This window comes from Protobothrops mucrosquamatus, unplaced genomic scaffold, assembly GCF_001527695.2.
Source record: "Protobothrops mucrosquamatus isolate PMUCROS unplaced genomic scaffold, P.Mucros_1.0 scaffold1291, whole genome shotgun sequence".
In the NCBI taxonomy this organism is placed as follows: Eukaryota; Metazoa; Chordata; class Lepidosauria; order Squamata; family Viperidae; genus Protobothrops; species Protobothrops mucrosquamatus.
In genome coordinates this window covers 83,377-155,465 of record NW_015387494.1, presented here as the reverse complement: position 1 = coordinate 155,465, position 72,089 = coordinate 83,377, and the positions used below count along the sequence as shown (strand labels likewise).

The 72,089-nt window shown below is 39.6% G+C and overlaps 1 protein-coding gene across 1 annotated transcript; it reads right to left on the bottom strand.

The window, feature by feature from the left end:
• Nucleotides 1–38,470: 38,470 nt before the first annotated feature.
• UTP6 (UTP6 small subunit processome component) lies at nucleotides 38,471–69,725 on the bottom strand. The gene is made up of 19 exons (XM_015821266.1): nucleotides 69,630–69,725; nucleotides 68,064–68,148; nucleotides 64,280–64,321; nucleotides 64,105–64,197; nucleotides 62,499–62,546; nucleotides 61,773–61,836; nucleotides 60,820–60,938; nucleotides 59,178–59,255; nucleotides 56,394–56,475; nucleotides 53,850–53,931; nucleotides 51,584–51,768; nucleotides 49,857–49,936; nucleotides 47,854–47,931; nucleotides 47,540–47,719; nucleotides 45,950–46,030; nucleotides 44,026–44,135; nucleotides 42,949–43,015; nucleotides 39,657–39,729; nucleotides 38,471–38,774 (listed from the first exon to the last, which is right to left on the bottom strand). Exons 1-19 carry the CDS (start codon nucleotides 69,719–69,721, stop codon nucleotides 38,617–38,619), a joined length of 1,797 nt encoding a protein of 598 aa, XP_015676752.1. The 5' UTR covers nucleotides 69,722–69,725; the 3' UTR covers nucleotides 38,471–38,616.
• Nucleotides 69,726–72,089: the final 2,364 nt, after the last annotated feature.

The following is a 72,089-nucleotide window of genomic DNA, read 5'->3' as shown; positions in this document are numbered from 1 at the left end:
AGGAGAGAAATAGTTTCAGTCTTGCAAAATTCTGTTAATGTAACCTTGCAATGAAGACAGAGCTAGTAGTCCTGGCTATGCTTCTTGTCTGAACTATCTTGCAAGGCTAACGCCTAATTACTTTATGGCTTCATGTATCATATGAATGAATCCAGGCACTGGAGTAATTGAGTAAATGGTTACATAAACCATGGTTATCTCTGTTTTGCAATGCTGATTGTTATAGGTAGCCCTCTACTTAGGACCATATGATCAGCGACCATTTTGAAGTTATGATAAGGCTGAAAAAAATGGACTGATGATCCGTGTCTGAGGTTATGACCAATACAGCACCCCTGCGGTCACATGATCAAAATTCTGGCACAACCGTAGGGGCACTTCAACTTCCCCCACCTACTTATATCCCCCCTCCCCATCAATGCCCCTTTTTGGCCAGTGCTGGGGCTGCTTAAATCAATTACAGTCAAGGAGAAGAAGAAAGAACTTCAGCTGTATCATTCATCCACAGCAAAAGAAGCTCCTAGTCTGAAAGAAGAAAAGACTTCCCAGGATTATTTTTTTCCTTCATGCTGTCTGTTTTTGATGTGGTTTGCAATTTTCCCGTTAGAGAAGATTAGTCGGGGCAGAAGCAACAAGAAATAAAAAGAACAGTTACCAGCCAGCAACAACTTGGTACAGACAGCTATAGATCAGCAATGGAACATATGCTCTGCATGCAGAAATCCAAAGTTCGGTCTGGGACAAATGCAAAATATGGCTCGTGCTATATTCCTTTCAGGGCTGGGACTTTGGGCAATCTGGAATGAGAAGGGCGGTGTGCTCAATATGCATGACCTACTCATTTGCGTTCCCTGCTCCATAGTTATAATATCCACTTTTATAACATTAACTCAAGTCCATAATCCAAGGGGTTTAGGCTCATCTGATCTACAATATCTTAGGGAGAAAAAAATATCTTGATTTGTAGCTATGCACCTGCTTGCAAAGCTATGCTAATGCTTGTTCAGATGGGTATTTCTAGATCTTCTTCCTGAAGCTTATCCAGTGCTATTTTAAAGCTGCATGAACCACTGGGGCCACTTTCCTCCAATCCTTCTCAAATATCGATAGTAAGCTAATAATATTAACAGAGAAACTCTCTTTATTCTTGTTTGGCTTAGGCTCCCCTTTCTACAGGCTTGGCACTTCTGTCCTCAGCTCTGCTATCTAGGAAGGTGTCCACCACCACTTCTTTGGATTCGAAAACAGGCACACACTGCTTCTTACCAACCCTTTGCCAATATGCTTAACATCAGGTAATTAAAAAGAGACGACCCAAATCGTAAATTGGGATTAAGAAAATGTTGATCCTTCAGTTGCCAAATTCCAGCCAGTATGGATGGACATCGGTAATGAATGCGGTGACTTGTAATTCAGAAGCATTTCCCCATTCCCTACGTTTCCCCATCCCCCCCCCGTGAAGCTTTATATGGATGTAACGTAACAAAAATATTTAGCCAGTTTCCCCAAGCTGATGCATTTCAGATACATTGGATTTCAAGACCTCTTAATGCTGTGGCTTTTCAAAACTGCTCTTCAGTAGGAACATGACAAATAAAAGGCAGCCTCCACTGAGTTTAAGACATGAGCCTGAAGCAAAACCAAAGCAAAATGTTATCGCTACAGGAGATGTAGGAGGTGTTGGAAATGTCAAACGTTTTATGATCCATAACACTGCCGAAGTCCAATATTTTTTTGGCAATAGTAAACAATGAAATCTTAAAAGTGAATAATTAATATGTGCTTGTACAATTTCAACTCTTTGTTCCTTCCCCAATCATTTCCTCCCTGCTGGAGTCAAAGCAATTATATTTCTGACTGCCCTGATCAAGCTTCTTTTTATTCCCTCTTAGCAATACGACACTCAAAGGAGATGCGAATTCCCCAGTCTCAGCGACATATGCAATCTCCATCTATCTCTGTGACAGAAGCCATACATACCAAGATGTTATAATATCCCTGGTTTAAAACAGAAACTGTGATTATAACTCAAGTATGTAAGTATACTGGTATACTAAGGAGAAAAATAGTTTCAGGATGACAGGTTGCAGAGTGCATCATGTGAATTAAGAGTAAGACAGATGCCAGTACACTTGGCTAAAATACTAGCATGGATCCACCCTTGGTCTCCACTTCCATATCCGTATTCTACTGAGGACTACATGCAGATTTCACATGGAGAAAATAGTAATGGTTGACCATGAATAAGGGCTATACTAAATGTCCTTATTCCCATCCTCCCTTCCCCAATGGGGTATCCTCCAGTTATGGGTTAAGTTTTAAGTTTCACGTAGCAAGGCCAAGCTTTATTTACATTGTTTGGGAATCAGAGAAATTAAAGTCCAACGCATCTATACGTCCCCCTCCTTACATCACTGATAAAGTCTCAAATCAATTGTCATGAAAGATTTAGACTAAAATAGAATTGAACAAATTTTAAATGGACAAAGTAAGTTCCGGATCAATGAAGGTGGCATTCAGACTAGTTTTGAAGACCAACTACAATGGAAGCTGTCATTTCTTCTTCAAATACAGAGTACAGAGTACAGAGAAGGCTGCATTAACAGAGGAATAGAATAAAGATCACGTGAAGTGTTAATACCACTTTACAATGCCTTGGTAAGGCCACACTTGGAATACTGCATCCAGTTTTGGTCACCGCGATGTAAAAAAGATGTTGAGACTCTAGAAAGAGTACAGAAAAGAGCAACCAAGATGATTAGGGAACTGGAGGCTAAAACATATAATGAACAGTTACTAGGAATTGGGTATGTCTAGTTTAACGAGGAGAAGGACGAGGGGGGACATGATAGCAGTGTTCTAATATCTCAGGGGCTGCCACAAAGAAGAGGGAGGCAAGCTATTCTCCAAGGCGCCTGAAGGCAGGACGAGAAGCAACGGATGGAAACTAATTAAGGAGAGAAGCAACCTAGAACTAAGGAGAAACTTCCTGACAGTGAGAACAATTAACCAGTGGAACAACCTGCCTCCAGAAGCGGTGAATGCTCCAACACTGGAAATTTTTAAGAAGAGACTGGACAGTCCGAAATGGTATAGGGTTTCCTGCCTGAGCAGGGGGTTGGACTAGATGACCTCCAAGGTCCCTTCCAACTTTTTATTATTATTAGTATTAGTATTAGTATTAGTATTAGTATTAGTATTAGTATTATTACATCCTTACTGGGCTCCATGTTGAGGGACAGATTTCTGAAAGACCCTCTGCAAGAATTCCCCCAAAGGATGATTTGGTAAGATGCTTTTGGACACGTCTAGGTATAGTTCTGAGCACAAGCAATAGCTCTGGAGGAAGAGAAAGATTCGCTTTATATAGTGAATCCAATATATTAAACTATTGGAGCAAGGGATGTTAAGTAGCTTTTTTCCTATATTCATTCTGGATTAGCACTCACTCTGCTTAGCTGAGAGGAAATGTAGGTTGGAACACTTCTGATAACAACAGTTATAGATGCAACCATTTTTTTCTGCTTCACCCCTGCCCTGTACAACTAGGGAAAGGTGGGTGGGTGGGTTGTCATTTTCCTTTAACTCATTTTGCCTGTTCTACAGGATCATTGTACCAAGATAATATCAAGTGCTCTTGTAGAGATATATTCAGTGTTCCTGAGAACTGTGCAAGTTATTGCTAAACATTGTCCCCTAGTGGCAAATGTGGGCCCTACTGAGGAACTATATTCTTCTAAAAGGACTTTCCTTTTGAAGATTAATAATAATAATAATAATAATAATAATAATAATAATAATAATAATAATAATAATAATAATAATAATAATAATAATAATAGTAATAGTAATAGTAATAGTAATAGTAATGTATATTGTTCTTCACTCAAATAACACTTCCTCCAATATCCTCAAAAACACTGATACTGGTCATATTCAGTTTTACATAGCAAACATATAGAATATATAGAATATATACTCTGTGTGTGTGTGTGTGTGTGTGTGTGTAAAAGAGAAAGAGAGAGAAACAGAAAAACATAAGAATATAAGCACCGAGGGTTTAAAAAAAAAACCCAGCAGAATCAGAGATGCTTGATGTTCTGCCAGTTCTCATCTCAATGGGCCCAATCTGTACGCAGAAAGAAGTTAATCATCAGATTTTGCACTTCCTCCAATTTTTGTTCTATAGTGCGCAGATCTATCCCCAATATATAAATGCACATGAAGCTCTGCAAATGAGGATACGTATTTAGAATATGCAATATGTATAGAAATTAGCATTTAATGATAAAATGCATTGAAAATATCCTGTAGAAAGTACTTATATGTTAATTTTCAGTAGATGTTTTGACAAATTGTGAATTAATGGAGAAATAGAATGCGGTAGAACAGATTTATGAATAAACAGCAGTGAAATCGATTTTAAAAAACTAAGATAACTATTTAACTATACCTTGAATTTTAAGTGGGTTTTCACAATTAACAGTTTTTATTTGTTGCATGTAAATGTTATTAATGCATCTGTTATTTGGACATTTAATAAAACTGTTAATAAGAATTAGGGAAAGGGATTCAATGTTCTCTCATTCAGGCTACGTTTTAATAGACACTGCACTGAGATCTAACTTCCTGAAGACTTTATTTCTGAACAAAAGAACGTTTCTCAGGGTTCCTTAGAATCTCCTTTTGATGATTTTGAACACACTTTATTTTTAAAAAGAAATGCTGCTGGTGCTGTTCTAGCTGTCTTCATTCATGGCTGGCTGGGGAATTCTGGAAGTTGAAGTCCACAGGTCTTAAAGTTGCCAGGGTTGGGGACCCTGATCTAATGAAAACACAGGAATCCATGAAGACCATAATAGTCCTGATTGAATAATTAAAAACAGGATATTCATTCGCATAACATGCTACCTGAACATCCAACAAGTTTTCGATTATCTCATTAGTAAGACCAGCGCCACACATTTCATACATGATCGGTTTTTTTACTAGACCAATCAGAATCAGCCCTGATTCAATTTGAAATGGAGATGTAATTTTCAGACAGAATAGGATTCATTTCCATTTGAGTTTATACTTCCACATTAAAAGCAACCCAATTAGATTTGAACCAGTTAAAGATTTGACTAGAAAAAAAAGATGTATCCAAAGGTACAAAAGAAAACATATGTAGATGCTTTATTTTTAGACAGAATGCGAGGAAAGTAACAGGGACAGTAGATCTTTTAGTGAACATTAAACTAGTTTTTTTAATCATATACTGCAAAAGTTTCATTATAATAATGTGTCATTTCTCTTAATACAAAGACAGGAGGACCTCAGGGAAATTTCAAAATTATTCAGCAAGGAGACCAAGTTATTTTTAGTGAGACAGAGCAGAAAGTATACAATATAAAAATAGAACTCTTAAAGACCAGATTTATGCTAGCTAGTTATATTTAAATATTGTTATAATTATGGGGTAGGGTTACTCCTATTACTATCTTCTATCATCTGGAATTTTTAGATTAGGTGGTATAAATATTATTTATAAAAATAGATAAATACTTATTTTCCCATTTAAAGGCTTGGTAAGAATGAATGCCTGTTCAGTTCTTATGTGTGAGGCTTAATTTAATTTAATGTAGTTCAGTTCAGATTAGTTCAGCTTAATTTAATTTGTTCAATTTAGATACCAACTGATTCCAGACCGACTCCTTCAGTGGCTCACGATAAAGCCAAACAAGGCAGTATATACCGTATAATATAAATAGAGTAATAATAAAGAACAAGATGAAGAGTCTGGCCAAAAATACCCACATGTGCAAACATACCAAACAGGAGCCCCGACCCATCGTAACCTACAACTTGGGAGACCAGCCAGGTCTTTAAGACTTTCCAGAATGTCAACAGGGTGGGAGTCACACAGATATCCGGGGGGGGGGGACCTCATCCCAGGCACTGCAACAGAGGAGGCACACTTCCTGAGGCTCAATAGATGACACCGTTTCATTGAAGAGACTGGCCAACCCTGCTGGGTTATACTGGCTGGGCAGAGATGACAGGAAATAAGCAGTCGCCTGGATTACCTGGCTCTGTGCCATGAAAGGCTTTACAGGTGATGACCAGTACCTTGGATTGCACTTTGAACCATCCTGGCAGCTAATGCAGCTTGCAAAGCAGGAATGTCACATGGGGAAATACCAAGACACGTCCATGACTCCCCAGGCTGCTGCATTCTGTGCTATTTGAAACTCGAAGTAGTCTTCAAAGGCAGACACATGTAGAGCACATTGCAAAGCTGAGACGTAAGGTGATTAGGGTATGATCAAAAGGGCCTCCTGATCCAGGAAAAGTCACAACTGGCCTACTAGATGGGATTGTGCAAAGGCCTTCCAGGCCACAGCTGCCACGTGCTCGTTGAGCAAGACCTGTGAATCCAGGGAGGCTCCTAGATTGCATACCATTTTTGAATGGGGAAGTGAAACTCCTTCCAGGATTAAAAATGGAATAGTCCCAGATTCAGGTGGACATTATAATATCCACAGGCACTCAGTCTTGATAGGATTGAGTCAGAGTTATTTTTTTTCCCATTCAGGCCTTAATAACCTCAAAGCACTGGGATAGAGCCTCAACAGTCTCACTTGACCGTCCTGGTGTCAACAGATATAACTGGGTATTATCAGAGTACTGACATTACCAAACCCTAAATCTGTAGATAACCTCACCCAGCATTTTCATATAGATGTTGAACAAGAAGGGAGAGAGCATTGGACACACACACACACACCAAACAACACTGATTAGAACTGGCCCTGAAAGAAAAAGTACCACCCTAAAATAATACCACTGACTCTCAACCTCCAGAGCTGAGCCAGAAGGATAGTGTGGTCAACAGTATGGGAAGGTAATGAGAGAACAATGAATTCAAGGATAGATTTATGACCTCCATCCAGGCAGTATAGCATGCATTGATAAGTAAAATCAAGGCGGTCTCCATACTAATTCCAGCTTGAAACCCAACTGAAATAAATCTAGATAATCCCTTTTCTCCAGGGTCTTCTGCAACTGCAATCTCACTACATTCTCAAAACATTCCCTAAAAAGAAAAGATAGATGATAGGACAAAAGAAGTCTACAATTTGGGGGTTCAGGGACAGCCTCTTGAGAAGGATGCACATCATTGTCTCCTTTTAGACCAGGGGTCCCCAACCCCCGATCCATGGACCGGTACCGGGCCGTGGCATGCCAGCAACCGGGCCACACAAACAAGCAAAGCCCCATCCACGAGATGCAGGCAGCACACAAAACCATGCCCCCTCCGGTCCGTGGAAAAACCTCTCTCCACGGTCCCTGGTGCCCAAAAGGTTGGAGTTCTCTGTTCTAGACTAAAGGTAACACCCTCTCCCCAAAGAGGATGCCCCCACAACATGCACTCAACTACAAGTCTCCTCCCTGGCCACCTTAACTAACCAGGAGAGACCTTGGTCTAACAAACTGGTGGATAAACTAACAAACCAGAAAACCTTGCTCACTTCCCCAAAAGCCAATGACTTCAACTCATCTCAGATCACACCACAAGATTGGGCCTGGGCACCTTAGCCAGATTTGCCCAGAATGCAACCATGCATGGATATGAGCAATGTTATCTGTCATATAGCCAGAATATTCCTTCCAACAGCCTTGCAGATGATCCAGTGGCTGCCCTTGTCCAGTAGAAACCAGGTCAACCTAAGCAAGCCTGCTCAGTGGCTATTGGCAGATACAATAAGGCTGCACTTCCAAAATTACCATAAGATCATTCCTAATACCAGTATGCGCTCTTACCAATGTTTGGTTAAACCTTCCTCCATAGTCCTCTTCTGATGTTTCATCTCTTGCATGAAACATCAGAATTAACTCAGATTAAGGTGTTCTCTTAGATTGACACAGGGAAAGGTTGTGTAGCAGCAATGTGGTTTAAAACTCCAGCCACTACCTATTCCCTCTGAAAACATACCAATTCCATCAGTTGCCTGGGCCCGGATGATCAAAAAAGCCCTGTCTCCCCATAAGAAAAGATGATACCAGTGAGGCCAGAGGCAATTAGAAGTTCTGTCTGTGGTATTGGACTGGTGTCAATGTCCTCCATTGATCACTTCAGATCACTTTGCAAATGAACTGAGATAAACCACAGGTCTAACTTTGGCAGCTGGATTCTGGTATGCATCAGGCCACTGATACTTGGGACAAGTTCATGATCGCAATGATAGCCACAAACCTCTGAGCTACTCCAGATACAATAGCACAAGGTGACAAATTTAAATCTCCATGCACCAGCAGCCTTAGGCATTCCAACATCAGCCCAGCTCAGGCAGAGAAGCCACCGGGTAACACAGAGGGCAGTACATCAGTAGCAAACACAACTTCAACCAGAGTGTCTCACATTCGGTTATCTGTGGAGCAGAATCTCCAAAAGGTAATGGATGACAACATCTCCCCGCTCCAGCTCCTGGTTTTAGTTGAAGAAAAGTTTAAAACTTGCTTTGTTGCTTCTGAGTATTGTATTTTATAGGTAACAGAAGGGCTTGTAAAGGAGCAGATGGTATATGACACCAGTTCGCTTAGCGAAAATGTTTTAAAATGTTTCGGATATTTGTTGGAAATGTAAGCGACAACCAGGCACTTATTACCATGTCTGGTGTATATGCCCCAATGCTAAGAAATACTGGTCTAAGATTCATAGATGGCTGAAAAAGATGATGAAAATACAGATAGAATATAAACCGGAACTGTTTTTGTTAAGAATATTAAGACCTAATTATGGTAAAGAGAATGATTATCTGATACTGCATGTTTTAACAGCCGCGAGGATAGTATTTGCCCAATATTGGAAAAATGAGAGTCTACCATCTGACCAGACTATAATTACTAAAATCTTAGAGTGTGCAGAAATGGATAGATTAACATTGGAGATGAAAGAAAAAGATGATTCACTTTATTTTATAACTTGGGATAAATTTTATCAATGGTTAGAGACACGTTAGAATTTGAAAAGGATCTAACATCTCAGAATAGATGATTGATTTCTAACCAAGTTCTAATTAATAGGTAGATGACATTGTTATTTTTAGTGATTTAGTGATTTTTATCTATTAATGTTGATAGTTAGGATTTTCTGAGATTTTATTATTCATGTTTATTTAATAGATGAATTTATTTGTTTATTAACTGTTTGTAATATGGCTATAGTTAAGCTTATTTTAAGATATTTACTCATTATTATGATCCAGACAGTTGCTTGTTTGTTAAAATATGTGATTGTACCTTTCCTTATTTTATCCTAAATCCCCTATTTCCTTCCTCCCCATCCCCCTCCCTTACCATACCCATATTGTTCCTAATTTTCCCTTATCTATATAAACTCAATAAAATATTGTTAAAAAAAAAAAAGAAGGGCTTGTAAAGGAAGTTCAAGTATTCCCTGTATATGTGAGCATTCCTGAGAGGGAATCTGATCTAAACAATAATAATGACAGAAAGGTGATGACAAGAACTAAATTATAGGAATAAGTAAAGGCTAGCATTTGGCTACTACACTCAGATAACATGTGCTCCATCTAAGAAGTCTGGCCTATCTTTAGAAGGAATTTCATTAGTAGTTTTAGTGGAGTGCCAGTCTAGGCAGGGCACCTTAGCAAAGTTTGGTATATTCAATGCAGGATATGATTATGACAGAGTTGAAGCTTAATGATAAATACTCTACAGACTTTCCCTCATGTGCATTCTACCAGTACTCAAGTTGGTAGAAAAGTATGCCAACATTCATTCTGCCTCAGTAACAAGGCCAGCAACTGGTGCTATCCTGCCAAATTTAATGTGGGCCAAGTTCTGGAAAGAGATTAGGGGATTCCAGCAGTGCTTAGTGCTTGAAATGGCAGCTTAAGGCACCTTTCAAGTTGCTGAGTGACAGGCTGCAGGATGGAAGATGAACCAGGAGGAATTACCCTGGTGCAACAGGGATGTTTCCTGTCACTCATGCAGCATTTCTCTGAAAGCCTGACCTGTTCGTCAGGTTATTTCTAAACACTCGTTAAATGCTCTTCTAGAGGTGACAAATCTCTGTGGTCTGCTACTCAGATCAATGTCAAGAGAGTCTATCGCTCCTCTTAACCCCCAACCTAGCCTTCTCCAAATAAGTGACATTGCAACACTACACAATTTCAGAAAAAAACAAAAAAGTTGGGAATTCTGCAAAGTGCTTTGCTGTCATCTAATTGAATCCACTGTGTTAAAGTATATATCTGCTGCAATTTATGAATGCTTCAGTGCAGTGATTTGACTGAAACTTGGTTGAACAAAAGCACCCCTTCAAAGCTTTGAACAGCCCTATTCTATTCCACCCAGCTGAATGAGCATGGACTTAAGAAACAGGGCTTTGGTGCTGCTTTGATTTTAACAGAAGGAATGGCCCAAATTTTCCCACTATCTATCCCCAGACCTTGCACACACCTTACCCGTTCTCCCTCTATAGATTCTCTCCTGCATATGAGATGAACCCACTCCAACTATCACTTCCACGGTTTTTCCATTCCAACTGCACAGTAGCCTACCTCTGTTGAAGTGGGCTCTGCACCAGGGCCTCTTTTAAACAGAAAGGAGAGTCTACGGCAAACAATTCAATTTCTCCCACTCAGCACTGAGTGTACTGAGATTTTCTGAATACATTTCTATGTCAGCTGGACACAAAAGAAACAAATCATTTCTGGAAGAGAGGAAAAGATGTGGGGGGGGGATGAGGAAAATAGCAAAGATCAGGCTAAATTTACTACTGGGCTTTTCTCCAGAAAGATCACTGGGATTATTAAAGAGGTGGGAACTGTTGTTCATTAAAATAAAACCTCAAGCAGCAAGTTGCCAAATGCTAGTGTTAGCTGCAAGCAATGGCATGGTTCAGTTTGCAATAGTGTCCTCAAGTTGTGCAAGGACTGCTTAATCAAAGCCGCAATGGTCTTACTTTAAGCAACTTTAAGCAATAAACTTACTTTATTTGATTCACAAATGCTACCTGCAGTGTTTTTGTGTGGATGGCCTGTGGTAGGATTCCTTTTACTGACTAAAGAGTAACTGTGTGTTATGAGGCCCTACATCAGAACTCCTCAATGTGGTGCACGTGCACGTCAATGTGCCTGCAGATATCTATTTTGCCACCTTCTAATTCAGATCCCATCTGGCGTGAGACTAGCCAGACCACCCTGGGAGAATGTAATTTTGTGAATGGATAAACTCTACTTCCACAGAACCTACAGCATGCTCTCACATTCTGAATGAACCCATTGATCAAATAACCTTTTATCTACCTATATTAATGAAAGAAGCACTCTGAAGGGTGATGCTCTAGAAACAGGAACTTTTGGAGTGCTTAACCTTTTCTCTGCCAGCCTTCTTAAACCCATGCAGATTTTTTAAATTGCATATTTATGCTGACAGAAGTCTTGAACAGGAAAATAACTGAATGATAAAGGGCTACAGCAACTTTGACCAACTTAACCAACTTTCTTGTTGCCTAGGAATTCTGAAAGTTGCAATTTCCAACATCTGAAAAATGCCAACCTTAGGAAAGCTAGCCTAAACAGACATATAATCCTGGGCTTTTCGAAAATTGTAATTTATTTTTCACAGACAGGTCTCCATAACATACATTTACATTTAACGTTTAAATCCCTTGGTTCCTCTTTGCTTAATGTGATCAGAACAAACTGAACCAACATTCATTTATAATGCTTTATTCTGGATATCGGCACTTAGCACAAACTTTGTTTTATGGGCCTAAATACTCCTTTCTAAATCTGTAACACAGATATCTGTTTGTCTCTATGAATCTGCACAATAAAGAATGGAGGAGGATGCGAGAATTCAGATGAGATTATTCAATGACTTGCAGCCATTATCTCTGGAGAAGGCTCTAATGTTGGGAAAGGTGGAAGGAAAGAGAAAAGAATGATCAACAGCAAGGTGGATGAACTTATTTACAGTGGTGATAAATGCACCTTTGGAAGATCAGAAAGATCAGTTTCGGGGCCAATTATCATGGAGAAATCTATATAATCATTAAGATTCAGCCAGGACTTGATGGCACATAATCAATCAATTAATCAATTGCAACTGTTAAGAGTGGAGGCTATTTAGATGCTGAAAGTTGGAACCTGAAGGACAGCCAATAACAAACTGGCTCCCAGTATCTGTACAAGTCCTGGCCAATCCTGAGGCTTTATACTGTCTACAAATCACGGAGGCTGATTTTTGCAGCCAGCATTCCATCCTGCGTCTGAAGAGTGTTGGGACTTGAACATGTGCAAACACAGCCAGTTTCCCAGCTAACTCCAGGCTGCCAACTACACATTTTTCGTTCAGGCTCCCCAGAGTATTTTGCAAACGGTATTTTTTCTTAGACATATAGAGTGCTGGAACTTATCATCCTCCTCAATCTAGTGACCTCTGAGACTCTGGGATTTAGCCTGGAAACTCCAGGCACAGCAGATGGTTCAGAGAGCTGCTGTGTTCAGCATTTTCTTCCGTCTCTGAAATTATTGACATGCCCTATTTTACAGCTAGAGATGCAGATAGCAACGGAGACATTTGCAAGTTAAGCAGACTCATGATGTAACTAACAGCAGACAACAACAAAACTACTACTTTTGCTTCTTTGGAGGGGGAGGAAAATAAATTGAAACAGATGCCTAGCATAATTATCTCTGGTCATTAAGGGCATTTTCAGATGGATGGCTGCTAACCTTACTAGTCAAAAGACATGGTGCAGCAATTCAGATTTCTTTATCCTTTAATAAATGGAAAATTAAGAAGTGACAGGGAAAAATGGAAGGGTTTCGATAGAGGATGTTGGCCTCCAGGCCCCTCATAAAATTCAGCGAATCAAGAAAAGCAATAGTGCAATAAACGCCTTACTTAGAAGCACTCTAAGCATTTAATCTTATTAACCAAACACACAAATAGCACATTGACTGAAAGGTTGTGAGTTTAAAAACCAGGAGAGGAAAAGCTATAAAGTTCTTGAAGTATTGTTTTGAGATACCGTCCATAAGAAAAGCCAAGAATGAAGAATGATTGCATGTTCTCCACATTACTAGTCTGGGGAAAGGTAAGAAAACATGTGCCGGCAGGAGAGTTAAAAAAAACAACTGATGCACATCGATGATTATGTAGAAAGCTTATCAGTGTGGCTTCAGTGCCAGTTTCCCATAAAGAATATCCCTTTGATGACCTTCTGTGGGATGTGGACAAGGGAATTGGATCTCACTGATTTTCCTGGACTTCCCAATTAGTTTTACATCCTTTTGGATCAGGATTTTAGGGACAGGAACGAAAGCATCCTTTTCCCATAAATCCTTGTTTGAATAACAGGTTCTAGAAAAGGATGCCTTAGGGCAGGGGTGTCAAACTCAATTTCATTGAGGGCCGCATCAGCATTGCGGTTGCCCTCAGGGGGGGAGGTGGGTGTGGCCAAGGTGGGTGTGGCCTACTGGTGGGCGTGGATGGAGTGGATGTGGCCTACTGGGTGGGCACGGCCAGCTCTACATCGTTCGCGTCAAGGGTGCCTGTGGGGGCCTGGGCAGGAATGGGATAGATCTGAGGGTCTCTGGCAGAAGGGGGTGGGACCAGGGCAAGCACCAAGGCATGGTCCATTTCTTCATTCCTCACAAAGGGTGACACCTCCCCAGCATACACCCAGGGGGCGGGGGCGACGCGGCAGGGGCTGGTTCCTCGCTGTTTCTAGGCGGCCTTGTGGAGCTAAGACTGAATGCGTTTCAGCATAGATGGTCACCACAAAATTGTACATTGGCTCCTGGCCGGCCTGGGCCAGGGCCAAGGCAGCGGGGGCCGTTCCCTCACTGTTTCCAGGATGGCTTCACGGGCCACATGAAACCACTTTGCGGGCTGTATCCGGCCCCCAGGCCTTGTGTTTGACATGCCTTAGGCACTTAAGCTCTGTGGATGTTGACTCATGTGTGTCTCTTTAACATGGAGCCCTGCCATACAATGAGTTTTTCAAGTATTTTGAACACGCAACCTTCATGGCTCAAGACATTACCAGCTGACCTTTGGCAAAATTATCTGCTTCCTCCTCCTCCTTGCAAAAGGAAGGCTTTTTCCCCTCCCTTTGGGAATAGATGGCAACATTTCATTGGGTCCTCCTGTTTCTAAAGATGTGGATGCTCCCCCCAGAGAGAATGCCATTTATTTTCCTGGCCTCTCAGCAGTGAGCCACCATGCTTGGTTCGGTCCTGGAAAAACCGCTTTTCTGGCATGAAATTCTTCCTGGGTTGGTTACAATTTGTAATGTAGTCCACCAGCAGAGCTTTACGGGCTTCTCCATGGATTTGCTTGATTGCTTCAAAAAACCATTTTCACCTCAGGAGGTGCTTTTTGCCACTTACCAGCCCAATAAACTCACACACACCGAGTGATAAATTCATGAGAGAAGATGCTGGACACTGTGAAGGGAGGGGGAGATGTTGTAGTGTATTCTTCAAGATTTAGAACTTGGGATGAGGGCAGGAGACATTAAATTCTACACCTGGCAAGACAGACAACATGGATGCTAACGTCCTTACGTTCTATGTTCAGCTGCCAGGTAGCTTCAATAAAAACATGATGGTTGAAGGGATCTTTGCAAGATCAAGTGCTGCAAGCATTCAGGAGTTTTATGTTATATGATTTTAATGTTATCTTGATTGTTTAATGTGTATAGTTTTATGTTTCTGTTTTAACTTAAGAGTAAAAGGTTAATTTACTATATATCTTTCTACCTGCTTTGAGGAAAGTCAGAAATCATTCCCCTCTTTTTTCTTGCCATTTTTTAACTTTTTTCCTTTTTTGATCTCCCCCCCCCATTTTCCCCTTTTGTTATTCTGTATTTTTTTTTAAATATAATAAAGTTGATTTTTTTAAAAAAAAAGTTTTGCAAGTATTTAGGCAACCCAGGCAGAACATATTTTGGCCCTCTAGATGATGAGCACCTCCTTGAGAGAGATGGGCAGTCTAGAAACAAGCAAGCAAGTGTAAAAGGAAAAAAAGTAAAGTAGCAAAAATCCTACACAATTCCGAATACTTCCTTGCTAGAGATTTATTGTGACTTACAGCCTTACCCTGCCATTGCTGTGGCAACAAATCACTAATGAAGACAGGCTTTATATCATCACAGCATGGCTAGGTGACACTACACTATAAATCATTACTGAGGAAATGATCTCTTGTGATAATGGCGAATAAATAAGGGCAAAAAAATTAAAACAACCCAGTGTGAGCCTCCAGGTGTTGGATTGGAGTAGACACTTTCCTTTATTGAGGAATGGGTAAGTTGCCTGATGAGGCTAGCTCTCTTTCACTTATCCTCTAATCATGCACTTTAGGGGGGGGGGGCTTCTAGACTTAGTTCTGCACCAAAGCTCCATTTTTCATATTGCTAACTTTGTTTCATAATCTTGATATAAGGCCATTTCAGTGGTCTATATAAGACAACCTTTCAAGATGATTTGCGAACAAAACTTAATTCAAAACTAATTGGTCTTGTGTTGAAATGATGCAACATGAACAGTTCTTCTTTGGGATGTTCATCACATAAAATTTAGGAAACATTTTATATAACCCCTTTTGGCCTGCTGAATATGCAATATTGGCTATATAAAGATCTACACTTGGAAATTGAATTGTCTATTACTATATAACACCATTCCCCAACCTGAGTCATTTAGAAGCTTGGGTTATGATTCCCATTATTCAAAGCTAGCAGGATAGGCATGCTGGCTGTGGACAATTAGAATTACCATCCAAAAATTGGGAAACACTTTTATATAGAATAGAACATGCTACTGTTAATTAGAAAACATCCATGCAAAGCATATTATCTTTTAAAAGTAGGTCTAAGGGCTTCTTCCCAAAAATGAAAATAAAAAAATCTTACTATGTCATTTGGAAAAAAATATAGCTGCTTGTTTCAGACCCAAGAAAGATTCCTGTCACTCTAAATCTTGCTATCCCTATAGCATGCTTTTGCCATGCATCTCAAGTGGAACTTCCTTGTGCCATTGTTCCTCCAGCTGTACCACAATGTTGAAAGAGCAACACTGTTGCATTCCCCTGGCTGAAATTCACATGTCACCAGCTGCAGGAAAAGCCACTACCAACTGCCACACCGAATATGCCAGAGCTTATTTGTATTGTCTGGGCACTCTATGCAATATTTTTTTTATATTCCCCCCTCCCCCCAATCTATTGACCTAATGAACACTAGATGGCCAGAAAGGGTTTACATATTTTAACTGCAACCTAATAAATTTTCCTGGGATGTTGGTACATGTGAGAAGCCATGTGAATCTGTGAAGTGCTCTTGTACAGGGGTCCCAACCCCCGGTCCGTGGACCAGTATCGGGCCACAGCATGCCAGCAACCGGTCCGCAGAAACAAGCAAAGCCCCATCTGTGGCATGCAGGCAGTACACAAAACCATGCACCCTCCGGTCCATGGAAAAACCTCTCTCCACGGAAAGGTTGTTTGTTGACCACCAGATGGCACCAAAAGGTTGGTGTTTGCATCACTTTATTGCCATCTAATGACCACTTATGCAGCTGCTGGGTAAGTGCTGAAGAGCTTTACAATAGTTGACAAAGGAGTTCTTTTCCTATTTTTTATACAAATGCCTAGTATTTTCTTTTTTTAAAAGTCTGCATTACTTGTTATTGTTGTAGCTATATTTTTAAATAAAATTATTATTAAAAGAATCAAGCCATTGAATGTCCTGTGCCAAGGTATTCTCTTTAAAACAACTAAAGTCATCTTTAGATGGCCTTTGTAGCAGGCTAAAGATGAGACATTTGTTAGGACACATCCTTTTGCGTCTGAGAAGGAACTCCACACCAGGACAAAGACGTTGAATGCTAGGCTCTTTAGAGTCAGCTGCTTTTTTTTCTTATTTCTATAAAATTATGAATGTGTGTGGCTCTTTACAAATAGAAAGTGGACACAAAAATTGTCACAAGGCAGGCCATGGGGTCGGGAGGGAGAGTGTAGTGATGGAGGCATATTAAGTATTCCATGTAAATCTAAGTATATTTGTTTAAAATCCAGTATAGTTTGAAGAGGCTTGCCCCACAGCAATAGTGCACTGTTAATTACAATAGATTATTGGTGTTAAAGACTATGCTTAGAGCTTGACAGAATAAAAAAGTGTATGCAAACAAAATGAAGCAGCTATGGTTTCAAATATATTCCTCTATTTTTGGGCTCCTATGTTACTTTATTTAATGTTATATATCATACATCAAAATGATACAAAATGCAGCCATTCAAATAGTACAAATTACTAATACTTGGGATTACAGGTATTCCTTGATTTATGTCCACAATTGAGCCCAAAATGTCTGTTGCTAAGCAGTTCTTAAGTGAATTTTGCCTCGTTTTACCTTTCTTGCCACACTTGTTAAGTGAATCAGTGCAGTTGTTAAGTTAGTAACACAGTTATTAAGTGAATCTGGCTTCCCACTGACTTTGCTTGACAGAAGGTTGCAAAAGATGACCACATGACTCTGGCACATTGCAAGTTGAGTCACTTGCCTAGTGTCTGAATTTTGATCATGTGACCATGGGGATGCTGCCGACAGTTGTAAGAAAAATGGTCATAGGTTACTTTTTTCAGTACTGTTGTAACTTTGAATATTCACTAAATGAACTGTTGTAAGTTGAGGATTACCTGTATATGACACCAATAATGAATCAGTTCACTAGCTGCCAATGTATTTCTAGACCAGTGGTGGCGAACCTATGGCACGGGTACCAGAGGTGGCATGCAGAGCCCTCTCTGTGGGCACACGCACCGTCGCCCCAGTCCTAGGCCTTCAGCTGGGTTTTATAAAACCTTTTCACTTTAGGCCTCCGCCACCGTGTGCAAAAAAAAAAAAAAAGGTTCAATCAGTCAATTTCAACTTCTTGCAGGAAAAAAAAAGATCTTGCAAAGTTGGAATTGATTGATTGAACTTTTTAGTCCCACCCAGTCTGCCATTACCACCGCAGCCACACCCACCCAATGGGCCACGCCCACCCGGCACCCAACAATGCATAAGTGGGTTTTGGGTTGCAGTTTGGGCACTCGGTCTCTAAAAGGTTCGCCATCACTGTTCTAGACCTAATTTATTAAAGTACCTGCTATCAGTCTTTAAAATTATAAGCCAGCCTTTCAAATGTGGGCTTCCTCCAGATGTGTGTACATCAATTTCCCAACTTGTGAAATTCAGTTCTAGTTGAGATTCACCAGATCACATAATTCTGAGCTATCAACTTAGGTAGCTAAACAAATTAGAACTACACAGCATGCAATATATATGTTATTATTTTACTTATTTATTGAATTTGTATTCTTCTTTTTCTTTGTGGTCTAATCGTTAAGTCTAGAAATCAGGACATTATGAATTCTAGTCCTGCCTTAGTCATGAAAGCCATCTTAGTAACTCTGGGCCAATCACTCTCTCTGTGTCCAGCCCACCTCACAGGGTTGTTATTGTGGGAAACATAGGATGAGGAAGGAGTATTAAGTATGTGTTTATTATCTTGTTTTTTAAAGATTCTGATTTTTGTTTCAAGTTGAAAAGGGGTCTAATAATAACGATGATGATGATGATGATGATGATGATGATGATGATGATGGAAGTGACCTTGGAGGTCATCTAGTCCAACCCCCTGCTCAGGCAGGAAACCCTATACCATTTTAGACAAATGGCTGTCCAGTCTCTTCTTAAAAACTTCCAGTGTTGGAGCATTCACCGCTTACACAAATTACAACTATGTAATTTAGTGCTGATTTTATTACTACCATCAACTTCAAAATTCATGGAGAATAAGGCAATCATTTTCGTTAGTCCTAATGCCCTATATTACTTACAATATCAGAAACTTACCTGTCAATAATTATTGAGAAAATATGTATGTGTGCACATTATCCTACCATATCTTGTGTACTGGCTTTATTGAACCACTTTGGAAAAAGAATACAGTACTATACAAGATAAGCCTTTACTCTGATCCAGCAGAGCAGCAAGGTATGCACTTTTTTCTATAGCAGAGCAGGCGCAATTAGAATATAGTAAAATAAAGAAAGGAAAACTGAGATACAAGGTTCAGTCTGCTTCCCAATTTTCAACTAGCTAATTTTGAACTATTGTGTATTACCGTAGAATAAAGATATAACCTGCACTTGGGCCCATGGGATTGTGCAAATAAGGAAATGCAACATTTGTTTTGAAGCCAATGCAAACAGACCTTAAATGTTTTATTTTTAATCCTTGGTGGTGGACAAAACATACATCTTTCAAAAACATGTATTTTATATATTTAGCTGAACAAGACCTCATTTCATCTCAACATCTTAGCAGAAGCTTTTGCCCTATGAGTAGAATGCTTTACTTTTGCACAGCCACATTTAGGAAAAATAAGGCACAAACTTGCTATGGCCTGGATGACTGCTGCCCTCTATAGGTTTTATTGCATAGACTGCAGCAGTGAAAATCTAAAACAATTCAAAAAGCGGAGGTCTGCCTATGTATGCACATACACCATACATGTTTTGAAAGACTGAATAACAAACACCAAAATTTTTTTTTTATGGGACGGAAGCAGATGTGCTAAGCACATAGTAGAGGAAAGCATTCAGTAACCTAAATTAGTACCTAAATGTGTATGCAAGTAGTCCTTGACTTATGACCACAATTGGGACCAGAATTTCCATTGCCAAGCAAAGCAGTTGTTAAATGAGTTGATTGGATAGGGAGGAAGCTTACATAATAGATATCGTATTCCCCATCCAAAGCAACACAGTTACATAAAACATGGGGTGGGCAAATATGTCCATTTGGAAAAAAATTAAGGAAAAATTAATACTAGTGTAATATACTAGTTACTATTTTTTTCCTAAATCTATAGATTTTTTTTAATAATATCTTAGGGCATTGGTAAAGCTATTACAGTAAAAATAACAACCAAAAATCTTATAAATATATAATCCTTGTGGAATTCAGAGCAAGATACACAAATTTACTTCACACTTCAACCAGAATCACTTAACTCAGGCATCAGCTAGCAGGGTGAGGTTGGAGCTTTCACAAGTACGTTAACCTCATTTCAGAGGTGCCAGTCCTGCAAGCGATCAATACTGCTATTGGAAAAAGAAAATTGGGGGGGGGGGGAGTAAAAGCCCCGAGTGTGGTCGCTATGTCAGCCAAGACAAAATAGCCATAGGACAGAGCCCAGCCATCAGAAAAGGAGACAAAGCATAATTAGGTGGCCAATTAGAGCTGGACAGACCTCCGATTGTATTATCCCCATCCTCATGCCCATGGTATGTATTGTAGATAGGTTTTATGGCGAGACTTGGGCCAGGGAAACAAAACACACCATTTTAACAATGGTACTAAACATGATTTCAAGCTGCTTCGGGTATCATGTGGACATCTTAGCAAGGTATCTTTGGACAGCAATCAGTAGGACATGAGGTCAAGCCCATTGAGTCTACACACTTAGTAGGGAAAAGTACGGTAGATTGAATCTGTTTAGGTGTGTCATGGCTAGGAGGGAGTAGGTGCATTATATTTATTCCATCCCATAAAATCAAGTAAACAATACTTGGGTTTATTTGAATATTTTCTTGTTTGGTAATTTCTTATGCCAAAACAGACAATTTTCGAAGTATAAGGTTATAACTAACCATAATCAGAAAGAACAATTCAAGCATTCCCAAAAAAATCCAACCTTTATCGGTCTCTTCTTTTTATAAAACCCAATATTTCTCTGCCTTTGCAAGCAACGAGAAAAATTTTCAGAGCAGCCGAAAGGCTTCTCTACGTTCCCTCAACCTTGAGGTCATGAGGCATGGCAGGAATGCTGCAGGGGCAGTAGATCTTGTGGTTCATCAACCACACCCATCTCACTATATACTACAGCACACTCTCTCCCAAAAAGAACTTCCTAATTTTGGAAAGCACCAGCTTGGCTGGTTGACAGAGAGGCAAGAGGGAGAGGATGTTGATCCCTTGCCCTCCCCCAACTGGGGCCTTGTGAACTTGGAGAGTAGAACCAAATAATCTAGTCCCTAGATGTTGTTCTAGAGTTTAAAAGTTTAAGCTTATAGTGTTTCTGGAATTTTATCAAACACGTACCTTGCAAATTGAGAATATATATCTATCTATCCGTCTGTCTGTTCGTCCATCCACCCTAAATCCAATGAAATATTCTACACTATCCAAACAAAATGAGAACAGTTTAGAACAATAATTGTTTAGACTTAACAATGGCAGCCAGTCTTTATTTATGTATCCACCTAGCTATTGTCAATTATATTTCTATTAAGTTTGTATAAATAAATCATATATGGAATTTATACATTGAAATTATACAGTGAAACTGGATTCTCAGTGCCTCTACTATAGCTAAGACTGATATTGCAACATTGGGAAGATAAACATATATCCCAATTTACTCAATAGATTAAAGACCTGATTACACTTGCTACCTATGAGAGGACTGCCTATAGATATAGACTTTGTAGGGACAAATATAAGAAAATGTAGGATACATTTACACAAAGTACAGTAGGTTAAAAAAAGCATGATAGTCATTTAAGTGTATTAGAAACACACACACTTGAATACTGTTTGCATTAGATAGTTACATATAGAATTGTAACTGTTTTAATAACATATTAAAATCTTTTTTCTCTCTTGTATCTTATTTCACTTATTTTTAAGCACGATAATGTATTTTTGATTTCTTTTTCTGTTTTTTTTTCTGTTATTATTTTAAAAGCAATATTTAAAAAAAAAAAACTTTGCATAAATAAATCAGCAGATGTAGACATAATTATCCAAACCCTAACCAGACAGTATATTCTATCAGCATTTCTGCATGTTTATTATGTTAAATAAAACACATACATATGCTGTATAAAATCAAATAGCCTGTATTTCTGAGGAATAATCTTATTACTATCCATCCCTCCAGCATCCCAATCGCCTCCAACATATCAAAACGTAGAACTGTAGCTTCAGAAACTCCTGCTGAGTGTCAAGAGATGGAAATAAATGTATAGTCATTTAAGTGAAGGCTTGCAAGACAAACCCAAAATTAAAACTGAGATAATAACATAAAATAGTTAACAGTACTTTAACAGCAATGGTCACTCCATAAATTAAACCTAAATCATTTCAAGTTTGTTTAAACCAAAAGGTGATACAAAGTTGCATCCATCCAGTCCCTAATATTTCAGTATCTAGATTCTTATAAGGCATCCAGTCATTTCCATTTCACGCAGTTATACGGACAAATCCAATTTAGAACTTAAGTGTTTTTGTCCCATTGCTGGGAATGTCTCAGTCAACAGCATCTTCAAATTGGCCATCCTCTGTCACAGCTTTTAAGTGAATCAAAATCAATGGTGCCACGTGGTGTAAGCTTGGGTCATACAGAGGTTCTTCGTGAACTGAATAGGACGGCTCTCCATTGCCATCCCGGAAACCTCCACAGTAGATAATATCGTCTAAATCTAAAGAGGCAATTTGGAAACAATGTAAAATGCTGAACTTAATATATATATGTGTAGATTGCAAAATTACCCAAGCTAAGGTTCTGTTAAATTCTGAAGAAATGTTTTTTAAAAAAATATTATTATGCTCATTTATATTCAGCCCTTCCTCCTGGGAGCATGTATTTTCAAAAGAAAGAGTAAAAAAAAAGTGTTCTTGGACCAATATGATTAGAAAGCTAAGTTAAAACACAGAAATAAATATTACAGCATCTATAAACAAAACATATTATCCTAGGATTCAATTATCCTCTTCATCCAGTTACACCAGGAACAGAAGTCATAAAAATCTTCATGTTACAGAAAAATGTAACTAAATTAACTTTACAAATAAATTGTTTTCAATTTCAACATAAACACTACACATGCTTTTAATTTATAGGCCATATTATATGAAGGACTGCTAATCGACACATTGTGAAATAAGTAATTCATTTCCTTTCCTTCTCCAAGTGATATTTGCTGTCAAAAAACTTCAGCAAGTTCTCTTAAGAAAAAAAGGATCTATGTTTGGTAGCATAAGACTCAGAAAAATAATGCTAGAGACAGGAAAGAAAAATGTGCATCCTTAAATGATAATATGCAACTCTTCTCCACATCGCATCATAGTTTAACATTTTTCAGAAATGAAGAAAAATGGCAATTAAAAGAAGAAAACTTTTTACCATTTAAAAAAAATATATTTCATCCTTGTTACATTATCTTTATGCACAACCTTCTGATAATTACATTACATTCTGATTAAATTTCAGATCTCTACAGAATTATTGAAAAAACAGGCTTCTTCTTTAAAAGATTAAGAAATAAGACAAATCAGGATAAAAGGAACACAGAAAATAATAATAAAAATATATGAGAGTTTGTTCTTTTGCTAATTGAGTATAAAAATGGCATTACACATAAATCATTTAACAACCACTTGTTCAAAGTTATGATGGTGCTAAACAAGTTGTATTAACAGGTCCTCTAAGTTTCAGCCGTCCCACCACTCCCAGGGTCATGTGATCGCAATCTAAGTGCTTGACAATTGGATTGGGATAATATATCCCTTATGCCTATTAGTGTATATTGTTTAGAATGGCTCCCTCTCTGATCACACATTCAAGGGCTTTTCCCAAGAGCATTGATAAGCTGGAAGATGGCAGCAAGCGGCAGTCATGTATGTCAATAAGCAAAGCAAAATGGTTGAAAATATAGTTTTCTTGCAGGTGAACTCTCCAGCCCACCTTTCCTGTTTAATACATGATTTTTTTTCATTGCTAAACAGTCTAGTAGAAAAGCATCCTGTGAATCCCAGAGACCTTTCTTTTTTTAACAGCAGCAGTTGCATTTTTTTATGTTTTTGAGTCAACCAGACAAATAGGTAGCCCTATAAACTGAATAAATGCATAAATAATCTATCTCATATCTATGGAAAATAAGTATGCGGAGTCCCCACAGGCACTTTTAAAATAATACACAGAACTATGATTGTTATTATGTTTTTTATATTGTTGCCTTTTTATATTGCAACAGTTCTGGTTAGAAAGAATTCCTTGTATTTTCAAATAGGGTTTGCAGAGGACTGTGTTCTTTATTGAAACTATACAACTATACTAAACTTATAGCCCAACTGTGTATATTTAGAGAAAGTTACTGAAAGAGTACAATGGAATTATTATCAATAAATAAAATGGCAATGAAATTAAACTATCAGTATTTGTTAAATATGCAAAGGAAAAACTAGGGAAGCAGTATAAATATTTGAAAAAAATCTTCACAATATATGAAATAAATAAATGAATAAAAAAAGGAGGAGATGCAGCTCCTACACCAATTATTTACTAGCAAATGACCAGGCCTTTCTACTCAAGAATTTCTATCATTTAATTCCAAGACAGAATACAATTTTAAGAATTAATATATTTATATTCTGATAATACAGCTTCTTTCAAATTAATGATAATGGAATTACTTAGCTGCAATTCTCTCTCTTCTCTCTTAACAAGCTCCCAGGTATTTATTTCATCTCAGAACTGTCCCCACTATAATCTGACAATTATTTAGGGCCAAAAAGAAGATAACCTGGATATCTTGTAGGGAGCCACACTTACACACAATTAGATTTCTTGAATACATATAATTCAATATGTGTTTAGCCTGAATATATATAAAAAGGGTAAAGGTTTCCCCTACCAGCAATGTCTGACTTCAGGGGGCAGTCCTCATCTCTGACTCACAGCCAGAACCAGCTTAAATAATTCTATATGCATTATTTGTATGAGATCAGTAACATTTTAATCTCTCTTTAAAATTTGGATACAGCCTAGAAACTCATTTCTGAAACATGAGATACAACTGTGCTCTCCATTTTCTCATATAAAGTACCAAGAAATTCATATATCAGAGCTTTAATCTGTCCAATGAGTCTGACAAATGCATCATGTATTTTTCCCAGTCATTAAGTTTCCTAATTTGTGTTTGAAAAAAATCATAAATAAACCTTCCCTTACCATAAGAGTTTTTATTGTTTTCAGAGTCTGCCATCTCCTTATCCCAGTCTTCTTCTTCTTCATACTGGGTAACTGTTTTCATTTCAGGAAAACCAGTTTGGGTAGCCACACTGCAATATTCATCAACTGATTCCCAGTCTTCATTTTCTGATTGAAAGTCTTCAAATTCATCAGAGTCCTCAAGAATACTTATTTTTGCCTCCACTTTTTCTGTTAGCCCTACAAAGAATGTAGCCATTATTTAAAATATAGGAAAAATAGACAATCATAAGGATGATTTTATATACTAGGGGGCCAGAGAACAAGTACAATTAATGTTAGGCTGGCTCTATGCAATTTATTTAATAAGACAGTTACATTTAAAGTTAGGTTTTGACAAGACAGCAACTACCTCCCTTTATTACCCCTTGCCCATTTCACCAACCAACATCAAGAGAAAGGATGGCAGTTATTGGGCCTGAATTAACCACATGAATTGCAAAGCACGCTCAAGGAATACATTTTGCATTACCCTCAGATTTGCTGTATTAGTTTCAGGAACACCTGCTAACAATTTCAAACCCAGCAAAGGCCCAAGCCATGCATAAGCTTCTTAGACATTTTACCTTTCAGCCACTATTAATTAATACTAATGCAGAATGCTAGGAGAACATTTGCCTGCACCACTCAGAAACCCTGGTATGATACTGCATATGATAACGCAGGTTTAGTAATAGCTTTTAAAATCTAGAGTAAGCAATTGCTCATGTTAACCAGTTAACTGCTCAGAAAAAGCTTTAGAAAAAAATTAATCAAAAGGGGGAAAAAAACCAAGCCTTTGCCCAAACAAATGTGACTTTTTCAAGCTGTGAAAAACAATACTTCCCTATTTTGGAAGCTAATTGCTTGCTTGACATATGAGGGGAACCAATATTTGAAGGCTAAGATTTCAGATGCTAGATGGAAAGAGATTGTAGTAAGCTATATAGCTTTTCTCTTCTCGATACCATATAATATTTCTTCGCCTCACCCCTACTACTGTTTTTCCATTCAGAGATTCTTAAACAAATTGACCAATTGTAAAGAAGAAAAGCCTCCAGCAGTGATCTAATATAACCTAAGCTGCTAAAGGGAAATGCTGATTCATAGGTCCCTGTCTTGATCTCCCCTTTTAAACATATCAATAAAACACTTCAAACATTTGATGACTGGAGTTCTATAACCATTCTCATCTCTAGAAATGGCAAAAGTAGAAATCCTTCACAGATAGCCTATAAAATGAGCTTAAAACATTATATGCCCATTTCCTCGTTGTAAGTTTTTGGATTGGGTATATCAAGATAAATTTTTAGCAGAACTTAAGAAAGGTAGTGAATCAGCGTGCCAATTTACAATTTCTAACAGAAAAATACAAATGTGAGCAAAGTCACTCTTTATACATAGTCTTTACTGTATTTAAAATAAGTCTTCAATTTTATTTCAAGGAACAGACTATGATGAAAAAGTGACCAATGGTCACTCACTCTAATTAGGATGTAGTATGAAAACACAATCACCAAGTCAGATGAGATAGAGCTAGCTATCTTACTGCAGATGTTCCAGTTCATTGAGGCACATTGCATTCTAGCACCCTGTGGTTCAATATTTATGTGGACTTCAGTGGTAGTTGCTCCAACCATTCTAAATTCCATCTAAACTTAAAGACTTGATAATGCTGCTATATGCCAATGAACCAGCTATTCCAGGGGTGTCAAACTCAATTTCATTGAGGGCCGCATCAGCATTGCGGTTGCCCTTGGGTGGGCGTGGATGGAGTGGGTGTGGCCTACTGGGTGGGCATGGCCAGCTCTACATCGTTCGCGTCAAGGGTGCCTGTGGGGGCCTGGGACAGATCTGAGGGTCTCTGGCAGAAGGGGATGGGACTGGGGCAAGTGCCAAGGCATGGTCCATTTCTTCATTCCTCACAAAGGATGACACCTCCCCAGTATGCACCCAGGGGGCAGGGTCGACGCGGCAGGGGCTGATTCCTCGCTGTTTCCAGACGGTCTTGTGAAGCTAAGACTGAATCCGTTTCAGCATAGATGGCCACCACAAAATTGTACATTGGCTCCTGGCCGGCCTGGGCCAGGGCCAAGGCAGCGGGGGCCGTTCCCTCACTTGTTTCCAGGATGGCTTCGCGGGCCATATGAAACCACTTTGCGGCCTGCATTCGGCCCCCGGGCCTTGTGTTTGACATGTCTGAGCTATTCTTTTGCTTCCCAGATGGCTCTTAAGAGAAGCTTAGCGATTTAGCAGAATAAAAATAAATAAATATTTTAAAAAGGGAAGTCTTATAAGCAACCATTTACAAAACCAAGATTTAATTTTCCTGAGAAAAAAGTCCCTATAACAAATAGGAAATAATAAAACTGAACATGTTCCAGATTTTAAATACCTTGGCATGATTTTTTAACCTTCCAGAAGTTGAAGGGAACAAATTAGATTCATTGCTGCCAAAGCTAACAACAGTGCCAAGGCAATTCTGGGCTTTTTCCACTCTAAAGAGAGTAGCTGCATAATTGCTACCATCAAGTTTTTAAAAGCTAAATCTATATTTCATATCTTGTCTAGTTCACAGGTATGGGCCTACAATGATCAAATGCCTTTAAGTACTATTTAATCCACAGTACTGATGATATCTGGATTTACTGATTAATAAGAGCAAAATATTAAGAGAAGGGGAACCACATTATGTAATTTTGATTGGGAAAATGTTTTTAAATGTTATATCTGCTACGAAGAATATCAGAAGTGGCTCCCTTAACTATATTCTTATTTTCGTTTTCTATTTGTCCAAATATTGAAGCTGAGACATTTTGAATTGTTTTTTCCTGTTCTATTTTTATTTGCTATGCTATTCTATTTCAGTTTATCTTATTTAAGGTTTCTTTTTAATTCCAACTTTTTAAGTCTCTTGTGACTAATTCACTGCTTCTATTTTATGTGTAATTGTTTCTTCTGTGCTTCATCTTGCCAGTAAAAGGCTTAAACTAATAACAAAATTTACAAAATCCAACAGTAAAAGGACCAGTAAGCCTAAATAGTTTGGTAAAGTAAGCCGTGTTGCTGGAGTTTGGCTCACTGAATTAAACCATAATGCCAAGTTGTATTTCACATACAGTAGAAGCCTAGACATGCATAAAAAGACTGCCATCAGCAGTCAGTCACACCATACTCATGCAGACTCTCCCACCAACTTGTTCAGTAACATCTCTACCATTCAGTTACTAATAGCAATAGCACTTAGACTTATATACCGCTTCATAATGCTTTACAGCCCTAAGAGGTTTACAGCGTCAGCATATTGTCTCCAACAATCTGGGTCTTCATTTTCCTCGTGCATTGCACTGTGTAACAGCCAAACAAGGCCTATGTCCAATATGCAAATACACTCATGCAGTGTAGTATTCTACAACTGAGCTACTGTTTCCTCTTCTAGAAATGCAGCTACTTTTCTCTAAATACCTTTCCCAGGTCTCCAAATGAAAGTCTTTGCCTTCTTTACTTCAACTTCCTCCTGTTCAGTAATGAAGGATCCATTAACTTTCATCTGCAAAGCAGAAATGCTTATTTTTAAAAAAATTAAATGATTCCTACTGTTTTCATATAAATGCTCCTGAAATTGCTGGATAACAAATATTATTCTTGAAAGTTGGATTAAAGCTGTCTCTTTTTTATAAAGGCTGGCCTTAAGTTCTTGTTATTAAAATATGGAATTGATAATACATTTTTAATGTTAACTTCAAAGCAAGAATATTAAATTTTAAGTTGCTAGTTAACAATTACTTCAAATATCTTCTTGAAAAATAAAGCTTGTGAAGCTTGTAAGACCAAACTTTCTAGCTGTCATTAAGAAGCAGAGGCAGATGCCATAATACTGTAATATTCTGTTCCCTCAGTTCAGAATTGCAAATAATGCAGTCACAAAGATGAATTCTGTAACAGAAATTTTGCTTTAATGTAGGGTTTTAACAAGTTCATCTACACAAGTGCTCCCCAAACCTGGATAAATAATATTGGGTAAAAGTGGGGGTTTTGGGGTAATGACCACAAACCCACTACATCACAACAGGGATATTTAAATGCTTTCTGATAAGTAATTTTGGGTAATGAAGGAAAAGGTTGGGAAGCACTGATCTAAAGTAGGAAAAAAACAAAAACCTCTACCCAGACAGTTTGGACCTGACCAGATGACAATGCTGACTAATTTTTAAGAATAACACTAAGAAATCCATGATTAAATGTAAATATTTTTTCAAGGAATAAAAAATCTACAGAAAGTAGATGATTTCTCCAGATCAGGCATAGGCAATTTTTTGGACTGCCTGAAATGTTTAGAATTTTAAAAGGGTATTATTTCCATTTACAAAATGGCAGCTATTGATGGATTTGCCTCTTCACAAAATGGCTGTTCCATGCATGTAGCTCAGGCATGTCAAATTCGCGACGTCAGGTGACGTCGCGCAACGTATCTTGACTTTTTCCCCATTGCCAGCAATGGGGTGGGTGCAGTTTCAGTGTGACACATCCGACCCGTGGGCTGGCAGTTTGACATGCCTGATGTAGCTATCGTATCTATCGTATCTATCGTAACTGAGATTTCTCTCTGTTATCCATACTATAGCCATACTCTCTATGAATTCAGAGTAGTTTTGTCTTTTTTTTTCCTAGACAGAACAGCACTGAGATACACCATGCTGGCTTTCTAAAAGTGCTCATGGGACCGATACACAGTCCACAAGCATTCATGTAAACAAATTTGATCTAAAACCTAAACTAAGGCTTTACTTTGCCATGTGGATATCTCCCATGTATTTATTTAAAAATAAAGTTAAGAAAAGAGAGCAAGGTCAAAGGAGGCACCATTTCCTACTACTCCCCAAAATATGAACACGCAGATAAAGGAACCATGTTTGTCTAATTCAGTAGAGTGTCTACTTGTTGGCTATAGCTCTCCAAGATCCCATCTTCTAAAACCTAACATTAATGGGTTAAGAATCATGATAAGACGACCAGACTTTGAAAGTACTATCACATTGCAGTGTTCATGTACACAATTTAAAATATTAAAAACAGAAGGCATACATTTTAAAAAAAAAATTAAATATAAGACAGCTAACCTGTAGAACACGAAGAACAGAATTTAAATTGCTGCCAGGGATAAAAACTGTACTCAGGGATAAAAACATTTTAATTATATAGCATGTTAAAGTAATTTCTGAAGGATGGCAGTTTGATTTTCACTGGGTTTCTGCCACTAGCATCTAGAATTCAAAAATTGACAGTAATAATCCCTGATGTCCATCTGATTTCTTTAAAAAAAAATAATGACAATTTTCAGTAAAGGTTCTTTTCCTAGCAATTTTCAGAGGAATAATTTGCTTGTAAACATACTAGAGTTTCCACACTATAAGATTTCAGTTGACTGCATTTTCGTATTTCATTTTATGAGTATGGAGTGGGGAGAATGATGACATGACACAATGCCGTGACTTAAGCAACTGTGTCAGGCTTTGTAATGCAACTACATTATATTTTACAATAGCATTGTCATGAAGACATTATTGTAGTTTGTTACAGACACCATAAACTCCAAACTAGTACCTTTTATAAGTTTTTTAAGTTTTCAGCAATTCTTAAAGCTGCTTACCTAATCAGATTAGAGAAGGTGTCATATTTCGTAAAGGAGCAATAAATACCAGCAAGCTTACAGCCTAGGAAAAAGCTGGTTATTTTAAATCATACTGTATAAAGTGCATGTTCCTTGTTTCTTAGGCCTTGCTGTCCTTATTTGTTACCAATTGTGAAGTCAATTAAAGTCACAATTAGCAAAATTCTCTGCAAATCTAGACTGTAACATTATTCTATATTAACTTTTACTTTTATTTCCACGTAACACATCTTTTTTTTCAAAATGTCACCATCATCTGTCATCATTATCTGTTATTTCTTGGGAACCATAGTTTTACCCTACACTATTACAGGTAGTCCTCAACTTATAACATTTAGTGACCGTTCAAAGTTATAACGGCACTGAAAAAAGTGACTTATGACTGTTTTTTCACACTTACAACCATTGCAGCATCCTCATGGTTACATGATAAAAATTTGGATGCTTGGCAACACATTCATATTTATGACGGTTGCAGTATCCAGGATCATGTGATCTCCTTTTGCAATAGTCTGACAAGCAAAGTAAATGGGGAAGCCAAATTCACTTAATAACTCTGTTACTAACTTAACAATTGCAGTGATTCACTTAACAACTGTGGCAATGAAGGTCATAAAATGGGGCAAAATTCACTTAACAAGTCTCGCTTAGCAACATAAATTTGGGGCTCAATTGTGGTCATAAGTCAAGGACTATCTATACTTTCATCTCTTACCTTCCCTTGCGTATATTCTTAAGCACTGTATTACTTTAGAACCATTTAGTTTATGTATTTATTTATATTTCTTATTTCTAAACCACCCATCTCCCTCAAAGATGAATGAAACTGCTATTTAAACATCTCCATGTTTAGTCTCACATCTTTCTCCCTCAGGATACTATTACTAAACCGTCTTCCACACATCCAGCTTTTTGATTCTCTACCTTTTATGACCATTACCCAGTCCTTTCAATGTCCAATTCTATTGTGAGGGTCCATGAAAGGTTTAATAATACACTAAAATGATTATTTTTTAAAAAAAAATCTGGGCTGTGACAATTCTGCTTCTCCAAGAATTTGAAATCTTACACATGCTGCCTGCCCTTATTGTTCTTCAGTCAATCTGTGTCTGATGCTTCATCACACAAGGACTCTTTGCATTGCAGAAAAATTTGATGCATGTCAGCTTATCTAAATGCACCAAATAAATGCCAAAACTGTTCAAATAGATATCAAACTGGAAGTTAGATGCAATGCTAAATAGGTCACTAGGAAGCCTATCAGTGTGTGTGTGTGTGTGTGTGTGTGTTATGTGAGAATTTTAAATTAACAACAAAGAGGCAGGGATCTTTTTAGTTAATCGGAATGCATGATATAATTTCCACTGAGATGGCAACCCTGAGGCACAAATGGTTAAACATCCCTTCCTGGTGCTTGCTAATAATTAAAATCAATTGCTTGGGTTCTTAACTACAAAGCCAGTTTTATGTGTTACTACACCCATATGATCAAGAATCAGATTGGGCTTAAATATATCGACAAAGAAACTGTAAAAAAGTAAAGTATGAAGAAGAACCATCCTTAAACTTCAAACAAATCTGATGCAAAGATCCTCACAGCCATACGATTAGAATATGATGCCATGGAGGGTATGACAGTGTTTCTTCAGCCACTTCCAGCCACTGCTTGGAAGGGATTATCCGACCCCTTAATGCATATTTTTCAACCCGATGTGTCTTCCTGGTGCCAAACCTGTGAGAGTTGTAGACCCACAACTTGTTGTGAAGACTTACTGTACCAGAATAGGGAAAGCTTTCTTAAACCTTTTTACCTCAGGAAAGATGCATGGCTGCCTAATCATATTCAATCAAGCTCCCTCAGCACTTCCGTTGCATTTAAAAGCAACAACCCTCAAAGTAGCAAGTTACATCTCCTAGTAGTGAAATTAGCGTGCTTCAAATTCAATTAATTCCACTCGTCACGGATAGCGTTAAACGGTCGCCTTCCTTTTATTTATTTATTTATTTATTTATTTATTGTTCGAATTTATATCCCGCCCTTCTCCTTGCGGACTCAGGGCGGCTTCTCCCCCCCCCCCTCAGTAACGCTCTATTTTAATTTCAAACATTGTGCTTCGTTACCTAGCGAGGAGCGGGAATATATAACGTAGACCCCACAGTCTGACAATGACCTGCCTGCTTCTTTTTTTGTTTTGTTTTTTTTAACCTCGTCAGTACAGAAGCATCAACTCGAAAACCCGAGTTTTGAAATGCCACCTCGGGCCACCAAACCAACTATCGCAGGGGTGAGGCAACCTTGGCTCTTTTATGACTCGTGGACTTCAACTCCCAGAATTCCTGAGCCAGCCATGCTGAGGGGAAAGGGAGAGGTTTCCAAGCTGAGCCATGCTGGCTCAGGAATTCTGGGAGTTGAAGTCCACGAGTCATAAAAGAGCCAAGGTTGCCTACCCCTGAACTATCGCGTCTCGTAGATAATATCTGCATTATGTATTATCTACAGCTTCACAGTAAAAAGGCAGGTATAAGCGGCCTCGCCGTTCTCCACTGAAGAATAAGCGTTTCACAGAACCGGTTCCTAAAATGCGTTTCCTCCTCCTGGGAAGCAAAGCCCTTCCCTCCCAAGGGCGCCTAAATGTTCCCTCACGCTTTGCGCCTCCGCTGATCGGCTGCAATCGCCCAGTCCTTGGCCCCGCTGCCCGGCCCTCGCGCCCAGAAGCGTCACGCGGGCTCTCCCGCCTCACCCTGCAATCTAGGCTACGCCCCTGAGGAGCAGCCGTCTCCATGCCCGGCCGACGGGGGTTGTCCCGACTCCGTCAGTCGCCCCAAGCAGACACACACACACACACCCCCTCCGTTCCCACGAGAAAACGCTGCAAAGGCGCGCCTCACGTGGCCAGCCGAAGCTTTGCACCCAATCCGCGGCCGGATCTATTTGACTCGGCGCGCGCCTGCTGCGGCTTTATATACGTACTGCTCAAAAAAATTAAAGGGAACGTTTTACCATGGAACTGAAGGGGTTTGCGTTCCCTTTAATTTTTGTGAGCAATATATATATTGCTCTTCCAATTTTACGCGGGAGAAAACCCGAACAACTAAAGACCTACATACAAACACCCGCGAAAACCTCAGAATATATATATATATTTCTGAGGTTTTCGCAGGTGTTTGTATGTAGGTCTTTGGTTGTTCGGGTTTTCTCCCGCGTAAAATTGGAAGTGTCTTGGCGACGTCTCGACGAAGTCCCATTCGTCATCTTCAGGCTGGTGTCTTCAGCTTCGTGCTTCTCGCCCACCAGCCCCTGCCGGTCACGAAGCTGAAGACACCAGCCTGAAGATGACGAATGGGACTTCGTCGAAACGTCGCCAAGACACTTCCAATTTTACGCGGGAGAAAACCCGAATAACCAAAGACCTACATATATATTTACCTACATATACATATATTTTATATATATATATATATTTAAATACCGCCTTTTTTCACATACAACTCAAGACGGCGAAGGTGCAGTACCAATGAAGGTAGTCCTCGACTTACGACCACAACTGAGCCCAGAATTTAGGTTGCTAAGTGAGGAATTTGTTGAGTTTTGTCCCATTTTACAACTTTTCTTGCCACGTTTGTTAAGGGAATCGCTACAGTTGTTAAGTCAGTAACACGGTTGTTAAGTGAATCTGGCTTCCCCGTTGACTTTGTTTGTCAGAAGGTCACATGACCCCGGGACACTGCAACTGTCATAAATATGAACCAATTGTTAGGCATCCAAATGGTCATACATGTGAAAAATGGTCATGCGTCCTTTTTTTAGTGCCATTGTAACTTCAAACAGTCATTAAACGAACTGTTGTACCTCGAGGACCTGTAGTCCTTCCTACTCCTATTTTCCCCATAATCCTGTCAGCTGAGTTGGGCTGAGAGAGAGAGTGCCAGTTCTGGGAGTTGAAGTCTGTATCTTAAAATTGCCAAAGTAGAACAATCTTGGTCTATGGGTGCATTCAAAAACTTTTAATGGTTGAGAGGATTTTGGGAGGAAAGGTTTGTTAATTGAAACCCCCTCTTCTAAACAATGAATACAGGCAAAGGAATGGTATCATCCCCTGAACGTTGATGGCTGGTCATGCCAACATTTAAAACCTGCCTTTTAAGACTGCCAATATTGGAAAGGTATGCAAATGGGGGTCAACGCTAAACCAGATTTCTGCTGTTGAAGAAAGCCAGGGAAGCAAGGTTAAACTTCATTTTATGCACCCCCACCTTTCCATTACTTATGGGAGACTACCTTGGCTAAAGAGAAAATGTTAGTTTTGATGAAAATCCCCATTCCTTGGAGTTACCCGTAAACTCCATCCAGGGATCTTTGATTTCAAGGTGAACCAAGCCCAATAAAATCTGGTGCCAGCTGTGCTTCCTCAAACAGGACAACAACAACAAATGCCCTTTTATGTTATGTTAGGCTAGGCTAGGGCAATTGGATCTCTGCTGGATGCCTGATATTTGTTTCATGTGTGGCCCAGATTCATCTTCTGCTTGCTGTTTATGCGAATGGTTTTTATATTTCCTTGGATTGTAAGCTGCCCAAAATCAGTCTGGAGTTCAGTGACACCAAGTTGAATAAATTATTTAATACTTAGAAATGCTCATTTTTCAAAGGTGAACCCTGACATTGAAAACAAGTTTCTGACGTTAACATTCTGAAGTCTCCCCCAACATAAAAATCTAGGTTTTCCTGGCCCAAATCTTGGTTGTGTTAGCCATTTACCTCATAGACATCTCAGTTTAATCTTGATTACTAATGTCAAATCTTTTCACAAATAATTGATCAGGGGTAGAAATCAAGAATAAGGAAATAATTCAAGGAACTGCACATCAAGAGATTCAGAAATTTTAGGCAAGAAATTGCCTTTATTTCTTAGTAATAAACCATATTCTCATATATAGATATCTTTGACTAGATTGGTTGTTATAATATGACCTCAGTAAACTATAAACCAGGTCACAAGATATCAGAGCATAAGCCCAACTGCTTCTGAGGGCCATTTGACTTCCCAGATCAAGGTTGTATGCTATTAGAAGTCTATCCTAACAGAAACTACCTAGCTAGCTCTTTCAACTAGCCCTTTCAGATGCACAAAAGGGGTTATAAGTTGAATTTATCCATCATGCTAAGGTAAAAGGTGATTTTTGGTGGTGTTTCAAAAATCTAGTTATTTGGGGGTGTTTTGCAGTTAAAGCTTAACCCAAAGTATGAACTCAGCCACTAAGTTACAAACTGCATTAAGCCACAATGGTTTGATTCTTGCTTTGTGATGTGTGAATACAGTTAAATAAAACTGTAGGTTTGATAATCTATATACTACTAAAACCCATTATCGTGACCTTTAACTGGATGAAACAGTGCATCATAGGGCAAAAAGTTTGGAACCAAGGTACCTCAAATGAGCTAATTTACAGAATGTGTCCAGAATCTGGGACCCATGATTCCTAGGAGAATGAAATTTGAGAAAGCTGGGACTGCTTCCGTGCTGTTGCTGCACTGCTGCTGTGGTCACATGATCTCCATTTGCCATTAACAGTTTCCCAGCCAGCCTTGCAATCCCTCGCTGCCTCCCCCACCCAGAGCAGCTACTTACCTGCCTGCTGGAAAGGTAAGGGAAGAATGCTCCCTACCTGATTCCCACAAGGAAATTCAATGAGGAAATCACTCTTGCTCCCATTGCTTTTCCCCCCCCTACTCTTGGGTCATTCTGTTTCTGTTTAGATAAGGAAATATCTCTGAAACAGTGATGCAATGGGGCATGGGTTTTCTAGTACTGATCATTCACTAATTGCCTGATGATAACAGCTTGTGAAGATTGTTCATTAATTAAAAAAAACAAAACAAAAAGCTCTTAAATCATTTTGATTCTGCTGTGAAGGAAAAAAAACATTGGTAGCAGCTTGTTCTTTTGATGATGCTCTTATGTGCATCCTTATGTTATCAACTGGAAGAAGACATCTCTCAAATTTCACATTACTAATGTCAGCCAGAAGGAATGTCTGAGTGTTCACATTATATGAAATATATGTTTAAATGGATGACTTTAACTTATTATCACTTCTCCATTTTTCTTCCAGGTTTCTGATTGGTAAATTTACTCCAGACCTTGGTTAGTCATAGCAATTGGAATGCATTCAAATGATGATCTCTTTTAGTTCTAGGCAGATTCTGATTAGGTAAAAGAACTTCTGAGAGATATCCAAGAGTAAAGTTTAGAGACCCACTTTTAAGTCATCACTTTATACCATCCCCTCACTAAATATTTTCTACAGTTATTCTTGCTTAATTTTTTCCCATTCTCCCGTGCAAAACCCTGCATAGGTCTCCTTCCACGAATTGCATATTTGAGACCTCCCTTCAGTCTTGAAATAATAGTTAAGTCTGTGTATTTATTTTCTATAAGGCTTTGCTGGTTGCTTTGGAAATGCTTCAGATTGTTGTGTGGCTGAAATGCCCAACCTAGACAGAAGAGATGATGTCCAAACTTTTGTACTTGACATATTCAGTTTTTTTATTTTGAATCTTTACATAATGAGTATGGATTCATTTTTTTAAAAAAAGAAATGTGCCTAACTTGGTAGAAGTTAGCCTAACTTCACTAAGGCTTTTTTTCTGTTCTCTCCCCCTCCCTCCCATATGCACCAAAATACTTTTGCATAGGCCCTAGAATAGACATGTCAAACACAAGGCCCAGGAGCCAGATGCGGCCCGCGATGTGGTTTCATGTGGCCCGCGAAGCCATCCTGGAAACAGGGAATGGCCCCTGCTGCCTTGGCCCCGGCCCTGGCCGCCCAGGAGCCAATGTATAATTTTGTGGTGGCCATCTATGCTGAAACGCATTCAGTCTTAGCTCCACAAGGCCGTCTGGAAACAACAAGGAACCAGCCCCTGCGACATTGGCCCCGCCCCCTGGGCGCGCGCTGGGGAGGTGTCGCCCTTTGCGAGGAATGAAGAAATGCACCATTGCCTGGAAGTGGCCAGCAAATGGCCCTCACCTAATTCACATATCTGGCTTGATGGGCTCCGGGGGAGGGGTTTCGGCAGGCTCTTCCAGTAGACCATGCTTTGGCGCTTGCCCTGGTCCCACCCCCTTCTGCCAGAGACCCTCAGATCTGTCCCACTCCTGTCCAGGCCCCCACAGGCACCCTTGACGCAAACGATGTAGAGCTCGCCATGCCCCCCCAGTAGGCCACACCCACTCCAGCCACGCCCATCCAGTAGGCCTGCCCACCCTGGCCACACCTACCCACCCCCCCCGAGGACAACCGCAATGCTGATGCGGCCCTCAATTAAATTGAGTTTGACACCCCTGCCCTAGAACAACTACATTTCAGTTTGCATCCGTTTGCATGTTTTGCTTTTTACATAAACCACCCCAAACTAGTTGTTCCTGGAACAATCTGTATGTGACTATTTACATTTGCTTGGCAGACAATTAATTTCTATTCACTAGCCAGAATGAAATCCAATTCTGTTATATAAAATATAAAATATATATAAAATATAAATAGGCCCTATCATGAAACAGTAGCAAAATAAACTCTAAATTAAGTTTGTTTTTCCACTTTCCCTGAAAGTATATTTATACGTATATTAATTAAAATCCAAAACTGCTACATTTCTGTTAAATCCAGTAACATGGAGAGAATATGGATGGTAGGCAATTATTTAGTAGCAAGTAAAGTAATTTATCCAGGGAACATTCATTATACATTTGACTCAAATAAAACCCAAGAGTTTCCATAGTTGTAGACTAACAAACAGATTAATTTGCCATTAGAATGAAAAAAATTTTTTTTCACAGGTGCCCAGCTTGCAGCAATGTATACTTTGAAATAAATGTTTCCACTTGTTCTCCCTGCAATGTTTTCATAGCTCTCCAGTGGATACTGCCACAATTCTCTGGTTTGCCTTGAGAATGATTCAGCTCTTCTTTGATATAATCCAGCCAAAGATCTTCAATAAAAAAAAGCATAGTTAATACTGTAATAATGAAAATGCTACAAAAGAGGGAATTCCCTGGTGCCAAAAACATATTGCCTATGTCAGGGGTAAGCAACCCTGGCTCTTTTGTGACTCGTGGACTTCAACTCCCAGAATTCCTGAGCCAGCCATGCTGAGGGAAAAGGGAGAAGTTTCCAAGCTGAGCCATGCTGGCTCAGGAATTCTGGGAGTTGAAGTCCACGAGTCATAAAAGAGCCAAGGTTGCCTACCTCTGGCCTATGTATTTGATTAGAATGTTGCAACTACACTGTATTCTGTAGAATAATCCTGGATGGATCAGAGACAATGAATATGGTGACTTATGGTAGATCACCCACCCCATTGCCGGCAATGGAAAAAAAGTCACGACACGTCACATGACGTTGCAAGTTTGACACCCCTGATGTATAGAATTTGGTTTTTTTTCTTTTTATGCACATTTTTATGTAGTCTTGTCTAGTTATCTTAATTTTTAAACATTATTTTAAGATTTCAAATAGAATAAAATACAAATTTGATGGAATGTTTTAACTACACAGTATTCCGTAGAATTCCAAGACAGACAGAAAGAAAAATCAGCAACTGCCACAATAAGCTCTGCTTGGTTCATTGAAAGATTTGGTATTCTTTAGCACAGGCATGTCAAACTGCCGGCCCATGGGCTGGATGCGTCACACCAAAACCGCACCCACCCCATTGCCGGCAATGGGGAAAAAGTCCCGATACGTCATGCGACATCACATGACGTTGCGAGTTTGACATGCCTGCTTTAGCAGAAAGAATCAGGTGATTGCCACAGCTATAACAGAAAGACAACTGAGTAGTCTTGGAAACCGACAAGTAAAAAATTCTTACCAGGCTCTGTAGCACCAAATTCTCTCAAGGCACGTTCATAATATTCTCGGATGTTAAATATTTTACTGGATTCCTTTTTTTAAAAAAAAAAGGTGGGTGGTTACCATGCTGAACTTAACACACAGTGATAAAGTAAAATATAATTTGTCATGCAATCTCAATCATCTTCTGAAACTTTAGGCAGCCTTCATACATAAATCTTTTTTGGGCAATCTTACAAAATAATACATAGTACATAAGAGAGAAGCTGAGTCTTACTCCTCGCTCTCTCACCTTGATGCTGACAAGGAAGTGAAGATGAAACTGAATTGATATGAATACAGAGCTGTGGTGCGCGCAGTGGTTAGAATGCAGTACTGCAGGCGAACTCACTGCTCACTGCCAAGAGTTCAATCCAGACTGCCTCAAGGTTGACTCAGCTTTCCATCCAAGGTCGATAAAAGGAGGACCCGGATTGTTGGGGGCAATATGCTGGCTCTGGAAACTGCTTACAGAGGACTGCAAAGCACTGTGAAGTGATATGTAAGTCTAAGATTGCTATTGCTAATGGACATTATACAGGATTAACAACTCTGGACAGGAGTAGTTCTCTGCAACCTTTTCCCTATTAACACACTTCACCCTGTACAACGTCCTCTTACAAGTACAGGTAATCTCAACTTAAGTCACCACAATTGGGAATGTCTGCTAAGTAATGCAATTGTTAAGTGAGTCGCACCCAATTTTACAACCTTTTTTGCCATGGGCATTAAGCAAATCAGGTGGTCATTAAGCGAGTCTGGCTTCCTCCACTGACTGCTTGTCAGAAGACCCCTGAGAAGGTTGCAAATGGATGCAACTGTCATAAATACATGCTGGTTGCCAAGCAACCAAATTTTGATCACATGACCGCAGGGATGCTGCAACAGTCATAAGTGTAAGGGACTGGCGTAAGTCACCTTTTTCGGTGCCGTTGAAAGTTTTAAAACAAATTTGTTAAACAAATGGTCGCAAGTGGAGGACTGCCTGTAACTCAAATAGGGGTCTCACTGTTTACTAAATGAATAAGCTGTGAAGAACTTTTGTTTCCTGCCCTTCAGTCATTAATATCTTTTGGTTCTTCTTTTTTTTTTTTTTTGCCTTTCTTCACTACACCACAATCATAGATGTGTCTCCCATTCCTTCACTTCAAGCTTAGCCTCTTTCATTCTAATCAGACCTGAACATGAAACAAAGGGAGGGGTAGGGGGCTATCTTGGGACTAAGAGAGACAGGGGCTTCCTGCCAGGCCTTTGGTCTTAAAACAAGAAGTCATGGTCATCCAAAGGGCCAGAAAACCCAATCTTACAACCTGAGGAATGAATTGGCAAGCAGAAACTGGTACGTAATGCTGTGTCCAAGAGCGTCCAGGGGTGGGGACTGTCAAAATGAACAAGATGGTAGACTCCTTTTCTAGATGCATACCAACATGGTGACATAACAGAATAACAACTGGAAGGGACCATGGAGGTCTTCTAGTCCAACCCTCTGCTCAGGCAGGAAACCCTATACCATTTCAAACAAATGGCTGTCCAATCTCTTCTTAAAAACTTCCAGTGTTGGAGCACCCACAACTTCTGGAAGTGAGTAGTTCCACTGATTAATTGTTCTAGCTGTCAGGAAATCTTGCAGATGCTGCAGATGCTCTGACTGGGGCATTCCTTCCCAACTCCTAGGAGCAGTTTGCATGCAAACAATCCAGGCACAGGAATAGACTTCTGGAAGTGAGAGCGGAATCGTCCTGACTGTGCTGCTCTTGAAGCACAGCAAGAAAGGGCAAGAGAAGGCAGCAGTTTCAAAGGCCCTATTGGTTTTCTCTGTGGTCTCGGCTGGCTACAGTACTGTCTTCCTCTGAGCCCTTTGTGGGATCCAGTCCTTGTGGTGGAATGTACTCCAGATTCCCTGGAGGAAATGGGTGCATTCCAGAGGACCAAAAAGACAGCCAGTTTAGACAGTTCAGTTGGGAGAAAGAGAGTTAGAAATTCTCAGAGTATACTTTGAAAGTATATCTTTAATAATGCAAGTAATTGCTTTAGTTTGGCAAGATTTCTGTCTATAGGCAAGGAACAATAACGAGAACTGTTTAGAAATAATTCTGCATCTCTATCTTGGTTTTGGAGCCTGACCGGCCTATAGCTGCAGCATCAGGACCAAAAGGTGTAGGAGTTTCAGCTTCTCTCATTGAAGGAGAGTACTATATTAAACTCCAGAGAGTTCACACAAAAGACATGCTGACATCCACCCGAGACGACCACTATAATCAGTGTGTATGAAACATAATAATGTAAGTGACTTTCCGTTCTTAAGACATGTAATGCATTAAAACAAAAATGAGAAGTTTACGATCTTTCCAATGTTGCTGATTTACAATTCCCAGCAGTAACAGCCGGCACTGGACTTCTTAACTGTAGTTTGGGAATATCTAGAGCCGTGGTGGCGAACCTATGGCACGGGTGCCAGAGGCGGCACTCAGAGCCCTCTCTGTGGGCACGCGCGCTGTCACCCCAGTCCTAGGCCTGCAGCTGGGTTTTATAAAACCTTTTCGCTTTAGGCCTCCACTGTCGTGTGCAAAAAAAACAACAGTTCAATCAATCTGTCAATTTCAACTTCTCGCGGGAAAAAAAAAGATCTTGCACAGTTGGAATTGATTGATTGAACTTTTCAGTCCCACCCAGTCTGCTGTTACCACTGCAGCCACGCCCATCCAATGGGCCACACCCACCCGGCACCCGACAATGCATAAGTGGGTTTTGGGTTGCAGCTTGGGCACTCGGTCTCTAAAAGGTTTGCCATCACTGATCTAGAAAATCCAGAGGTCAACCTCACCCTTTCCGTTAATAAGTTTAAGAACACCAACGATGGCTAGGATTTTGAAGAAACTGGCCATGTGCCAATAATCTGCCTACAACATTAAGGATTACTATTTCTAGGTGGCTTTTAAAATCAGCTGAAGTATTTTACTGTGGCCCAGTTCTAACAGAGCATACTTTACAAAATAAAAAGCACTGATTCCATTAGAAACCTCACATTGGTAAATACCTCTACAAATATTGACACTATTCATTTGTTTGTTTTATCAAACAATCGGTAAATATTTCCACAAATATTGCTGTTATTCATTTAAGTGAGACTGAGTGGTAAACAAATTGAAAATAAAAATAAATGCAACCATACAAAAATTAACGTGCATGGTACCTGAGGGAATAATATACTCCATAATTACTAACACAACCAAGAAATGGATCCCTGCACTTTATAATACTTCTTTACTTACTTGTTCCTTTTCAATCTGAATCATTTTTTTGAAGAACTGGAGTGAAAATGGGCGGCACTCCTGCAGCCTAGGAGAGAAGTAATGGGGTAAGGCACCTGATTTTAATAACAAATAGGGGTGGAGGGGTATATAAAAAAGTGATTGAATAATGCTATAAAAAGGAGATATTTAAAATCTAAACAAGAACTGGAAAATCAGGGTATCAACCTGTCGTGGTGGACACATTTACAGATGCAAAATAGATATGAAAAAGACGTGAAAATGCATGGGTTTTATAAAGAACAAACTGTATTTGGTAAGATTTTGTTAATCTCAGATGAGAAATTAATCAAGAAAATGTATAACTTTTTGTTAATTTTGGAAATGGAAAGTGAACACGTTAAAGAAACAATGATTAGATGGGCAAAAAACGTTGGTTACAATATAGAATTAGAAAACTAGCAAAAATTATGGGAGAGAAACTATAAGTTAACAATGGCAACTTCGTATAAAGAAAATTTATATCAAATGTTTCATAGATGGCACTTGCCACCGGCAAGATTAGCAAAAATGTTTAAAACTATGTCAGATAGATGTTGGAAATGTAAGCATAATCCAGGCACGTATTATCACATTTGGTGGACATGTAGCAAAGCAAAGACCTATTGGAAAAATATACATGCCTGGTTAGAAAAACATGTTGATTTCAAACCTGAACTTTTCTTGTTAGGTATAATGCCTGAAAAGATTAACAAACAAAGCCTATATTTGATTTTACACGTCATCACAGCAGCAAGAATAACTTTTGTGCAATATTGGAAAAAATGAAGTACTACCACCAGAAGAAGAAATAATCAGAAAAATATTGGAATGCGCGGAGATGGATAGATTAACTTTGAAATTGAAGGATAAAGAAGATACAGACTACTATCAAACTTGGGACTTATTCTACTATTGGCTAGAAGAAAGAATGAAGGATTAGGAATGGAATATGTATTAGCATTGTTGATTCCAGACAGCTCGTTGGTTGAAAAATTAACATATGCATGTAAGAGAAAATCCAATAAAATCTTTAATTGAAAAAGGAGATATACTAACCTGGTGAAGACTTGCTTTGCTTTCTTATAGCCACCGGTCCTGTGAGCCCACTCAAGGTACTTTTCTTTCAAGGCTATGGAGTCAGCAGGAAGTGTGGCAAGGAAAGATCTCTGTCGGTTAAATGTAAATGATTGTGAAGTCCATTAAATGACACAAAGCTTTTAAGCATCCACGGTGGACTTTAAAACTAAAGTCAAGAAGATAGGTTACTTTGTTCTTTGTGATAATTACCCACACCAAATTGGATCTATTGACTCAGCTAGAGCAGGGGTCCCCAACCCTCGGTCCTTGGACCGGCACCGGACAGTGACATGCCAGAAAATGGTCCACCCAAACAAGCGTAGCTCCATCCGCGGGATGCAGGCAGCACATGAAACCACGCCCCCTCTGGTCTGCGGAAAAGCTCCTCTCCATGGAACCGGTCCCTGATTCCCAAAGGGTTGGGGGCCACTAAGCTAGAAAATATACATCAATCTGGCAATCTCCTATTCATACATTTCAGTAAACCTACTCTGGACAGTCTACAACTAGTCCTTGCTTAAGAACCACTCATTCAGTGTCCTTTTGAAGTTACAATGATGCAGAATGAGGGGAACTTACGGCAGGTCCTTGTAACTGCAGCTGTCTCAGAATCCTTGTGGTCATATGACTGAGATCCAGGTACTTGATAATCAGCTTGCAATTACAACATTGTGGCATTCCATGGTCATGTGTCTGCTATTTGCAACTTTCACTACCAGTTTCCAACAAGCAAAGTCAATGGGGAAGCCAGCAGGTCACAAGTGGCAACCACATGACATTGCACTTAACAATGGCTTGGGATTCATCTAACGTTGACCAGAAATATTGCATCGCTGAGTGGCATGGTCAGGTGACATCATGGTTTACGACTGAACTGCTTAGCAATGGAAATTCTGGCCCTAATTATCCTTGTTAACTGAACACAACAATATTTCTGAAACTTTTCATTTGTAATTAAAGACTGTGTTTCGATATGTTTTGTTTACTCCATTTCAGGGTATATATATAAACCTTTTTGTTCTTTTTGATAAATAACTCAAGGCGTACAACTGTTCCTAATGCTCCTTCCTCCTCCTAGTTTCTCCACAACTACAACAAAAATCATGTGAGGTAAATTGGACTGCAAGTGAGTGACTGGCCCAAAGTCACTCGGATGCTTCTCGTGCCTAAAGTGAGACTAGAACTCACAGTCTCCTGGCTTCTAGCCTGGTGCCTTAATCATCACACCAAAATGGTGTATTTTATCCTAAATTTCCACTTTTTTTGTTAATGAAGCCTATGTTTCTATTTCTGAATTACATATAGATAGTCCTCGACTTAACGATCACAATTGAGCCCAAACTTTTTGTTGCTAAGCAAGGCAATTGTTAAGTGACAATTGTTAATTGCCCCGTTTTACAGCCTTTCTTGCCACAGTTGTTAAGTGAATTACCGTAGGTGTTAAGTTCGTAAGACAGTCGTTAAGTGAATCTGGCTCCCTCATTGACTGTGCTTGTCAGGTTGCAAAAAGTGATCACATGACCTCAGGACACTGCAACCATCATAAATATATGCCAGGTGCCCAGTGTCTGAAGTCTGATTATCATGGGGATGCCGCGAGGGTTGTAAGGTTGAAAAACAGTCATAAGTCACTTTTTTCAGTGCCGTTATGACTTTTAACGGTCACTAAACAAATGATTGTAAGTTGAGAACTACGTGTATATATTTTCAGCAAAATATTTGCAGAATTATAACAGCCTCATTGACTACTGATAGGTTTTTATCCTACAATTTATTTATTTTTAATGCACAGGTTATCATTAGTTCTAAAATTAATTTTTAAAATAATAGTGGAAACATTCTTACTCTCTTTTCCAAATTTAATCTCACAGTATGATTCATTTTTTAATGGAATATATGATACCTGATAGAGGGCTTCAGTCTCGGCTTTGCTACTGGCACCTTCACTCCATTCTAGCCATAAAGTCCATATTGGCAAGGTGTCCTACAAGGAGGAATAACAAAAAAACAGAAGAAAATATTGGATGTGAGTTGTATAAAATACCTGCAGGCAAATTGAAAGACACTGGAATTCCTGAAATAGTCTAGCAAAAAATATATTGATGAAATTAAGGAGCCTCCTGTCTATAGAAAGGGACCAGACTAAGTAGGTGAAGTCCTGCATTGTGCAGGCAATGCAAAAAGCTTACAAAGGAAAAATAGGGGAATTCAGAAAATAACCGAGTGTCATTTTCATAGCTGCATGGTTTGTCTCTGGGATCTTTAAAATATAAGGGGTGTGGAGAATGCAATTGCAATAGTACTGGAAGGTGTTACCACAATGGAATGCCATATCCCTAATGTCAAGTGCTCATCGTCCTATGGACGATGGGTAAGCAAGTACTCATACAGGCCCACTAGGGATGGCCCTTTGTTACTTACTATTAAGTGCAAGAAGCAGATTTAAAAAGTTCTTTCATTGCCTCTGCCAGGAGTACTGCCAATTGCCCCATTCATCTTTCCCGAGAAGATAATAATAATAATAATAATAATAATAATAATAATAATAATAATAATAATAATAATAATAATAATAATAATAATAATAAAGTTGGAAGGGACCTTGGAAGTCATCTAGTCCAACCCCTGCTCAGGCAGGAAACCCTATACCATTTCAGACAAATGACTGTCCAGTCTCTTCTTAAAAACTTCCAGTATTGGAGCATTCACCACTTCTGGAGGCAGGTTGTTCCACTGGTTAACTGTTCTAACTGTCAGTGACTTTTTGACAGTGCCAAGTTGATCCCTCAAGTTGACCTTATGAATGGAGAGAGCATTTCAGATCCCTAAGCAGATCCTGCAATTGTGTTAGTTACTCTGTTTTAGGCCATACAGACAGTCCTTGTTTACTGACCACAATTGGGAGTGGCAACTCTATCACTAAGCACTGTAGTTGTTAAGGGAAACCATATGACCATAATGGCTTATGACCTTACTTCCCATTTGGACTTTCTGCAAATCACATTGGTCATTAAGCAAGATATCACATGATCACACCTTGCAATTTCACTTCCACATTCTCCGCTAATTTTGCGCATTGGAAGCTAGTTGTGAACTGTCTGAATGGCAATCATGTGACAGCAGGACAGTAAAGATGTGTGGATTCATTGCAAAGCTTTTTTTTTTCCAACTACCATATCTTTGAATAGTCACTAAATGAGGCAGTCAGTAAACAAGGACTAATTGTATACATTTTTACTTCATAGAGTGTAGTTTTTTTAGACTTGCAGTTTATTAAGACACGTTATTTTAGTAGCTTGTGTTGCATTTTTATTAACAAGACTCCTTGCTTGGATGGCATTCTACCTCACCCACTTGATTTGACTTTTGCGTTGTATATTTGGTAAACATTGCTGGTCAATGACTCAATAATATGTTACCGTTACTAGTTTCAGATAACTCCCAGGCTCCAAGTATTCATTCACACAACCTAAGTTCAGAAGAGAGTTCCCACCTTAGCTTTAACCACTTTGAAAGCCTCCTGGGCACAAGCAGCCACTTCACTGCTCTTCAGATTCAGCAGCAATTGCAACCTCATTTCCCACATATCCACCAATTGGCTGAAACGGTTTGTGGCTGCCGCTGCCACCTCCCTGGCCTTGTCTTCATGACTGAGTTCCAGCAGGAGCTGAATCTGAAAAGATGCCACACAAACAAAATAAGCACCGAATGGCTGCTTTCAGGAATGAACTTCTAAGCTCCAAACCCACCCTTTCCGGTTTGTGCGAGTGGGAGCTTTTCAAGTGCAAGGACCACATCCTTCCTTACCCACTGTTTATAGAGAGAAGCTGGCAGAAGTTGTGAGTCATGAGCTCGGCTGAAAACACTCAGTGCCCTTTCCAGTCTCTGAAACAAGAGGGAAGGAGTAATAAAAAAAAAAAACTTGTACTGCTGTACAAATGAGTCTTCATAAAATATCACCGAGCTTTTGAAGTCACGATCCTGAGTACTAGTGACTAAATTTTCCGGAACCATGTATAGTCAAATGATATTATTTATGGCACCAAAGGAAAAAAGCACCGGGTTTGGGAGAATTTCAAGGACTGGACCAATACCAACAAAAAGTTTTTTTAAAAATTAAGGGAAACAATCTTCCACCCACCAGGCCGATCAAATCAGTCTCCTTAGGGAACAATGAATGTTGAACTGACTTGATGGGAAAAGAAGGGGAAAATTGAAAGGATGAAAATTCGGAGATTCTGAAAACTGGCTTACCTGGCTGAAGCTCAAACCCTGTACAAGCATACCACACAATGTAAGATTTTGCCGCACGAGCCACATAACCCACAATCTTTTATGTTGCCAAGGAAGTGCTCTTTTGCAACCCTCTGCTGTGTCTTCTCAATGCAAATTCTCTTCCTCACTACTGCTGCAGCCATGGCCTCCTCTCCATACTCCCTTGAACTTGAGAAGTGTAGGCGCAGTACTAGACATGAATCTTTGCCCAGATCAATAGCAATCTACACTATTTATTATTACATGTCACCCTCAGGACTGAAAAGACTGTTCAGCCTTTCTGCCAAGCAGCCAACAACTGAATGCTTACATGTTACATCTATAATTGCATCACAAGCTGAACTAAAAACAAGAGAATCCAAGTCTACTACTTTAATATTCTATGTAGGTTTCAGTTCCACAGGGTCTCTTCTGCAGTCTTCTGTCAAAGATGCATTCCCAGATTAAAACTTAAAAGGCGAAGCCAACGTCTGGCAAAAGGGCATGGGCGCCGGCCTCACTTTTTAAAGTTCCCAGCACTTGTAAAATGTTATAATGCAAAATTTAAAATATTAATTTATTTGTTTCATTTGTATCCTGCCTTTATTTTTTATAAACATGGCAACCATGTAATACTTCTTCCTCCTCCTATTTTCCCCATAACAACAACTGAGAGTGAGTGACTAGGCCAGGGGTAGGCAACCTTGGCTCTATTATGACTCGTGGACCTCAACTCCCAGAATTCCTGAGCCAGCATGGCTCAGCTTAGAAACCTCTCCCTTTCCCCTCAGCATGGCTGGCTCAGGAATTCTGGGAGTTGAAGTCCACGAGTCACAACAGAGCCAAGGTTGCCTACTCCTGGCACTAGCCCAAAGCTGGCTTTCATGGCTAAGGCAGGACTTGAACTCAAGTCTCCCACATTCTAGCCTGATGCCTTAACCACTAGACCAAACTGACTCTCGTTATCTCAGCTTATCTTATCTTTATTATAATAAATATTACTGTATATCACAAAGATTCTTCACAAAAGCTTCCTATCTTTTTTAAAAACAAAAACAAAACCCAAGTAGCTATTTATCACAAAGGACATATATCCAAAATTTTACTTCCTTTTGATTTTGGCACAAATTAGTCATTTTGCAGTCCAGCCTTTGAAATTAGGAGCCAACCAAATAAGTTCTTAAGATAAGACTAAATATCTATTTAAGTGAAGGACTATATTATTGAGTAATCAGAATGGGGAAGGTAGGTCAGAATATGCCTGTCCATCCTGCACAGGCATATGGCACAGGCGTCAGATGGCAATTCTGACAATGCCTCGCTAAAATCATAAGGACAGATAAACACAGGCAAACTATACAAATCGAAGCCGCACATATTCAGATCTTTGTTTACTTCACTTTCTTAATAAACCTTAATATTCTATCCAATAAATCAATTTTCTAAAGGCTTTTTCGGGCTGCAAACTGAGGGACTTGCCAGTGACATCCCTCCGTGGGAAAGCAGTATCAGTAACAGAAGAAACCTGTATTATTCCAAAGGCAAAGCATTTTTACCTTTTGCCTTAATTCTTCACTGTTGGTCTTCCGGTTACGTCTTTCCAAGGTAAACGCGACATAACATTTCCACATTTCCTCTGCAGAATTCAAAACATTTGTTATTTCTTCTGAAAACAGAAGTCAAGTTTACTTGCATCTATGAAGCAGAGTCTAACTTCTGAGTAATAATCTCTTTCAAGTCCGCACCAGTTCTGCTGTGGCATTATCACATTAAGCCTCAAGGGGGCGCTGTGGTGCTCTGCGTCTTCCTCATAAGTCAGCATACAAAGCCCACTAAGCTTTGTTGCAGGAATCACATGCAGTTGACTTGGACTGAGAGACAATATCTAAGTATGACAAAGAAACTGTTAAGGGCGCAAACTGGCATATCCTCCTCATGTTCCTTCTCATTTCACTGCCAGACTACATTAGAAATGGGTGGCACAACATTTGAATTTGAGTTTAGTAGGAAAAAAGGTGGAGCCCTTTGCTAGATGGGCTCAATTAGTACAAAATTGAAATAAAGCCGTTTGCAGGCTTAATGACAGGGAGAGCCAGCCTGCAAAAGGTAGCCCCAGAAAGAAAAGAGGTGTGGAAAATGTTTAGGAAGGGAGCCTCCCTAAGTTTCTGAAAAGTAAAAATAAAGGAGAGGAGAGGTCTTTTCAGACTTGTAGCATTGTTACCGTAATCTTACAAAATAAAGGGATTGTGCTTCTTAGTCCGGACCACCTCAAAGGGCCGATGGTAGGAGATGCCAAATAAGCACTTTGTGCACAAGCACAGACATGGGTGGAAAGTTCTTATCCACAGTCCTTCTTAGATAAATGCTAATTAGGTATTGGGCACCTGCTGAAATTCCAGCTTAGTTCCCAAAGACAGTGGAGGGGAGCTGAAATCATTTTGCAGGAGAGGTAGTCCTCGACTTACAACCACAACTGAGCCCAAAATTTCCAATGCTAAGTGAAACAGTCATTAAGCGAGTTTTGCCCCATTATATGTCCTTTCTTGCCACAGTGGTTAAGTAAATCGCTGCAGTTAAGTTACGGTAGTAACCCACTTGTAAAGAGAATCTGGCTGATCACATGTCGCCATTACACTGCAACCATCATAAATATGAGTCAGTTACCAGGCATCTAATATGAGTCAGTTACCAAGCATTGGGATGCCCTAATGGTCGTAAGTGTGAAACCAGTCATAAGTTACTTTTTTCAACGCCACTGTAGCTTTGAACAGTCACTAAATAAATGGCTGTAAGTCGAGGACTACCTGTACACATTTCACACTGAAGCTAAAGGTTTGTACAATAACAAGTTGCCTTAGAAAAACGCGCTCTTTCATAAAAATCTAGGAGACCAAATCAAAGTGACGAGTCATCTCAATCCTTCATCTAGAAACTTTCTCTGTGGAAGGTTGTGGTTTTCTATATAAAAGAATGTTCATTTATTTGTCCCTGGGATCAACGGTAATAGCACTCGGCCTGACTACTGACTATTTCCATCTGCTGCTTGTTGGAACTGAACCCCGTGAACTGAACACAGGTTTTTCAATATTAGTTCACATAAAAATAAATAGCCACCTTCGCTGTGGGAAATGTGGACAATAACCCCAAGTATATGAGACAGGCTTTGGGGGCAAGTATTTGCCCTTCTCAAGTCCACAGCTTCAGAATGAACTCAGAAACTCAGTTATAAGAATTAGAGGAAAACAAGCAAGTTTTAATATCCAGGGGAAAAAAAAAATCTAACCAGTGGGAAGGTGTGTGACTGCCTCCTCAAATACAGCACAACACCGTTCTTCTTTGGAGGCAACCTCTAAAGCCTTTGACTGTTTCGACTTAGGCTGTTCTGAAGAAGGCAGGGATTCCATCTCCAGTTCCCGCCGTGCCATGAAATCCCACACAAGAGGATCGTTGTCATACGTTGCCTGCAAGCTAAAAAAAAAGTTGCGTTATGCTATTAGCTATGAGTGACTCCCTTCCTATAAAGCTCTGGCGTAATTGCGAGTGCTTTTGTTCCATAAAAGGTAAGCAACCATAAGCGGGAACATTTTGCTTACGCTAGTAGAACTCACACAGTGTGCATAGAAACAGGAATGCCTTCAGCCAGAAGTGTTTTAGATATTCAGAAGTACTTCAGAATACTACCCTGTGCTCTACACAAGCCTAGCCAGGTGATCTGGGAAGGATGTGTTCCTGCTTCTGTGTTTTAAATTAGAATTATACCACTACAGAATGGTAGCAGTCCCATTTACAAGCTCACTGTGTTAAAATATGCATATACCTCCTAGAACAGGAGTGGACAATATGTCCCCTTTATGACCTGTGGACTTCAACTCTCGAGAATTGATGGCTGGCTCAGGAATTCTGGGAGCTGAAATCCACAGGTCGTAAAGGGGCCATAGCTGCCCACCCGTCCTAGAAAATGGGAAACTTGGCACAACAAGAAATGGGTTAGATAACACATTTTCTTTTCCCATGCTAGAAGCTTAAAAGGAATTTGTAAACACCAGCACTAAAAAACGGTTATCTCCTACCCAAAGCCCCTACAGACACAACATAGTTATGAAGATCAAGGGCATTTTTTTTAGTGCAATGGAGACCGCATACCATAAATCCAAGCAGATTTATGCTTATCAGTTGTTTATACTCAATTGTACTCACAGTCTTAATCATAGCCAAGACATGGACCTGGAATGAAAAGTCTTGGGAGGTCCACGGAACTCATTTTATAATTTTATCTACTTTCTGTCTCAGCCCAACAAATCTCACCATTGTACTGTTGTAAAAATAAACAAAGTGAGCTAAAGTACGTTGAGCTACCAGGTGAAAGTCAGGATGCCATAAAAAATAAATACAAACAGATAAAAATAGGGGGGGAGGAAACATGCTCTTTTCTGAACAGCAGCTCCTAAATTATGGTGTTTCTTACTATTATTTTTTAAGGCACATAAATCATGCAGGCACATAAGGCAAACACTCAGTGCCAAGCCAGACAATTAAGTGGGCAATTAAATATTTTGACGCAGTTGATCGTGGCCTGAATATTCTGCTGTTTGCGGATATAAATGGCAGATGCTATCCATCTTGGATAGCAAGATGGGCAGTATATATGTATATACAAAAATAAATAAAACAAATTACATAGGATGCTAGATACCTGTTTAAAAGCAACGCTGTGCTAATAAACGCCTAGTCTAGAAGAAATTTTCCTTTTTACAGTATGCTAAACCTGTCTTCGTTTCCAAGGATTGGAAAGCAGCTTACATTTAAAAAGCTGCATTAGAAAACATTCACAATGTCAATATTCTGATATTCACCAGAATATCAAAGGTACATAGTTAAAAACTGAGCACCATGATTGGAAACAGAATACTTCAAAGCACACCCAGGCACTTTTAACCTATTTTCCCCAGAAGGAAACAAGGCACTGATGCTGCAGTTCTCACCTGGCTGAACCTTCCAGAGAAAAAGGGAATCTGAAAAATGGCTGCAGTCTAAAGAGATGAAAATCTGCCCAAAAGTAAGCCACTGCCAGTATCCGATAATTTTATTTTTAAATACATATTAAAATCTTATAAATTAAAAACAGAGTCAAGATAATAATAACACTTGCATCTTTGCACTAGAGCAGGGGTTCCCAACCGGGGTGTGAGACAATATTCCAAGTTTAAAAATTATTGTTTATGTTCACGTCATTCAAAATTGGTTTAAATAAATGTATTACTTTTGTAAGGGGTGCGAGAATATATCAGAAGCGTTCTACGGGTTCGGGGTATACAAAAGGTTGGGAACCGCTGCACTACAGCATCCTAGTTGAATAGAAACAGGATTTGTTTTTGCTAGAGCCAAACCAAAAATGAGACCAGTTTATGCAATTAATCGAATCCTGTCTTCTGGAATATGCTGAAATAATTCTAAACCTTAAACATGCAGAGTCTACTGGAGTAGACTAACACACAATAGAATAATGGTTACTGAATGCTAAGACAGTGGAAAACGCACCCAAAACTTACTTTTCAAGAATTTCTTTTTGAAGATCTTGCGTAAAATCAAAACGTTTTGCAATTGACAAAAGCAATAGTGCAAACTCAGCACCTATAATGAAGAAGGATACATTAATCAGGATACTCTAAGTATCATATTCAAAATTGCAGCTCCCCTAATTGTAACCCCTACTTCCTTTGACATTCCCAGGCTCCTTGCCCCATCTAACATAAATGGGGTGCTGGCATGTTGCAAAATAAACTCCCCGTGCCGTACTGTCAAGAAAATATTCAGGCCCTATGATTGTTATCTAGGGTATGTTTGCTGTGTATATTTTGCCCAGGTACATTGGTATGTATCTCTTCTTTATATGTAAATCAAGTGTTAGTAAGTTGATTTTCTTTTCTAAATAGGTGATTTAATTCTACAAAGTAATTGTGTAATTCACTTTTTAAAATTAAATCACCTTTTGAGTTTGATTGTAAATTAAATTCAATATGACTATGAAAAATACCCAAGTTTAAATGATCCTTGAACATGTGAGCATTTTCTAAAATCAGCATTTTTTGGGATGTTATTGAGCATATATTTATTTCCCTTTAAGTATCCATTAAATCTATTTGATCTCCATTAAAGTTTCTTCATCAAATATATTGCTTTTTTATATTTCAGTTTATCCCTGATGTCTTAAAATCATGCTTATATCTGTCTCTCTTTCTCTCTTTTCCACATTACTGGCAGCTTGTGAGTGATTCATTATTTTTGCAGAGGAAAAGGGGAAGGATGAAAGTTTTAGATGCCCTTGAATGGTGGATACTGATATGAAAAATGTATTTGAAAAAAAAAACAAATGGCAATGCTACCCCAGCAAGATGTTAAACGAGCAATCATTTTTTATTTCTTATGTAACAAAAGGAAGGACTACTAGGGGGTGACATGATAGCAGTGTTCCAATACTTCAGGGGCTACCACAAAGAAGAGGGGGGTGAGCCTACTCTCCAGGACAAGAAGCAACGGATGGAAACTAATCAAGGAGAGAAGCAACCTGGAACTAAAGAGAGATTTCCTGACAGTTAGAACAATTAATCAGTGGAACTGCTTGCCTCCAAAAGTTGTGGATGCTCCAACAGAGGAAGTTTTTAAGAAGAGATTAGACAACGATTTGTCTGAAATGGTATAAGGTTTCCCACCTGAGCAGGGGTTGGACTAGAAGACCTCCAAGGTCCCTTCCGACTCTGTTATTCTGTTATTTTTAATATTCTGTTGCAATTTGTGACAACAAATATGCAAGTTATCATCTTCAGACTCTGTCTGCTCCTCCTATTCATTTTCTTAGCCAATTACTTGTCTTCAAGTCTCATCAGTGTTAGCCCCTTTGTAAGCAACCAATAACACACTCTAAAATTCCAGATATGCTTATTGACCCAAAGAACATCAAAGTTTAAAAAACTGAAGCTTGTCTATCCTAAACCCATAAAAGGAAACAAGAGCAGTTTTACCCTACACTAATGTTGCATAGTGAAAAGGTATCTCCCCAATGCTTGAAAAAAAATACAGGTAGTCCTTGACTTATGACCACAACTGAGCCTAAATTTCTGTGGCTAAGTGAGACAGTTGTTCAATGAGCTTTGCCCCATTTTATGACCTTTCTTGCCTCAGCTGCTAAAGTGAATCACCGCAGTTGTTAAGTTAGTAAATGAATCCGGCTTCTAGTTAAATGAATCCGGCTTCCCCATCGACTTTGCTTGTCAGAAGGTCGCAAACGGTGATCACATGACCCAGGGACACCGCGACCATCATAAATATGAGTCAGTTGCCAAGCATCTGAATTTTAGTCACATGACCATGGGCAGGGGTAGGCAACCTTGGCTCTTTTATGACTCGTGGACTTCAACTCCCAGAATTCCTGAGCCAGCCATGCTGAGGGGAAAGGGAGAGGTTTCTAAGCTGAGCCATGCTGGCTCAGGGATTCTGGGAGTTGAAGTCCACGAGTCATAAAAGAGCCAAGGTTGCCTACCCCTGACCATGGGGAATAATGCTGCAAGGGTCGTATGAAAAATGGTCATAAGTAATTTTTTTTCAGTACTGTCGTAACTTGAACTGTCACTAAATGAACTGTTGTAAGTCGAAGACTACCTGTATTTGCTCACTTATAAATTTCTGCATTTTTAGGACTCGTAGATAACTGGCTAGCTAATTGATCTAACCAACCATTCTGGGTGACCAGGTTTCAATGCATCAAGGAGGCATCATTGAGCTGTTTGGTGTAGCGGTTAAGCCACAGGGTTAAAAACTGGGAAACTATGAGTTCCAATTAGACATGAAACCAGCTGGGTGACCTTGGCCCAGTCACTCTCTCTCAGCCTGAGGGAGAAGGCAATGGCAAACCATTTCTGAAATCTGACTAAGGAAACTGCAGGAACCAATCCAGGAAGTTGCCGGGAGTCAAAAATGACTTGAAGGCACCAAATATTTAAAAAAATTGAGATGAGCTATACTCATTTTCAAAAGCAAAAGAAGAATGAAACAATGTACAAGTGCGTAAGATTTAAAAGTTAAAAGTAATAGGTTACCTTTGATTTTTTCAGTGGCATTTCTGTAGACAATTCTAGCCAGTTCACCATTAAGAATGTCCTCAGAAAAACTGAACTCACCCTAAAAAATCAAGAGAAAATGGCTCTTTTATGATTAACATTTTATTTCTCTTTTATAGCATTTGGCCTAGACTTCAGCTGCCACAAAACTCAGCGACACTCTGGAGGGCTGTAATGTTTGCACAAAACGGGGAGGCCAGATACAGTATCTCCCAATGTCAGGATAACATCGCATAGGCATGTTATTTCTATGCTTCCAATATTCAAAGACTTTGTGTGCTTTACCACCATAAAACTCATAAAACCATACAAATAAAACCACAGAGATAATACAAAAAAACCTCAACATTGTCTACAAACATGAATACAATCATCCTAGAGGTACCCACTAATGTAAGGCAACTTCAGGTTTCAAAAACCCTCATCTGTCTTCTGGAATAAGACTAGAATGGTTGCTGGAGAAGACTATCCCAAAGGATTGGGGGGAGGGGGCACAACAAAGAAGCAGTATCTCAGGCCCCACTAACCTCACTTCTTGGGTCGTGGGAATTCCAACGTTCCCATCTAGGATGAGCGTATACACAGACCAGTTCTACTGGAGAAAGCAATCTTGAATGGACCTCAGACCCAAGCCATTTAGGGTTCTATAAGTGTCAAACCCAACATTTTGGATGATGCCTATCACCCCAGTGGCAATGTCTGCAGTGGAATTTGGGAGGAACTGCTCCCATCCATCAGCAGGCCAGCCACTGCATTCTGTACCAGCTGTGAGTTCTGAGTAGTCATTTTCATACTGAAAGTTCTCTGCAGATACCGTATAACAGTGGTCCCTTCTGGAACAGAACTCCACACAGAGCAGAGAAGCCCATGTCTTTCTGTTTTTATCTAGGAGTGAAGGAGGCCATCATAGAAAACAATTAATTGAGCTCAGCATTGAAGGGAATATTCCAAACTGACTGTTGAAAATTGCACAGCCATTTTCTTTATATTTTTTTTAAAAATAAAGATGATTTGGCAGAATTAAACCATGATGTCAACGTTGTTAACATCGGATGTTTTTGCTTTGACAACAGATGGAGATGCAGCCATTTTCTTCTTTTCGCTTTTAGAGTTACATGATGCTGGGGAGGGGGGGATGTGCATGAGAGTTCAGCTAGACCAGGGGTAGGCAACATTGGCTCTTTCATGACTCGTGGACTTCAATTCCCAAAATTCCTGAGCCAGCCAAGCTGAGGGGAAAGGGAGAGGTTTCCAAGCTGAGCCATACTGGCTCAGGAATTCTGTGAGTTGAAGTCCACGAGTCATAAAAGAGCCAAGGTTGCCTACCCGAACTAGAGATTAGCGTGAGAATCAAGGTTGTTGAAATAAGAGATGATAAGAATTGGCCGCACTTTAAACTAATTGGGAAATGTGATTTATGACTGTTAATTGCAGGAGGGAATTGTGCTTTGATACTATGTGCTCAAGGGGGGGGGAGAATTCCGCGTTTTTGGCTTCGATTATGCTAGTGCCGCTGCTATGCTTCTCAAACAAAGATTCTTTAAGGTAAACAATGCCTCAAAGTTCTTTGAAGAGTTTCATCTGTCGGAACCATGACACATACGTCATAATCCACAAAAGGAATGATCTTTAGTAGAAACCCTTATGGCATTTTGATCTTTCTCTCATACTCTGACAAATTTGATTTATCACGCCTAATAAAAAGCAAATGGCAGACTGGAATCTTGAACTCCAATATTCCAGCACCTAATAAGTTCCATCTTTCAGTAAGGTTCAAATCAATGCGTTACATTCTTCTTTCCCTGATAGTAGTTAGCACTGCCGTATATAGCCTGGAATGATGGAGGATTACAATGTTTCCATTTGGAATTAATTGCTGGAGACTGTTAACAAAAATGAGTGTCTCTTCTTTAAACAATATCTCCAACTTAGCCCAACAACAGCATTACTACATCTAATTGTAAGTCGTGGTTTACCTTTCAATGAGCAACTGAAGAACAAAAGAAAGGGCTTAAAAACAAAAACAGGTCACAAAACTTCCAGTAACTTGCTAAGAGTCAGACCCACACATCTTTTACAAACAACCAGGGCTTTTTTTTCTCATAGAACGCCCAAAACGGAGTTCCGGCACCTTTTTTGGATGGAACCTTGTAGGGTAGGCAAGGCAGGTTGTATGACATGTGTGAGTTCCGGCACCTTTTTTTTTTTTTTTAAGAAAAAAAGCACCGCAAACAACACAAAACATTTTTTCTCATTGGCTGCTGGTGCTTAGGCCTTGGGAAGGCCATATTGTTTACCTGCTACAAAACCTTGGAATTGGATGGATTCTAATTCAATGAAAGAAGGATCTAAAACAGATTGGGGGGAAAAAACCTACCTGGCACATGTTTATACAAGTTACGACCTCTAGAAGTGCAAATGGAAGCACTGAAATGTGATCTCATTTGCATCCTGTCTTTGATAACAAACGCTGCCTGCTGATAAAGTCTTTTGATTTAGCAATGGAAGGACATCAAAATCAGTCAAGAGAAGAATGTTGGAGAGTTTCTTCTTGGTCAGGCAATCTGCTTTGAAGCCCAGGTTTGCACAACAGATAGGGGATGTTGGATTCATTTATTTAACTATAGCGAGTGCATGAAAGCACTGCACAAATATGCAATAATTATTCTAAGCTGACCCTTGAAATCCTTCCACTTAACAATTTAAATTAAATAAGTACCATGGAGAGAAAGAAATATTTTTGATAACATAATAATTTCTTACTAAATCTATGTTCGCTTGCTCAAATTCTTTCTTCTCTTTCCTCTGCTTTTCTGCATGCATCAGCTCCATTCTAAAATACTAGGAAAGGAAAGGAAAGGAAAGGAAAGGAAAGGAAAGGAAAGGAAAGGAAAGGAAAGGAAAGGAAAGGAAAGGAAAGGAAAGGAGGAAGGGGAAAGAAGAAGAGAGAATTAATAATGTATCAAGGCATTCAACAATTATAAAGAACACAATCATAGCTTCCTGGTTAAAAAGCAGTCCTTGTTAATATTGCTGCTTAAAGCACTCTTAACTTAAATAGTTTTTGATGCAGGACATTTTTATCCTATAGCTAACCAAGTCACATCATTTAAGATTGATTTCAAGGACTCAATATTATATTTGCACCCTAACGGCATTTTCATCTCGATTAATTATGTCACTTTTGTAGACTGGCTCTCTTTCTCCAACTACTGTCATTTAACCAGAAAAAGGCTTCAGAAAAAAATAACATCATAATTGAAAGACACATCATTGGAATTTACCACTGACAATAGCCTGCCATATACAGAGTATATGGCATTCGAATGTTAAGAGCATGAAGACAACCTTGCAACATAACTCCAAATGCAACTGTGTCTTCTTTTGGCTGGTGGGATTTCAAAAAACTAATATTTCTTCTGCATTTCCATTAAGCAAAGAAACACACGGTGTGTTTTACAAAGCCCACTAAAAAACATGGTTTTCTCATTTTTGGTAAAATATATTTTTCCATAAATACCTATAGCAGCTTCTAGCATTTCCTAACCATTACTGAGGCAATATAATGTGTGTATCTTTATTAGTACTAGGTTGAAAGAACAATGACGGGATAACTGCTGGTAGGAATGGCACCAAACACCATCTGGGTGACTTTGGGCCAGTCACTCTCTCTCAACCCAACTCATCTCACAGACTTTTGTTGTGAGGAAATAGGAAAAGAAAGGAGGATTGGTATGTTTGCCACCTTGATTTGTACATGAAAAAAAAAGATGGCATGAAAATATTTTTAAAAAATATCTACCTTTGACTTTTTCTCCTGAAACATATACGCATATAGGTAGTCTTCCTTAGCCACCATAATTGGGACTGGCAACTCTACACTAAATGATGCGGTTGCTAAGCAGAACATCATGTGATGGTGACAGACTTCCCGTGTTACTTCTGCTCTGTGGTCGTTAAACAAATCATCCACAATTGTTCTAGAAACATCCCATTACCACAACTTGTGTTTTTACTGCCACTGACTCTACGTGTTGGAAGCCATTTGTGAAACACGCAAATAGCGCTCACATGACCAGGGGACAGGTGATGGCGATAAATGCCCACCACTTGTGAAGTGCCCGAATCTTGATTGCGGGACCATGGGGACGCTGCGACGGTCATAAAGTTGCTTTTTTAGTACTGTGGTAACTTTGAACAGTGGCTAAATAGGGCAGTTAAGCAAAGTCTACCTGTACACCCAAGCATACCTTACAATCTATAACTCAAAGATAAAATTTCCCAGCGAAGATGAACAAGCCTGATGATATTTTATTCTTCGTGAGAAGGAACAGGTCAGCTGTATTTGTTCTATATTCTATTGCAGAGAGAGGAGGGAGGGAAGGAGGAAGAATCACCTGCCTACCTCTTGATAAAGTTTAGGAGATTCAGGATGGAAACGCAATGCACGAAGGAACAACTGCCGAGCACTTTCTGATGACAGGCGGTCTTCCATCTCCCATTTTGCAGCCATGATCCACAAAGCTAATCAAAGAGACAGAAAAGGTTATTTAAGACAGCCAACACAGAATGAGGCATCAAACTAGAGGTCACCCCAAAAAGAAATGCTTAACTTTTGCTGTTTACAACAGCCAAGCCAGCATGGCTGTAACTTGGCAATGTAGGAAAGTCAGAGGTTCCTATTCTGTGCTAGATAATGTTACTATGATTCCTAGACAAAATGATGCATTGTATACCCAATTACATATTTCAGCATAGATCATCTCTTTCATTTCTGTAACACCTGAAATACATTCATGTCAAACCACTTCTACAAAAGCCAGATACATGTGTGTGTGTGTGTGTGCGTATAAAGCATTTAAATAAAATTAAACTATATTTTAAAAAGTACAGGTGTCCTCAACTTAGCAACCATTAAAAGTTACAATGGGCCCCCCCAAAAGATACTTATGATCCAGTTCCAATCCCATGATTACATGACTATAATTTACAACAGTTTTGCCAAAACTAGCGTTTACCTCCAGTTTTCAAGCAAAAAAGCCCCATAGTGAACAATGCATTTTGCTTAATGACCACAGCGTTCATTTAACAAAACCGCTGCAAAAACAGGTTAGAAAATTGGGTCTAGTTCCATAATCTGCTTTATGACCATCATGACTTACAACCATAATAGGCAGGCTTCATTATGGCCATAGCTTGAGGCCTATCTGTAATTAAAACACATCAGAAAAACCTCTCACACTCCAGATGTCCTCAATTTCATCAGCCAAATTCTGTTTATATGTCCAAGGACTAACAATTAAAAAGGTTTGTGCTTCTTGCAGGAAGAATTACAGACATGGGAGATAACCCATGTACCTGGTTTGTTGGGATGAAGGGCTAACATGGAAGAAAACACTTTACTCAGCTGTATTTTCTTGTTCTGTAATAAAACAGAAAACATAATTTTAGTTACGCTTTTCAATATGAAACTAAATCACTTTCATTGCACAGGACTTGGATTTTCTTGATCTAACTAGAGACAGACGCAAGTCTTCAAAGGATTGAAGCATGGATTGAACTCACTATATCTACATTTCCCATAATTAAAATTGGGAATGGTTGGGAACAATTAAATAGCACTAAATTTGGAAAGGACAAGTAAAATAAATAATATCCCTAATCATCCAGAAATGTACATATTCTCTTATTTCTTGGCAGATTGTATGGGTTAATTAACTTAGCTTAATTAAGAAACCATTTTTGACACTACAATTTTCATGTAGCAAAGACTCTCCAGCAATACTTTTGATGTAATTTCCAGACGAGAAAAAGGAAAACTTTAATAACAGCGTAAGTTCCACAAATGGAGTATCAAAATTAAGTATCTTGTCCTGGATGTCTATTTGGCCCGCAACTGATGGTTTGCTTCCTACCCTTAAGCAATTCCTTTGAAGACCCACAGCATTTTATACTGCAAATGCTGCATTCAGTTCCATATTCCAATAAATGGAAAAGAGCACCGCTGGATAAAAAAATTAAAAGGAGGAATCTTAGTTCAAACAATAAGCACAAATTGATTACAAGGAAATTATATCCACCCACCCATTTCTTGCAAAATGCAATATGAGACAGCCACAGCTGAAGGTCATCCTGTTGGAGTGAAACAAAGGGGAAAGGAATCAGCTGAGAACTCATGACCATTCATTCACAAAGGAAAGAGGGGAAAGGAGCAAATCAAATAAGCATTCAGAGAGGGCAACAACTTTAGAAACAGGAGATGAATATACCGATACAAGTAGTCCTCAGCTTACATCCATTTGTTCAGTGATCATTCAAAATTACAGTGGTGCTGAAAAAATGAACGTATGATCAATACTCAAAAGTTCCAGCCCCTGCTATCACACAATCACAAGCTAGGCATTAGAGAACCCTGTTTGTGATTATAATATAACAGGGAGCTGTGTGATCACCATTCGCAACCTTCCCTGCCAGCTTCTCATAAGCAAAGTCAATGGGGAAGCCAGTAGGAAAAGTCACAAATTGCTCTGGTAAGTCACTCCTGTCTGTGTGGCCTGCAATGGGCCTCCCAAACCCTTCCAGAACCTCACTTGACTCACGGGCAGCCTACACTGGGCCTCTTCAGTTCTTCTCCAATATCCCTTGACTCACGTGTGGCTTTTGTTGGGCCTCCCAAACTCGCTCCACCCTCCTGCAATTCTTACCTGGGACTCCCACCACTTTTTTTCTTGGCACCCTAGGAGAGGAACATCTGCCGCTAACTGGGATTGAACTCTCAACCTTCCGAGTGGGAGGCGAGAGTCTTCACCACTAGGCCACCACGCCGCTCATGGAAAATATCGAACCATGTTTAGAATCTATGTAGAAATTGCTGTACTTTTAAGGCTTCCCTTCCATGCTTCACCCAGGTCCTGCTGGAAGGCAAACAATGCCATGTATCACTCCACACAACTTCTAGATTAAACTTCAGTTCCCATCGCTCCTATCATTCTGGTGGAAGGAGATTGCAGGTAGTCCTTGGGTTATGATGGCAATTGGGACCGGGATTGATGATACTAAGTTATGTAATCCAGGAAGTCCCAACTGCCGTCGTAACCCCGAGACATACAGGTTGCTAAGCAGAAAGCAGTGGGAGTCCCAGGTAAGGAGCATGGGAATGCCTGCCCCCCCCCAGATGGGTGAGGTCCTGTGCTGGTCTCATGTAAATTGGAGGAGAGGATGCTATAGTGCTGAGCAAGCACAAGGAAGCCAAGAGAAGTGTGAGTTCAGTAGGCTTCTGTTCTCTGCAAACGGGCCTGGACGAGATCTGCAACAAAAGGCTTTGCAAATGGAGGGAAGGCCTGAAGCACCGAAGCCTTCCCTCCATTTGCAAAGCCTTCTGCCATCTTTGCAAAAAGCCTTTGCCACCATAAATGGAGGCCCGGAGGGACACACACAGTTGCCCCTCCCGGCCTTCATTCTCAGAGATCTTAAGAACCAGCCTTTGCAGCCTTTTTCTTTTTCTGCAATATATTCACTTAACAACAATTTTGCTTCTGAGATAAGGAATAGATTCTGGTCCCTAAACATGGAGAGAGTGCACATGCTCATTAGGTTTCTGATTCACACATAAAGATGACTCTATTTGTCTATTTTTAATAGCATCAAAACATGAGAAAAAAAGCCATTTCTGTAATAACGATAGGTTTACCTTCCATTTTGTTGTAGCACGTTTGAAAATGCCATGAATTCTTTGCACAATGGAGTATTCAATCTCTTCTTTCTTAAATGAATATCCAATGCGCTAAAGGAAAAGAACACAGCTGTCACCGTGTTAAAAAATCTCCGTACGCTTTTTCAAATGATCAGTCCCTGGGTTAACTTACCAGTCTTCGTGTCTTAATCAGTTCCAAGAGGTTGATTTCATACTGAGAGAAAAAGATCAACAATAATTCAAAGATTACTGTGCTGAATAGATTGTTACTGTCCAGTCTTACATTTTTAGCATTTCTACAATGTATGGTAACAGTTACAAGTGAAGCAAGTTGCCTATAACACAATTAATTAAGAATTACTCTAATCCCCCAGTCCAATAAATCAATAACAAAGTGTTTTTCTGGATGCTCATTCTTAGGCAAGCACTATCCACACTAATGAAGGTATTTGCAAATTAGAGACAAGCCCAAGATTTACTGTCCTGATCTTTCCTGGCAAGTACTAATACCACTCAGAAAACCCCAAAGTTTGCTGAAGGCTAAGAAGTAAATGGAATGAGGGGATCAACCAGCAGTCTCAAAAGATACTATGTGATCAACATGCTGATCAAAAGTAAGATTTAGTTGTTGCCCCCGTTTATAATCATTTGGAATTCTAAAATAAAGAAATGTGTCACTTCAGCTTTTATTGAAGTGTATTGTTCAGGTTATTCACCTGCTTAGACTCCCCCCCCCATGTTTTGTTTGTTTGTTTTATTAAATTTATATGTTGTCCATCTCCTCAAGAAGTTCTCTACTTAACTGCTTCCCCAAAGGGGAGAAGATAACAAGGTCTACCCATCACTCCCTTGCAGGGAAGCTTTGCTTTGCTTTCCTCAATCTACTTCCATCAGTCTCAAATAATCTATTTTTTTCTAAGGATCACAGCTGAGCGACAAGTAATCTCTTCATAAGCAAAAGCTCCCGGTGAAGTGCCTCTAGGTAGGACTGAATGCCTGGGGAACAGTCACACCAAGCAATATTGAACAAATCGGGCCAACGGCTTGACTGGGTGCAACTTTCTTACATTTTTAACACACCTTCACATCTTGCTGAATTCCAAACAGCAAAATGGAATCGGAGTCGAATTCAGCAACAATCTGATGGGTCACATATTATTACCCACTCCTGTAATATAGCTGCTTTCTCCTATCTCCTATCTTCATGTGTGTACAGACAGTCCTCGACTTACAGCCACAACCGAGCCCAAAATTTATGTTGCTAAGCGAGACATTTGTTAAGTGAGTTTTGCCCCGTTTTACGATCTTTCTTGCCACAGTTGTTAAGCGACTCACTGCAATTGTTAAGTTAGTAAAAACGGTTGTTAAGTGAATCTGGCTTCCCCGTTGACTTTGCTTGTCAGAAGGTCGTAAAAGGTGATCACGTGATCCCGGGGACACTGCAACCGTCATAAATACTTGCCAGTTGCCAAGCGTCTGAATTTTGATCACATGACCATGGGCATGCTGCAACAGTTGTAAGGGTGAAAAATGGCCATAAGTCACTTTTCTTAGTGCCATTGTCTTTGAATGGTCACTAAGTGAACTGTTATAAGTCAAGGACTACCTGTATACACCCCTCATCAACTATCCACAAAATTTGCTTTTAGGGTGACAGGGGGCAACATTCCCTCTAACATCTGACAAACCGTGCATTTGTGCACAAGTCTATGAACAAACAGCAAAAATATAGGCAATAGAAACATGTTGAAATGTTTACATACTTCTTAGTTAAAATACAGAAGCTAGAAAATGGAACAGGGTGTCCTATACACGCTTGAAAGTTGTGCCTTGAAGTCATTTTGGACCCCTGGATCTATACAACCTGCTCCCTGCACTTTTCCTGACAACATTTTTCAAAAGCGCCTTGCCAGTTCCTTCTTTTTAATGTGAGAGAAGGGACTGGCTCAAGGTCATCCCGGTGGCTTTGTGATTAAGGAAGAACTAGACCTCCTACTTTCTAACCTGATGCTTTAACCCAGGAGTAGGCAACCTTGGCTCTTTTATGACTCGTGGACTTCAACTCCCAGAATTCCTGAGCCATCATGGCTCAGCTTGGAAACCTCTCCCTTTCCCCTCAGCATGGCTGGCTCAGGAATTCTGGGAGTTGAAGTCAACCAGTCATAAAAGAGCCAAGGTTGACTACCCCTGCTTTAACCATTATACCAAAGTAGATCCATATGCTTACTGATTATACTATAAAGTGTGTGGTTTTGTGTGCTGCCTGCATCCCATGGATGGGGCTTTGCTTGTTTGTGTGGACCGGTTGCTGGCATGCAGCGGATCAGTACGGGTCCACAGACCAGAGGTTGGGGACCCCTGATATAGGGTCTCCTGCTTGAGCAGGGTGTTGGACTAGAACAGGGCTTTTCAACCTTTTCACCCATTGTACCACTTTTAGGATATGGCAATATCCAAGTACCACGAGTCGCCTAGCAAGGTGTTAAAAATTTGATGACCCACCCCAAAAAGGAAAAAAGTGATAAAGTACAGGTAGTCCTCAACTTACAACAGTTCGCTTAGTGACTGTCCGAAGTTACAATGGCACTGAAAAAAGTGCCCCCCAAGCCACAGCTGAGCAAGACACCTGCCTACCCACCCGGCCACGCTCTTCCTCCTGTCCGAGGTTTTCATTGTTGTGAGCATTTCTGTTGAGGATTGGCAGCGGGGGTGGGGTGGGGGGGGGGTGTTTGGTTTTTATTCCCCCCGTCTGCTGGGTGGTTGCAGCAGGTTTTGGTCACTTCACATGACCCTGGGACACTGTGAGCGTCATAAACATGAATCAGTTGCCAAGCATCTGAATGTAAATCACAAGACCCTGGAGATGCTGCAACATTCCAGCTGATCGGCGCTTCTGGGCTCAGCAGAAGGGCCAGGATCAGCGCCGAGCTCCAGCTGGAGCCTGACGCTGATCCTGGCGCTTCCACTGAGCCCTGACAGCCCTGCAACTCCAGCCGTCTCTCGCTCAGGCTTGTGCGGTGCTGCCACTGGTTCAGCTCATTCCCCTCCCCCGCTACTTTTCTAGGATGGTCACGTACCACCTGCCAGGTGCCAATGTACCACAGGTGGTACCCGTACCACTGGAAGCCCTGGACTAGAAGATCTCCAAGGTCCCTTCCAATTCTGTTCTTCTGTTATCAGTAGCGGTAGTCCTCAACTTACCTGAGTCCGGTGAGGAGAAGGGCGGGATACAAATTAAATTATAAAAAAAAAAAATTATAAAAAAACCATTTCTTTAATTACCATTCAAAGTGCAATTTTTACACTTGCAACTGTTGCAATGTCTCCACGGTCACATGATCAAAATTCAGGCGCTTGGCAACTGGCATGTATTTATGACAGTTGCACTGTCCCGGGTTCATGTGATCACCAGTTGTAACCTTCCCAGCCGGCTTCCGACAAGCAAAGTCAATGGGGGGGAGTCAGATTTGCTTAATGACCGCATGATTCGCTTAACTGCAGTGATTCAGTTAAAAATTGTGACAAAAAAGTTGTGCAACTTACTTAACAAGTGCCTTGCTTTGCAAAAGAAATTTTGGGCTCAATTATGGTCATAGGTCGATGTAGGCACTCCCCCTACTGATCTCCAAATTTCTAAAACTTAAAAAAAAAGTCATGCAAAATAGTCTGAATTTACAATAGTTCTTAACTTTCCTAAAATCTCATGAAATGTAATTGATTACAATTACGTTTTCTATTTTCAAAAATTCTTTGGGAGGTCCCTGTAACATCATGTGAAGTAATGGAAAGATTGTTTACCTTTCCCCTAAGTAATATTTTAACGCATCTCATTGCAGGTTCACATTTGAGAAAGAAACCACTTGAAGAAGTTGATGGCGGAATAAACAATGCATCACAGATGTATTCATCTCAACAGATAAAAATACATTGAAAAAAAATCTGAGTGAGAAAACTACCTGTATATAACCGATGAAGTCTTTCTTGTGAAGTGCTCTCCGTTGTATCTTATATTCAAGAGCTGAGACCTTCTTAATGACAGCCCTGCAAAAATGAAGGCAAAATCCTTTCGTTAATTCTGATCCATATTAGTAATAGTTTTAGCTGTTCAGTCGTGTTTGACTCTTGGCAACTTTATAGGAAAGTGCTCTCCATGCTACCCTGTCAAGCACAGCTTCTTTCAGTTGTTGGAGCCGATGGATTTTTTTTCTAATGCAGCCAATTACCCAGGAGAAATTGTGGTGTAATATAGGTGGAATCTGGAAGGATAGCCACTTATCAATACAGGTAGTCCTCGACTTACAAGTTCGTTTTGTGACCGTTCAAAGTTATAACAGCACTGAAAAAAGTGACATGACTGTTTTTTCACGCTTACAACCATTGCACCATCTTCATAGTCATGTGATCAAAATTCAAATGCTTGGTAACTGGTTCATGTTTATGACAGTTTCAACGTTCCGGGGGCCTGTGATCATCTTTTGGGACCTTACCTTTACAGTAACAACTGAAGTGGCTCCCTTAACAATTGTAGCAAGCAAGGTCATAAAATGGGGCAAAACTCGCTTAACAAATGTCTCACGCAACAGAAATGTTGGGCTCAATTGCGGTCGTTAGAGGACTACTTCTGTATGTATGTGTACACACACATACACATATATACATACATACATACACACATGCACACACACACACACACACGCACGCACGCGCACACACACACACACACACGTATATACATATTTATATATGCAGTCCCCTGGACTGCAAGGCGATCAAACTGGTCAATCAACCCTGACTGCTCTTTAGAAGGCCAGATCCTGAAGTTGAAACTCAAGTACTTTGGCCACCTAATGAGAAGGAAGGACTCACTGGAGAAGAGCCTAATGCTGGGAAAGATTGAGGGCAAGAGAAGAAGGGGACGACAGAGAATGAGGTGGCTGGATGGAGTCACTGAAGCAGTAGGCGTGAGCTTAAAGGGACTCCAGAAGATGGCAGAGGACAGGAAGACCTGGAGGAACATTGTCCATGGGGTCGTGATGGGTCAGACACAACTTTGCAACTAACAACAATATATATATGCACACATACATACATGTATATACATATACATATTACATAGACATATACATATAAACATATATATATATAAACATATATATATATATATATATATATATATATATATATATATATATATATATACATACACACACACATATATGACTTTTAGGATGTCCAGCTTTAAGAAGCCTCCCTTAAAAGTGATCTTATGCCTTTGTATTGGGACTAAAAGAAATTCCAGTGCACTTGGAAGACACAAGATTGGAGAAGGGGGTGTAAAGCCACCCTTGTGATGGTTTATTCTTAATCAAAAAGATATTGCTGCAAGTAGAAGCATCTAGGGTCTCCTTCCACCCCTTTCCCCCCCTCCCCGCTCCCCCCAAATTTTGCATTTGTCCCGCTTTCTTCCCACCTTCCTCCCTAGTTATTGTGAACGCCCCGCTTTCACAGACCTCCCCTTTTACCTGACTTCCTTACGAGTGAACAGCCCGACTCTCTCCAACTGCTCTAGCTCGGGAATTCGGTCCTCGATGCGTTGTTCGATCCTTTCAGCCATCACCAGCAAAAAAAAAAAAAAAAAAAAGCGACCGACGGAGCGCTACGCCGAACCGAAACACACGTGGAGCGCTCGCCCTCCGCTTCCTGTAGCGAAGAGCCGGGCCGCTCCTTTCCCTTCCGTCTAAAACGGCGCAGGATCCCCGGTGCTTCCACCATGTGGCTCCTGGAATAATTGCAGCCTTTCTGGTTTCGGACAGGAGAAAAAAAAAAATAACAGGGCATACGCCGTCTGTGCTGCATGTCTGGCTATAAAGTTAATATACAACATGGGAACAACCCAGCTCCACCCTCCACGGCAATTATGTTTGGGGTGGAAGATATTTTCGCGGTCCCACCAGGGCTTGAATTTGGGACTTTCTCTGTACAATTCTGTACTATTAACAGAATTGGCAGAGAGTGAAGGGAATCGCTTGTTAATGCTTTGCTTAGAAAACTCGCTTCCTTACAGGAAGAAAATGGCACACACCAGTTAGATGTTTTCCACTTCCAGCTTTGTCTTTCCGAGTGTCAAAAACCCTGTTTGATTGATGCAGTGCTGCAATTGTAGGCTAGGAGCGAGCGTTGCACCCATTGTATTCAATCTATCTCACGATCGAGAGCATCCCTAAATTGTGTTTAATAGTCACCCTGTTGCTCCAGTGGCAAGAGTGGAATCTTCAGCAGACAATGCTCTTCGTTAGTGCAAAACTTAGATTTCAGGATTCCCTGAAGGAGCCCATGCCAGGTAAAGCAGAATAAAATCCATGTTGGTTGTCTGAATAAAACGAGAGACTTTCTGATCATATAAAACACAGATTTGAGACAGGACTTGGACAAACCAATAGCCACAGAATTTTGATTTAGGATAGAGGTAGCCAGCAACTTACACCACAGTTGAGACCAAAATTTCCATTGCTAAGCCAGACAAGTGTCAAGTGAATTTTGCTCTATCATATGCCACAGTTGTTAAGTGAGTCACTGCAATTGTTAAGTTAGTAACACAGCTGTTAATTGACTCTGGCTTGCCAAATGACTTCACAAAAGGTGATCACATGACCCTGGGACACTGCAACCATCATAAATACATGCCATTTGCCAAGGGTCCAAATTTTGATCATGTGACCACAGGAATGCTGCAAGGGTTGTGTTAGAAACAGTCATGTCACTTTTTTCAGTGCTGTTGTAACTTCAAACGGTCACTTAAACAAATGGCTGTAAGTCGAGGACTATCTGTATATTTTGCCTGCTAGGGTTATTTCACTGATTCGAGTAACCATGTTATTTCCACAATAATAAGTTGTCCATAATTAACCCTGATTATCAGAAATATCCCAATTCAATAAACATTCTTCCATGATTTATTTACTCAGGTTTTTGTAAGGCCAGATATATATATGTTTTCAGTGTAATATTATGTAACTTGCTTCAGTAAATTTGTTTAATGGTTTATATTCATATGTTTTCTATATTACAATACACTGCAATGCGGACCAACTGGCCATTAAAACCATGTGTGGAAAACTTGTCAAAATTTTAACAATTTCATAACTGGGGCATAATTTCCATCGTAGCAAAGATGAAACCTTTCTATATGATTCATAGTTGTTAGAAAGAAGGAAATACAGGCAGAACAATATAATCTCAAAAGTGTTGTATTCTGGAAGTTCATAAATGCAAAATTGCTAAAACAGAGACAATGGGCAAGATGTTGAAAATGCTGGGACAAATATATGTATGATGTTAGATAACTTATCTAAGTGTACCTGAGAACTGGGAAGAATATTCTGCTTCTAATTATCTTAACACAATTAACATTATGGACTGTCAAAAGTATTCAGACCTGAGTAACAGATGCAGTGTATGGCAGGCAAGAAAGAACTTGATTTGTAAGAACCCTGCTCAGTAGATTTGGAATGCAAACTAAAATGCAACTTGACATGTCTTTTGTTCCTGCCTCCTTCAGAAAATCTCCTGTAAATGTTTCCCATGTGCCCTTAAGTTCACCATTTGAGCATATAACAAAAAATTAATGGGGTGAAGGATCCTTTTTTTTTAAAGTAGCAGAGACTAAAGTCTTAGACTTAGACAAAGAAATTATGAATAGATGACAGTGGCTGTTCTTCATTCATTGTTGTTATTACAATGTTTTAACCACATATTAATTTTAGAGTAGTTTTACCTTGGGAAAATTTATCAAGACCTATATGTTAATCTGATATCTACAGTACAAATTCTTGTAAAGTGTATCTGTGTACTGCTCTAAGTTCCTACCAAAATATGGGTCCACAAGTAAATAATATGAATTATCCATATTAATCTGCATCAGAATGATCACTTTAGCCCATTTGAATGTAATATAAACTATTTCAAGACATCACATCACATTT

Excerpts from the sequence above, each read along its gene's own strand:
- UTP6 (XM_015821266.1), bottom strand. The coding sequence starts at position 69,721 with ATGGCTGAAAGGATCGAACAACGCATCGAGGACCGAATTCCCGAGCTA. Across the intron at positions 59,256-60,819 it reads CTCCTAAACTTTATCAAGAG|TATTTTAGAATGGAGCTGAT; the intron begins GTAGGCAGGTGA and ends TTCCTTTCCTAG. Across the intron at positions 47,932-49,856 it reads GTGAAGAATTAAGGCAAAAG|AGACTGGAAAGGGCACTGAG; the intron begins GTAAAAATGCTT and ends CTCTTGTTTCAG.